The sequence below is a fragment of the Microcaecilia unicolor genome, chromosome 10, assembly GCF_901765095.1.
Source record: "Microcaecilia unicolor chromosome 10, aMicUni1.1, whole genome shotgun sequence".
In the NCBI taxonomy this organism is placed as follows: domain Eukaryota; kingdom Metazoa; phylum Chordata; class Amphibia; order Gymnophiona; family Siphonopidae; genus Microcaecilia; species Microcaecilia unicolor.
This window is the reverse complement of record NC_044040.1, coordinates 121054206-121126294: the sequence shown is the minus strand read 5'-3', so window position 1 is coordinate 121126294 and position 72089 is coordinate 121054206. Positions and strand designations below refer to the sequence as shown.

Genomic DNA, 72089 nt, shown 5'->3' with positions numbered 1-72089 from the left:
AGATGGGAAGGCGGTAGAACTAAAGGACGTGAAATGAGATTGAAGGGGGGCAGACTCAAGAAAAATGTCAGGAAGTATTTTTTCACGGAGAGAGTGATGGATGCTTGGAATGCCCTCCCGCGGGAGGTGGTGAAGAGGAAAACGGTAACAGAATTCAAACATGCGTGGGATAAACATAAGGGAATCCTGCTCAGAAGGAAGGGATCCTCAGAAGCTTAGCCGGTGGTGGGAGGCAGGGCTGGTGGTTGGGAAGTGGGGATAGTGCTGGGCAGACTTATACGGTCTGTGCCAGAGCTGGTGGTTGGAGGCGGGGCTGGTGGTTGGGAGGCGGGGATAGTGCTGGGCAGACTTATATTGTCTGTGCCAGAGCCGGTGGTGGGAGGCAGGGCGGGTGGTTGGGGGGCGGGGGATAGTGCTGGGCAGACTTATACGGTCTGTGCCCTGAAAAAGACAGGTACAAATCAAGGTAAGGTATACACAAAAAATAGCACATGTGAGTTTATCTTGTTGGGCAGACTGGATGGACCGTGCAGGTCTTTTTCTGCTGTCATCTACTATGTTACTATGTAAGTTTTCTGTTATTATGGAAGGTTTCCTTTGCACATTTGCCCTTATCAAAAGTCATCCTAAAACTGGTCTTCACTATTTGTAGAACTATCATGACCATCTTAAGAGCTGTACAGATTCAAAAATGTAAAATCATACCTCTGAAACTGAAGCTAAACATAGCCCAAAGAGTTCATACAGCATGCAATAGAGGCCATTTTTTTTGTGTAACAATCATAACAACGAATATATAGTGAAAAAAGCAAATTTAACTTAATGTAAACGCAGTCGTCTTTCTTTCCTGTTGGCATAAACATCCACAATCTTCTCTGGATTTAGCTTTGCTGTTAAGTCCGCTTCAATGTGAAGAAGAGCCAAAGCTGAAAATCTATCTTCTCTCATAGTTGAACGCATCCAGTTTCCAATCCATCTCATTGCTGAAAAACTTCGTTCTGATGTAGCTGATCCAACAGGGAATGTTATCGCTAACCGAATGAGTTTGTAGTAGTTTGGATATATTATTGGAGTCACTTCTTGAAGTCTTTCAAAGGTGACTGGAGTTTGAGAATTGTTAAGAATATTCATTTCTGCAGCCACAAGATGAGGATTTATTTTTAGAAGATCTCCATATTTCTGTAAAAGTGGATGGATGCCAGTTTTGTCACACCTTAAAACAGAGTCACAGGCTTCAGCAATTTTCACTGATTATTTTGAGAATCGTCTGTCTAATTCAGAAACTGTGGCATCTAAAACAGGGAAGTACAACTGCTCACGCCACCTATTTCTTTCTGTGGTTGATGTAGTTTGTGTTTCATCTTTACTTAGTGTCTGCTCTTTGTGTTCTCTTTGACCCAGAGTTGTTGTAACAAAGAAATTGGTAAGAGCTACTGAGGTTTTACAAGCTCTTTTTCTTTTTGTAGAATCCTCATCTGATACTGCAATGTTGTGACTTTGACAGAATGCCATGATTTTTTTTCCATAAATCATTCCAGTCATCAGCTTGTCTGCATTTCTCAAAGTGTGTTTTCAGTTTTTCTGTGAGAGAAGAAGCTTTTCCAAGTGTAATATCAGTGCTCTGAAGTCCTTTATGGGCAACATGGATAATCTTCATTATGTCTTCAAAGATAATCAAACATGCAGTGAATGATACTGTAGTCATGTGATGATAAAGGCCACTTGCTTCCACAGACCACTTTTCACCTTTTTCTGTCAGATCGTTTAGACAATTCATGATGGCAGCATATTGTGTTTTAACTGCAAAAACTCTTCTCCACTTATGTGCCCAGCATGTTTCACTTGGTTGCACAATCTCTTTCTACTACTACTACTACTTATCACTTCTATAGCGCTACAAGGCATACACAGCGCTGTACACCATACATGAAAAGACAGTCCCTGCTCAAAGAGCTCACAATCTAAATAGGACAGACAAACAGACAGAACAACAACTAAGAGGTAAGGGAATTAAAGAGGTGGGGATAAAAGGGTACAGGGCAAGTGAGGAGTGGTTAGGAGTCAAAAGCAGCGTTAAAGAGGTGGGCTTTTAGCCTGGATTTGAAAACGGCCAAAGACGGGGCTAGATGTACAAGCTCAGGAAGTCTATTCCAGGCGTGAGGTGCAGCGAGATAAAAGGAACGGAGTCTGGAATTAGCAGTAGAGGAGAAGGGGAGAGACAAGAGAGATTTATCCACAGAACAGAATACTCGAGAGGGGGCGTGGGAAGAGACAAGAGTGGAGAGGTACTGGGGAGCGGTAGAGTGAATGCACTTATAGGTCACTAAGAGAAGTTTGAATTGAATGCGGAAACGGATAGGGAGCCAGTGAAGTAACTTGAGGAGAGGGCTAATGTGAGCATAGCAACTTTCTGCATGTCAATAAACTTTTGATGATTGGTCGGCTCAGCAAAGACAGAGTAAAGTTTATCAAGTACAGTTAGAAATCCAACAATACTACGATTTACTCTGCAGCATTCTACAAGCACTAAGTTGAGTTTATGTGCCATGCAATGAATGTATACTGCAAACTGGTGGTCTTCTTTCATTCGCTGCTGTACTCTGGTCACATGTCCTGACATAACACAAGCACCATCATAAGACTGGGCAACAATTGGAATATTTTGCATTCCACTTGTTTCCAAACCTCTCTTGATGGCAGTATAAATTCCATCTGCATTTCGAGAAGATGAGCAATTAATAAAGCATAGAAACTTTAATCTCAAGTTTCTCTGCATATCTGATACAAACAGAAAGCTGTTCTGTCTTAAAAGACCTGGCCTCATCTGCCATTATCGCAAAGAAGCCTGTTTCATTCACTGCCTCTACAACTTGTTTGCAAACTAAATCTGTACAATTTCATTTTGGAATTCTGGGCTTGTGTAACTAAAATAACAGTCCTGCATTTTTTGGAAACTTGTATCATAGTTTGAAAAAAAATGACAGAATTCACGAAAAATTCCTCTAAAATTGGAATCTCTTCCTTCTTCATGGCTTTGGAAAGGTAACCCGAGTTTTGAAAGTAATTTAATAATATTACATACCTTGCAGAGGTAATCCCTGTTTCTCTGGACTGTATTCTTATGACTCTCAGAAAGCTTTGCTGCTACTGATCCAGCTTTTTCATTCTGTTTGAAGCACTGCCACATCTCCATGCTTTTCACATGTATCTGAGAAGATGAATGTTTTGTCAGTTTTTCTGAAATTTTCTTCCAATCTCGCACACCTGTTTTGATGAATGAGTCCTCAGCATAGGCTGTTTCTGACTGGAAATGTCGACAGGGAAAGCAGAATGCAGCATCTTGCTCAATGGAGTATTCAACCCAGGGGAATTTTGCATAATGGAAAAATGAAAACGAACGTTATACTTCCCAAACATTCTTTTCGGAAAATCATGCAGATGTGGTTGATTTGGTCCATTACATTTTTCTCCAAGGTCTGAAGCAGCAGCTGGGCTTCTTATATCAACTGTACTTGTACTCGGTGCATCTAAGGAGAGTAGTGTAAACCCCCTAGTCATGGAGCGGGTAATTACAATAATTAAAGAAATAAATATATAGGAATGTCACAGTTTCAAGTAGGGTTCCCAAATAAACTCCACGCAACCAAGGGATTTGACAAGAAAAAAATATTAAATATTTTATTAAATGATAAAATAAATAGAAACACTTATTGGTTATGTTCCTTAATGTTGGTACCAATTGTTAAAGTTTGCTAGTATTAAATAAAAATAGTGCAAGGTGTTAAATAATTTGTGATAGGTTACAAAGGCAATAAGATGTTCAAAACTACAATTTCAGTTACCAAGACCCTGACCCCATTGCTGCAATAACATAAAACATCCCAAACATGTACACAACCCCAATTATTGTACTCAGATCTGATATATATATATATATATTTTTTTTTTCAATTTGTGTGCACACAATAATGTTACTGGTGTATCAAATCTTCGCTAGCATCGCTGCTGTCTTGCGTTGGGTACCTTGGTCTTCTCCACATCCACGTCTCCTCGGTTGGTGAGGTCAGCCCACCGGCTCAGGAACTCCAGGATACCTACTGCTCTGACTCAAAAAACTCAAAAAATGAAAATCCTGACTCCCTGTGCTCGGTGTGTGTGCTAACCTCAATCAGTATTTTCTTTGGCAAGGGACCTTGTGGGCTAACTAAATTCAAATAAAAAGATAAGCAGGGGAAATTCCTATCTAGCCCTCCAAAAACATGACCCCTTTTCTTTTATTTTGTTATACACCCACCCTCTACTCACACTGATGGACTGCTAAACTAAATCTCCTAAAGGCAGGCCCTCAACTGCAGGCACTCACAGGGCTCGAGGCTTAGGCTGGGCAACTCTTTCCCCAGAGCAGGCTCACTTAGGTGTGGACACTCAAACCAGCATGCTTCTGTGCTGGATCCTCCTGAGGCAGACACTCACGCTGGCAGACACTCTAAAAAAAGTTCCTTTGGAGTCTGGGCACTCAGTGCAGGGGGGGGGTCTCTCTGTCTCTCTCTTTGTGGGGCTTCTTCCCTTTCCGGAGAGGCCTCTTCTTTACAGGGCAGGCAGTCACACGGCCGGCTTTCTTCTCTCTGAACAGGCAAGCACACACACGGAGGGATGCGCTGGGTGGACTTCTCTGGGATGCAGGGACCTTGCCACACTGCTCTCTATTCAGCTCTGCACTGCTCCCAACACGTCTCAGCTCCCCAGTGTGGTCCCTCTTCCTCCTCTGCTTCTCTCTCTGTCTGAAGAATGGCCTCTGTGGCTACTGCTACAGCTCCTCTTTTGCCCCCAGTTCGCTCCAGATCCCCTTCTCCTCCTCCTCTGTTCCTGTCTGCCTTAGTGCCCGGCCCCTTTCAGGACTCACCAGTTCTCTCTCTTCATCTGGGGCTCGTCAGTGGGTCCTTCTCTTCCAGCCTGCAGCTCACTCCTGCTTGGGTTTGATCTTCTTCTCCTCCAGCCTGCAGCTGCCTCTTCTTGTCTGAGCATACCCTTCTCAGTCTCAGCTTGCACACTCCTGCCTGGATCCAATCTTCTCTCAGAGCATGCTTTCAGCCTCCTCTCTTTGTCTGGGCTTGCCTTTCTCTCTCCCAGGTTGCATCTGGACTGCTCTTCTTTTCTTTGCTCCACTCCTACTGTCCCCTGGATTGGCTTGAAATTCGCGCCAATCTATGGATCAGACTGCCTCCTGCCACCTCATTGGTCCAAATTCATGCCCTTTAGCAGATCCTGGCTCCTATTGGCTGCCTTCCACACTGCCCCTCAAGATTGCCTTACATGCCCCTCAAGCTCCCAGCTCTCCCTGGGGTCTCAGACAGCCAATCAGAAGCCTTGTAACAGGTTTCACTGCACATCCTCCCACAGTTACAAACTCGTAAAATGTAAACCCACCTCTAGCACCTATGGGCACCTGAGCTCTTAGTTTTATAACAGTGCTGGAGCATTTTAAACATTTTAACTAAAAGGTGTCAATGCTGTTGCTGGGCTGCCCTGAGACCTCTGTACCTCCCTGTCCTCTGCAATATGCCCCCCTCTCAGGGAAGGGGGGGGCAAGGTAAAGGCTTCTTTTCTTTTCTTTTCTATATTTACAGTAGCACTGATGTGGAAGCAGCCAGTGCTTGCTTTGGAGTTGATGCAAAATGCTCATGGGAATCAAGAACTGGTAGTTCAGCACTTGCTTTCACAAAAAACTTTCTAATATCCATTTTTTGCATTTGATACATCAAAAGTTTACTCTCTAGTATATTTAGAGAAATCCAACAGGTTCAGAATAGAAGTACTAGATTTCCAAGAGGAAGGAAATCTAGTACTTCTATTCTGAACCTGTTTTAGTGATATTCAATTATTTTTCTCCTCCACCTTGTAAGGTACTGCCTACCCAACAAAAAACAGTGTTAGACTTGTTAAAGATGGACCAACAATAAAGAATGACAACGTGGATGCAGGCAGCAGCTCAGAGGTTTGCTTGCTGTGTTTTGAGTGAACGGCAACGCCTGCGCGGGGGAGTGAAAACAGAGATTTTCCAAATGGCTTCCTTCCTTCTCTAGTCACAGCAAGCAGGCAGGCTCGCCTCAACTCCGTCCTTCGCTTCCCTGCCCTCTCAGCGTCCCGCCCGCCCAAAAGGAAATGACATCAGAGGAAGGCGGGACACAGAGAGGGCAGGGAAGTGAAGGACAGTCGAGCCTGCCTGCTTGCTGCTTTTACTACTGGCGCCCCGCCCCGCCGCCCACCAGTTTGCCGCTGCGACTTCGGGTAAGAAGACTAAATGACTAAGTCATTTGGGGGGGCAATGCCCCCCTGGCCCCCCCAATCTACGCCCCTGGGAGACAGTGGCATTTAAATGGCAGATGACGTTTAATGTGAGCAAGTGGAAAGAGGAACCCGAATTATAGCTACGTCATGCAAGGTTCCACCTTAGGAGTCACCGACCAAGAAAGGGATCTAGGTGTCGTCGTTGATGATACTTTGAAACCTTCTGCTCAGTGTGCTGCTGCGGCTAAGAAAGCAAATAGAATGTTAGGTATTATTAGGAAAGGAATGGAAAACAAAAATGAGGATGTTATAATGCCTTTGTATCGCACCATGGTGCGACTGCACCTCGAATATTGTGTTCAATTCTACTACTACTACTACTACTATTTAACATTTCTAAAGCGCTACTAGGGTTACGCAGCGCTGTACAATTTAACATAGAAAGACAGTCCCTGCTCAAAGAGCTTACAATCTAAAGGACAAATGTACAGTCAGACAAGTAGGGGTCGTCAAACTGGGGCAGTCTAGATTTCTTGAAAGGTAAAAGGTTAGGTGCCGAAAGCAACATTGAAGAGATGGGCTTTGAGTAAGGATTTGAAGATGGGTAGGGAGGGGGCTTGGCGTATGGGCTCAGGAAGTTTATTCCAAGCATAGGGTGAGGCGAGGCAGAATGGGCGGAGCCTGGAATTGGAGGTGGTGGAGAAGGGTACTGAGAGGAGGGAATTCTGGTCGCCATATCTCAAAAAAGATATAATGGAATTAGAAAAGGTGTAGAGAAGGGCAACGAAAATGATAAAGGGGATGGGATGACTTCCCTATGAGGAAAGGCTAAAGCAGCTAGGGCTCTTCAGCTTGGAAAAAAGGTGGCTGAAGGGAGATATGATAGAGGTCTATAAAATAATGAGTGGAGTGGAATGGGTAGATGTGAAGCATCTGTTTAAGGTTTCCAAAAATACTAGGACTAGGGGGCATGCGATGAAGCTACAATGTAGTAAATTTAAAACGAATCGGAGAAAATGTTTCTTCACTCAACGTGTAATTAAACTCTGGAATTCGTTGCCAGAGAATGCGGTAATGGTGGTTAGCTTAGTGGAGTTTAAAAAAGGTTTGGACGGCTACCTAAAGAAAAAGTCCATAGACCATGATTAAATGGACTTGGGGAAAACCCACTATTTCTGGGATAAGCAGTATAGAATGTTTTTGTACTTTTTTGGGATCTTGCCAGGTATTTGTGACCTGGATTGGCCACTGTTGGAAACAGGATGTTGGGCTTGATGGATCTTTGGTCTTTCCCAGTATGGCAATACTTATGTACTTATGTAAGGTATGCTCCAGTAGGCCTATGGGAACACGAAGCCTCACAGCACACTGTCTTCAATGCACTCCATATCCGGGGTGAGGGGTCCACTATGTCGCTCTTATTAAAACCGTTGCAGAGAGCATGGGACTGGTGGCGATCAAAACAGGGAGGTGCTGTGGGAGCCTCGCCTTTCTTGGAAGTAGTAAAGAATCCTGATATCCCTGCAGGCCAGGGTTTTAGTATATGGGAGCTATGGTGTCGAGGAGGATGCAGATATGTGGGACAGTTTTTGGAAGTGGGTGAAGGGGCGAAACCAACTTTTGGGAATTGTCAGAAGACGTGGGGGCTGCCTGCCCATTTTCTCTTCTCATACCTCCATATTTGACATGTCTCGACATCTCTGGGGAGGCAGAGGGACAGTTACCTGAATTTTACTCAGCTAGATGAAATGTTTATGCAGCTTCCGACTACAGCAAACAAACTTTCAGTGTGGTATAGGCTGGGGAAGCAATGTCGGGGACTTAGCCCCAATGAGCAATTAGCGAAAAAAATGGAGTGATAGCCTGGGAGAAACTGAGTGGGAAAGATTTGTCAACTTGTTTTAGCTCAGCTTTTCAAGCCACACCAAATGCGAGTTTACAGGAGACGCAATTCAGGATCCTGTATGATACTTACATCTCAAAAAGCAGGGGGAAGACTATAGCACTTTGGGATACAGATATATGTGATAAATGTGTGCTGGGAAGGAGCACAACGGTGCATCATTTCTTAGAGTGTAATAAATTGCAACCTTTTTGAGCTGATGTTTTGGATGTAATTGAAACAATAGTGGGCACTCAGTGTGAATGTTCATATGCAACCCTACTCTTGGGGTTAGGCAAGGCGCTGGATGCTCAGGGACTGATGGAACACCATCAGAGATTTGTACTAGTAGCATTGATGCTGGCACGAAAGACAATCCTTGACCATTGGGTTGGGAAAGACCCCCGTCATCGGCTGAGTGGAAGATTAATATGATCGAGATGGCAACATGGGAGCTCCACCGCACACATCATCCCATGGGATGTTCTCTTTCATAGTATATAGATGTCTGGAAACTGGCATAAAATCACTTACAAGGGCAGGCAGCGGCCGCCCCAATGAGCACAGAGGGGTGAGGGGGGATGGGGGAGGAAGGTAAAGGGGGGAGGGTTATAGCAGAAAAATGAATGGTGCATGTACAAGCGAGTTTATTCATGTTATTGCAGTATTGTACTATTGAGGGGCATTTTCGATCGGGGACGTCCATCTCTAAGGGAGCCCATCTCCAAGGACGGCGCTGTGAAGGGGCGGTGCCAACCGTATTTTCGAAATGAGATGGCCGACCATCTTTCGTTTCGATAATACGGTTGGGGCCGCCCAAATGTCAGAGATGGCCGGGTTTGAGATGGCTAGCCTCGGTTTTTGCCGATAATGGAAACTGAGGCCGGCGATCTCAAACCCGGCCAAATCCAAGGCATTTGGTCGTGGGAGGGGCCAGCATTTGTAGTGCACTGGTCCCCCTCACATGCCAGGACACCAACCGGGCACCCTAGGGGGCACTTCTAAAAATAATAAAAAAAAAAAAAAGCTCCCAGGTGCATAGCTCTCTTACCTTGGGTGCTGAGCCCCCCAAATCCCCCCAAAACCCAATCCCCACAACTCTACACCATTACCATAGCCCTTATGGGTGAAGGGGGGCACCTACATGTGGGTACAGTGGGTTGGGGGGGGGTTGGAGGGCTCCCATTTACCACCACAAGTGTAACAGGTAGGGGGGGATGGGCCTGTGTCCGCCTGCCTGAAGTGCACTGCACCCACTAAAACTGCTCCAGGGACCTGCATACTGCTGCGATGGACCTGAGTGTGACATTTGAGACTGGCATAGAAGCTGGAAAAAAAAGCTTTTAAAGTTGTTTTTTTGAGGGTGGGAGGAGGTTAGTGACCACTGGGGGGAGTCAGGGGAGGTGATCTCCGATTCCCTCCGGTAGTCATCTGGTCAGTTTGGGCACTTTTTGGGGACTTGGACCTGAAAAAAAGGGACCAAATAAAGTGGACCAAATTCTCGCCAGGGATGCCCTTCTTTTTTCCATTATCGGCCGAGGGCGCCCATTTCTTAAGCACGCCCTTGTCCTGCCTTTGCTACCCTTCCGACACGCCCCCAGGAATGTTGGCCGGCTCTGCAATGTTAAGCAGTTGGAGCTGGCCAAAATCGGCTTTCGATTATACTGATTTGGCCGGTTCAGGAGATGGCCGGCCATCTCCCGATTTGTGTCGGAAGATGGCCGGCGATCTCCTTTGAAAATAAGTTGGATTGTCTTTTTGGCAGTATTGTGTGTAATATGGTTTGAGAATTGGTGAATACGTTAGTACTGTTTGTTATTATGTGTGCCATTCTCCAATAAAAATATTAAAAAAAAAAAAACAACCCTAGTCTCTGTTTTCTATTTTTTAGCATTTCTTAATCCACAGTAGGACACTGCCTCCTATCCCATGACTTTTTAATTTCCTCAAGAGTTGTTCATGAGGTACATTGTCAAATACTTTCTGAAAATATAAACAACATCAGCCAGCTTACCTTTATCCATATCATTAGCACAGCCAGATGTTACATTTTGAAGGGACTACTGGCAAAATGGGTGGGCATGAAATATCCTCTATGCTTCCCTCCACTTCCGCATCCAGCCTCCCCTAACCCAGCCTAAAATTACTGTAAATGTCTGAGCTGGCAGGGATCCCCATGTCCCACCAGCTTAAGACCTCCTCTGAAGGTTCTCAGAACCCCCTCCTGCCAAGCTCAGTAGTCAGTGGCAGTGTTCCTGAGCCACCAATGCTGGCACCACATGCATGCCTCATTTTCATGCATGTGTGAGAACTGTGCGTCCAATATTCAGCCAACGGTGATCAGTGTTTTGCTGACCGCCATGGGTGTTGAACCTGGAAATTCAATGCTAGGCCATGTCTGGGCACCAGCATTGAATTTTTGGGTTTGGGGAGCTGGCTAATGCATAGCCAGTTAAGTATGATATTTGGCACTTATGGGTTACCTCATAAAGATAAGACTGACTTTTATGCTGTCCTATTTATGCAGTTAACCTGTCATTCACAAAGGAAAAATATTCAACATAAAGGACTATTTTACATGCTCATCTTCCAATGTGGCATATATCATTCAGTGTAAGAAATGTAACGAAAGATGCTATATTGGAGAAACAGGCCAGATAAGTACATAAGTACATAAGTAATGCCATACTGGGATAAGACCAAGGGTCCATCGAGCCCAGCATCCTGTCCACGACAGCGGCCAATCCAGGCCAAGGGCACCTGGCAAGCTTCCCAAACGTACAAACATTCTATACATGTTATTCCTGGAATTTTGGAGTTTTCCAAGTCCGTTTAGTAGCAGTTTATGGACTTGTCCTTTAGGAAACCGTCCAACCCCTTTTTAAACTCTGCTAAGCTAACCGCCTTCACCACTTTCTCCGGCAACGAATTCCAGAGTTTAATTACACGTTGGGTGAAGAAACATTTTCTCCGATTTGTTTTAAATTTACTACACTGTAGTTTCATCGCATGCCCCCTAGTCCTAGTATTTTTGGAAAGCGTGAACAGATGCTTCACATCCACCTGTTCCACTCCACTCATTATTTTATATACCTCTATCATGTCTCCCCTTAGCCGTCTCTTCTCCAAGCTGTATAGCCCTAGCCTCCTTAGTCTTTCTTCATAGGGAAGTCGTCCCATCCCCGCTATCATTTTAGTCGCCCTTTGCTGCACCTTTTCCAATTCTACTATATCTTTCTTGAGATGCGGCGACCAGAATTGAACACAATACTCAAGGTGCGGTCACACCATGGAGCGATACAACGGCATTATAACATCCTCACACCTGTTTTCCATACCTTTCCTGATAATACCCAACATTCTATTCGCTTTCTTAGCCGCAGCAGCACACTGAGCAGAAGGTTTCAGTGTGTTATCGACGACGACACCCAGATCCCTTTCTTGGTCCGTAACTCCTAACGTGGAACCTTGCTTGACTTAGCTATAATTCGGGTTCTTTTTTCCCACATGCATCACCTTGCACTTGCTCACATTAAACATCATCTGCCATTTAGCCGCCCAGTCTCCCAGTCTCGTAAGGTCCTCTTGTAATTTTTCACAATCCTGTCGCGATTTAACGACTTTGAATAACTTTGTGTCATCAGCAAATTTAATTACCTCACTAGTTACTCCCATCTCTAAATCATTTATAAATATATTAAAAAGCAGCGGTCCTAGCACGGACCCCTGAGGAACCCCACTAACTACCCTTCTCCATTGTGAATACTGCCCATTTAACCCCACTCTCTGTTTCCTATCCTTCAACCAGTTTTTAATCCACAATAGGACATTTCCTCCTATCCCATGACCCTCCAATTTCCTCTGTAGCCTTTCATGAGGTACCTTGTCAAACGCCTTTTGAAAATCCAGATACACAATATCAACCGACTCCCCTTTGTCCACATGTTTGTTCACTCCTTCAAAGAATTGGAGTAAATTGGTCAGGCAAGATTTCCCCACACAAAAGCCATGCTGACTTGGTCTCAGTAATCCATGTCCTCGGATGTGCTCTGTAATTTTGTTTTTGATAATAGCCTCTACCATTTTCCCCGGCACCGACGTCAGACTCACCGGTCTATAATTTCCCAGATCTCCCCTGGAGCCTTTTTTAAAAATGGGCATTACATTGGCCACCCTCCAATCTTCCGGTACCACGCTCGATTTTAAGGATAAGTTGCATATCACTAGCAGTAGCTCCGCAAGCTCGTTTTTCAGTTCTATCAGTACTCTAGGATGAATACCATCTGGTCCAGGAGATTTGCTACTCTTCAGTTTGCCGAACTGCCCCATTACGTCCTCCAGGTTTACCGTGAAGTCAGACAAGATTCAATCTACACAGACATCACATGAAAATAGCCGGTGCCAGTCAGGCCCCCACCCCTGTGGGCCAACACTTCACAAGACCAGAACACTGCACCAGTGATTTCACAGTAAGAATACTGAAAGGTAATTTTAAAACAATACAGGAACGTAAGACCTTTGAAATAAGAATGATTGAATATTTTGACACCCAACAAACAGGACTTAATAAGGATCTGGGTTTTCTAACTCATTATAAAACATAAAGCTGTATTTCTCTGTTTATTACCCTCCTCTCACCTACCAACACCCATTCTGTTAGAATAATAATGAAATGCTTTGATATCTCCATGCATACCCCCACCCTCCCACTCTGTCAGACAGTCAAAGTAATGCTTTGATGTTTCTCTCATATATACTATCTGCTACCTCATTTGCTTATTTCTGATCTGAGGAAGAAGGGCAACCTTCGAAAGCTGATCAAGAAATGTATTAAGTTATGTCCAATAAAAAAGGTATCATCTTATTTTCTTTTCCATGTTTTATTTTGTTTGATTTCTATTGATAACTGCTTATGTTAGTATTTTCACCTGAGTTTTAGAATCAGGATGGAGGCAAAGGGATAGAATTAGCACAATCCTGAAACTTGGGAGCAATAGTGGCAACTTTAGCTACCAAATGTGGTGCATGTTTTATAGACATTCTTAATTCAATTACCTGAAGACAAATACATAAAAATATTAAATGACCAGGCAGTTCAAAACTGGCAAAAAAAAAATGCAGCACAGCAATCCGGGTTTCTTAACACAATTAAACATTAATTTTCACTGTCTGTCACCTTCTTATCATATTAATTAATCAGCACTCTCCATCCTTCCCCTTCACACTATCTTTGTGATGCATATCATGATTCAATTATATTTTCTGGCAAAATTACACTTTTTGCTCATTCTAAACTGAGAAAGGGAAAGTCAGCTACCAAAATCTAGCTGAGAAATGCATTGCTAGTCCTATAAAAATCGCTCTAATATTTTTTCATTTCGGTGTGTTCAAGTGGACAAGAGCATCAGCCATACTACTTTATCCAATCGTATAAAAATGAATTGTGTATTGCATACACTTCTAATTCTGAGTCCCTATTTCAGCAGGACCTTGCTCCCCCTAGAGGGCGCTTTTAGTCAGCTGTCCGGAGATGGAGGAGGGAGGTTATCTGTGGTTAACTTTAACACCCGGGGAACCTGAAACTCTCACATTCCTGGCATAGCAGCTAGCAGGCGAGCCCAGCCTCCAGATGCCTGCCCTGCTTCCATTTAGTACGGGAGGAGCATTCACAGCCGGTGTTAGCAGCAAGGAGAAAGCAGCATCTTTCTACCCTCCTTGCATCTATACTTTTCTAGGTTGACTAAGAAGATCTTATTCTAAATATCGGATTCTGACACATTGAATCTCCTCTGTCACATTATGATTTGGTAAGTTTCTTTACCAGCCTTTTTTTTTTAAATTCTAGTAAAGGAACTGGGGGGGGGGGGGGGGGGGGGATACATTAACTATTTAGGGGGGAAGTTATCAAGCTGGGCTACTGTTAAGACAGGTTGCCTTACTACAAGTCGTGCTATTTTAGCACAGGGTTCCATTTTATGCAATGAAATCCCGTACTAAAATAGCACAGCTTGTGGCAAAAATCACCCATCTTAGGGGGAAGTTATCAACGTGGGCTACCGTTAAGACGGGTATTTTACCAATTCTATTTTAGCACAGGGTCACATTCCTTATAAAATGAGATCCTGTGCTAAAATAGCATCATTTGTGATAAAAACAACCCTCATAGGTAGCCCACGTTGGTAACTCCCCCCCCCCCCCCCGTAATAAAGTACTGGATGCTCTGCAAGGAATGATTCTAGAAATCAGAGGCAATCGCAGCCTATTCCTCAAGCAGAAAAAGGAAGAAAAGTGAAATAAAGTAACAAAAAATAATTGAGTAACTTATTTTCGTTCTTCATGAGAAAGTGGATAATTTGTAGAAGGCAGGGTATGCTTACTGTGCCTTTCTGCCTTTTGTATCATCACCAAGATTTAGCCGTAATAAAGCTCGCTTTGCATGTCTTATTTTTAGTCTGGGGTTAGGCGAAAGATTTCTCTTTTTGTGGCATTTTGTGAATGCTTTCTGCGAGTTTTGCAACCCTTCTCATTTCCAAAGAATGTTAATTGCCGAACTAACCCCTGTGATGTCATGGCCGAAGTATTTGGAAAACAAAGACCCAGAGCAGCAAAAGGGAGAGAAATGCCGGAGGAGGTTCAGATTTCATTAGGTTTTATGACTTTTTGGCCTGCACTATTTCTATAATGTAAATTTAATTTTAAGAAAAGAGGGCTTCCTATCCAGCAATTTTGAAGTGCTGTAATCATGTACAGGTTGGGAGAACTGCTTCATATTCAATTGCTGTGCATGTATGTGTATTAGAAAGAACAGACTTCTGTTCGGTCTGTAATCATTTGTGTGGTGTAAAGAACTGTCTCTTATTGGGGGCTGAAATCATGATTGTAATCAGGTCTGCTGTACAAAGAACTGCTTTCCATTCGTGATGCAATCATGTGGTATGAAGGGGATGTGCCATGTATTTAGGAGAGAGAAGGAGAGTGTGGAAGAAAACAACCTCCTAGTGCTGCAATCAGAAATTTCAAGAATATATATTAAATATGAGTTTAAGTTGGACAGGGATGGAGAAAGTCATTTTGTTTACTAATAACTATCACATTACAAGTACTAGTAGGAGTAGTGGCCTATTGGTTAGGGTGGTGGACTTTGGTCCTGAGGAACTGAGTTCAATTCCCAGCATAGGCAGCTCCTTGTGACTCTGGGCAAGTCACTTAACCCTCCATTGCCTGCCACATTGAGCCTGCCATGAGTGGGAAAGCACAGGGTACAAATGTAACAAAACAAACAACTATAACTTACCTTTCACTTCAGTATAATATCACTGAAATATCAGTATTTGTCAAATGCCCCATTCATCTTTACAATTCAAAGGGGGCAACAAAAGCAATAAGAGAGTTTGGCATTTTAATTCTGTGACATCGCAGCAAAAGAGTACCTTTCATATCAAGTGAATGAGATAATATAAATCTCCACTATTTCCTGGAATTTTGTAGTATTAATAATATAAATATCCCCAGAGAAAGGGTATTGCAATTTATTGCACATCTTAGATGCTCTAGATTTAAGTGGCCTGCATGCTTTTTATTCAGCAGAAGCCAGTTTATTTATTGTATTCTTTGAATATGATTGTTTCCCATGCATAACTGCTTTATCTCTGCCTCCTTATATCTTATTCTGTATGGGTATCTACACATGCACATGTGAGAATGCCCAACTCAGCTTATTTTTCAAAATACCAGCTTTAGGGTCAGACTATTTCCATTTACTTTGATGAGACAACTTGCCACCGTTCTAAATTCTAACATAACATTAATGGGAATCAGTTTGGTGTAGCATGCAGTGGAATGCCAGGTTAATGATAAAGCTCCATCTCAACAGGAAGAGGAGCAATGCTAAGAATGCCAGTTTAAAACTAGAGAAACAGCACAGAGAAAGAATTCAGATCACACACTCATACACCCCTAGCCCTCTTTCATGTTGTGCAAACCTCAGGAGCTAATGTTTCAATACAGTTACTGATGAAATGGGCCAAAGATTGTAAAGTATTTTGTAATTGCTCTTGCTACTTTGATGCCACCCAAGGGTGGACAGACTAGTATCTAAGACTTATAGACCTGTTTTACGATGGGTTCCTGATGGATTCCTAGTGGTGAAATAATGAAGTATTTGAAAGACATGGCTTAAGAAGACTAGTTCCATGTACCAGAAAGCTTTAGGGACCTAGGCAGCTGTGGCTCTTAGAACAGCTGCTTCAGACTTGTGGGTTGAATTTTTCATGTTTGGAAAAATAATCAGACCATTTGGGGAAAGTACATCTATAAAATAAAAAGAAATAAAATTCTTTTTGGCAAAATGAAATAAAGTGCAGTGTTATTAAATCTGATTATGAGACCACTGATCTGAAAAGCGCATATGCAACATCAGCTTAAATCATTTTTGTGTTGGTCCAAGAAATGGTTTCATAACTTGTAAGGCATTTGACATATTAGAATGAAACACTGATCTTGACATTCTGCTTAAATACATCTGGAATTCTACTTGTAATGAAGTTCGGGTTGTCAGCTCCATAGGCCACTAGGTAGCATTTATTTAAGCTTAGCTAGCTCTGTAATTCCTGGGCAGTGAGCTCTGTTTCTTCATCCCTATCTGCAGGTTATGCTGCAAGGGGAAGTGGAGTGTTAGGGAACCTAGTATGATCAAGCATTCCTAAGAGACATCCCCAGAAGTTACAAGTCAAGGGAGAGAAGGGGAGGCATAATATTGGTAAGCAATCTTTGTGACAGGAAAATTAGGTGCAGATATAGCAATGGGTCTGATCTAAGACTGGTTAGCAAAGTTTTATCTGTCCAAAATAGCCATTTAACCTCACAAACACTATAAATCACCTATTAATACTAATGATACAACACTGGTCCTGTCTTCCTGTCAGAAAACTGTGTCTGGAAGGGTACATATATGTATATTGATGATGCACATGCATATAATTGCTTATCTGTGATTATGACTAGAAAACAAAAATGTGCATGCATGGTTAATCTGATGGACTGGAGGTGGAAAATCATAATAGGGTGCCTGGGCTCCTTCTTAGCCACCATTTTACAAAGACACATGGGTGCATATGTATCTTTATAAAATACTAGCATAAGAAACAGAAATCGCACCCACCATGCACATATAAATTAGCATATTTTATAATATATGCATTACTTGTGAACTTCATCCATGCTTTGCCCAAACTCTGACCCTCTACATTCTTACTTGCAAAGTGCATACCATCATGTCATCAAGTATACTTTAATGCAGTTTTATATTTTATAATAGGCTATTTACATTTGTATGTAATCACATATGTGCAAAAATGATTTTATAAAATTACCCCCATATAGCATATTATCATTTGTTTCGAGCATATAAATTTGTTTTTATTTACTTAATTAAAAATGGAATCATGTAAAATGCTTCAGAAACTTCACCCAGCAGCTTTTCTGTAATTCTGCCATATTTTCAGAGGGAATATCACAGTAGTACTTTACAAGTGTGACACATTCAAAATGAATATCATAGAAATACTACAGTAATAACAAGGCAAATAGGGTGCTAGATCCAGAGTAGTAACTTGGTAAAGGCCAGATCAAGGAGTTCTAAATCCATCATATACTAGCAGTTCATACTGTACAAAATATAATATAAAAACCTGCAATCCCAGACTATTTCTATAATGAAACTCAATTGTTTATTTGGAAACAGAGTTGGTAGCCAGAATAGTTTTAGTATATGCTATAAGTAAGCCTCTAATTTTGGTATGGTGCCCTCCTGTATCCAAACTACAGAATGTGATATCATGTGTCTGATAGTATATTTTCCTTTTTCTCCAGGCTCTCTGGTGTGGTTGTCAGACCTTAAAGCATCAGGATTATTTTGTGGGAATTTTTCTTTTTGTTGGGTTTCATTGCTTTTCAAAAGGATGAGGACAGCGGAGGATTCTTCAGGAACAGTCCTACACCGTCTCATTCAGGAGCAATTGAGATATGGCAACTTGACAGAGAACCAGACATTGCTAGCCATCCAGCAACAGGCTCTACGTAGTGGGAGTGGTAGTAATGGAAGCCCCCAGTCTTCCCTGGAGAGTCTTACTCAGGAAGAGACTCAAATGGTACAACAGTCCACGCGGCAGGAACCCCAGGGACAAGAGCATCAATGTGACCACTTTTACCTGGAGAATCCTGTGCACCAAGTCTACCAGTTCCAGCATAAAGGAGAGGCACTTCCCACCTATGAAGAAGCTAAAGTCTACTCTCAGTATTATGCCTCACAACGAGGGCAAGCCTGCCATAGAGCCCATGCCAACCAGGGCCAATGCCGTGCCAATGCTGGAGGCACCACCCAGATCAATGGATGCCAAGATGAGTTCCTGAAAGAGCTGAGGCATGGCCATGTGAGGTCATTAAGTGAGCGTCTTATGCAGATGTCCTTGGAAAGGAATGGTACAAAAAGTCAAAATTACATGAGCTCCTCCCAAAGCTATCCACAGCTTTCCAGGAACTATCAGCTCTCTGCTTCTAGAGGGTCACACACCAAGGAGTTGGAACCATCTGGACCCCCTCCAGACCACCCAGTCTTTGTTGCATCGCAGGAACCCTCCATCAGATACTCATTGGAGTCCAGGCAGTATTCTAGAGAATGTGATATCTTCCAGCAGCCTGAACTCAGGTAAACAGTTTTCCATAATTCTATTGGCATCGAGTATTAGAAACATAGAAACATTATAGCAGATAAAGGCCATCCAGTTGGCCCATCCATGCCACCCATCTATTCTTCTCCCTAAAAGATCTCACATGCTTGTTCCACAATTTCTTGAATTCAGATATAGTCTTTTTCTTGGTCTCCAGTACCTCTACCGGGAGGCTGTTCCATGTATCCACCACCCTTTCCGTAAAAAAATATATTTCCTTAGATTACTCCTGAGCCTAAAACCTTTTAACGTCATCCTATGCCTTCTCATTCTAGAATTTTCTTTCAATTGAAAGAGACTCGCCTCCTGTGCTTTTATCAATAGATGACCTTGTGATTCATTGCAGAGAACTACTGCAGACAGTGACTTAACTGTGAAAATTCCAGTTTGATTTGTGGAATTGATTGCTAATGGAAGATAGTAGCCCTAGCAAGTTTTATAGGTTTAACACTTAAGGATGTTGATCCATTTCCAGCACATTCAAAGCTTCTCATAAAGAGAGTTGGATTAAATTGTAATAACTATACCCAGCCATGCTTTTGCATCTCCTTCCACTTGGAAACATTGCCCAGAAGTTTGGTTGTTGGAGTCTGTGAAGGAAGGATGTTTTTAAAACAATTAGAATTGTTAATGCTTGGAATTTATCCACTTACAATGTAGTACATGAGCATATAATAAGGGAACAGGAAACTAAATACCAAGCCATAAAACATAGCCAACCAATGAAACTTGAGTCAAAATATAGAGAATTGGAAAATGGTCTAGTAACCATTTGCAGAACAGGACTATCTCAAGTTCTGCCCTCAGGGGCAACACTAGGGGTATAACATGACATGCACTTGCTAATTAGAATCATCCAATGTATAACAACCTGCAGTCTTCCCATAAACAAGTGAAAAAGGTAGGGACATGGCCTAATCTTCCCACAGAGATGCATTAAGATAGATGAACATTTGGAGAGTCTCTGCCTCTTCTTGTTCACACATCCTGCTCAACTTGTTCCATAGTAGATTAGAATGGGCATCCTACACTTTAAATTTCCAAATTGCCACTTTTATACAAGTTTAGCAGGTTCTACATCTTATTGTGAGATAGATAAAGCAAATTGTTACATTATGAGCAGTGTTTACTAGAATGTTTCCCCACAGACACAAAATGAAAAAAAAAAACTTTAGTAAATAGGTCCTTTTGATTTATCATTGTTGCTTTACAATAGGTAATTTTAATAGCAAGTCTTTCTGCTGATTCAGAACTGGTACATCTTCAAATGGATGAAACAGGACAATATACAATTATCCCCCCCCCCCTCTAGTTTTTGTGAAAATGTGGGTTTTTCCCTATGGCTCCTTAATTGTGGTAGGCTTCATTGTTCTTATCTGTCCCTCAATAAAAATTAATTCTGCTTTTGTGAATGTCAGTAGATGAGTAAGGGATACCTTTCTCCTACATAGATGTCCCTTAAAGTAGTTAGCATGTAGCCTTCCTCACTGTGAAGCTGTAAGGTTTGAGTTCAAGCCGGAACACTGGTGCAGTTAGGTCAAGTTCTATAGTACACAAGCAGGAAGATATAATTTCAGAGCGGAAGTGCTCTGTTTCCTAGACGAACAAGAAGAGAACACATTTATTTGTCCATGGATTCTAGTCGATCTAATCTGTTGCTTAGCAACAAAGCTCACGCTTAACTGTAATGGACAAAAATAAATCCATTCTCCTTCAGGGAAGGCTATTTAGGATATAGTGCTTATTAAATAATTAATTATGTCTGATGTGGAGTATGCTTGTTCTGGCCACTAGCTCCATGTCATGTTTTCGTTTCCACCACCTGCCGCGGGAGGGCATTCCAAGCATCCACTACTCTCTCCGTGGAAGTATTTTTTCATGGAGAGAGTAGTGGATGCTTGGAATGCCCTCCCGCGGGAGGTGGTGGAAATGAAAACGGTAACGGAATTCAAACATGCGTGGGATAAACATAAAGGAATCCTGCTCAGAAGGAATGGATCCTAAGGAGCTTAGAAGAGATTGGGTGGCAAAGCCGGTGGTGGGAGACGGAGATGGTGCTGGGCAGACTTATACGGTCTGTGCCAGAGCCGGTGGTGGGAGGCGGGACTGGTGGTTTGGAGGCGGGGATAGTGCTGGGCAGACTTATACGGTCTGTGCCAGAACCGGTGGTGGGAGGCGGGGCTGGTGGTTGGGAGGCGGGGATAGTGCTGGGCAGACTTATACGGTCTATGCCCAGAAAAGGACAGGTACAAATCAAGGTAAGGTATACACAAAAAGTAGCACATGTGAGTTTATCTTGTTGGGCAGACTGGATGGACCGTGCAGGTCTTTTTCTGCCGTCATCTACTATGTTACTATGTTGCTATGTCATGAGATTATAATCCCATGCTTGATCTTCATACTTGCACTGCAGTACTTTCTGATTATGGCGGTCTTAATTGGCTTTCACAGATCAGAAATTAAAAGAGATTTACTCACTAGAAGAGATATAGAGCTGCACCTGAATCTTGTCAGGAGTTTTTAGGATGAAAGCTTTGTCATGAAAGCCAAACCTTTTGTATGTTGTTACTTTTTGTGTTTTGAATGGTGAATACATAGACTAGGTTGATTATATGGTGATTGTTCCTATATTGTGTCTTTGAAAGCAACTATATATTGGCCAAGCAAGTTGTTTGTTACCATATATCCAACATATATACATGTATTTTTCTCATGAATGTCAGAAAAATAGACTGTATTGAAATCGAGTGGATGAAATCCTTTCTGTATGCTGCTAAACTGATGAGCTTTTTTTTTATTATTCTTTATTTGTATTTTTAATATACAATTAACAAGGATAACCTTGCAACAGAAACACAGGCAAATAATAAGTAATATTGATATTCTCATCCTACATCTTTTCAAAATATTAAATTAAAAGAAATATCTTATACAGGACAAGAAAATTAGAATTAACTAATCAATAAACTAAGCAGTGGCATACCAAGGGGGGGGGGGGGGTGGGGGGCGGTTCGCCCGGGTGCACGCCGCTGGGGGGGGTGCTGCGCACCTGTCGGCTCTTCGTTTTCATGCTCCCTTTGCCCCAGAACAGGTTACTTCCTGTTCCGGGCCAGAGGGAGCATGAAAACGAAGAGCCGGCAGGCGCGCGGCACCCCCCCCCCAGTGGCGTGCACCCGGGGGGTTCTTTTGCTGGGGGATCGGGGGTTCTTTCGCCGGGGGGGGGCATCATGCTGTTCCGGGGGGGGGGGGCGCTGCACCCAGGGGTGGGGCACATCGGCGATCCGCCCCGGGTGTCAGCCCCCCTAGGAACGCCACTGAAACTAAGGAAATACATTAGCCTTTCTTAGACTTCAAAAACGGAAGGGGGGGGGGGTGATAGAGTTAGAGAAGTTTTCAAAATAGGTAACATATACTAAAGGTAAAAGCTGCCTTTTCTCCAAATTATTTCTACATTTACTTCAACTGTTTCATTTCTAGAAACGATTTCAGTTGTTCCGGTGAAAAGAAATTCTATTTAGTTTGACCTAATTTTACTACACATTTAGACGGGTATGCCAAAAAAAAGGAACCCCCAATATCAATTGTCTTTTGTTTCAAAGCAAGAAACGCCTTTCTTTTCTGTTGTGTTTGTTTAGTCACGTCTGGATACATCCAGACTTTAGATCCACAGAATTGAGCCTTTGAGTTCTGAAAATAAAGTCTTAGGATATTATTATAGTCTTGCTCAAAAACCAGAGAGATTATTAATGTGGCTCTATCAAGTATTATTTCCGTTGATTGTTCCAATATTTCAGAGATATTTTGTAAATCAGGTATATTGTGTTCAATTCCTCGTAATTCCCCCTTTGGTTTAGGAATAAAATAAATCTTGTTCACTGGAGGAATAGCCTCTGGGGGAATTTTTAGTATCTCAGTCAGATATCTGCAGAATGAATCTGTCGGGGTTACCCCCGATAGCTTAGGAAAATTTAAAAGACGGAGGTTAAGCTGTCTATTATAATTTTCTAGCTGCTCAATTTTCATTCTCATGTCCATATTATCTTTAAGAGCCACATCTTTAAAATCCTTAAGAGAATCTACTTCTTTTCTCAAAGTTGTCACTTGCTTTGTTAAGTCTTCTTTAACGGAAATCAACAGTTATTTTAAGTCCTCAAATTTGGCATTTAAATTTATAACATCACCTGAGGTTTTCTGGAGTGTAGTATTCATCCGGTCCAACATCACCCAAAGCGTTTCCAGTGTCACCTCTGAGCTTTTCACTGAGGGAAGCAAAGTTCCATCAGCCTTCAGGGTTGTTTGTTGCGGGCCTGGTCCTTGCTGGTTGCCCCTTCCGATACACTTCCGGGATCGGCAGGGTTTCCCTCCAGGGCCGCCGTCGACGCTGGACAAGGAGGGATCGTCGAGATAGATGGTGGTGAAAGGGAGGTTTCCTCTCCCAGCGGGGAACCCGCTTCTCCGGGGACCTCCGCTATGGGATCTTCCTCCCTCTGAGATCTGGAGAAACCGGGGAAGTATTGTTCCAAAGACGCTTGGGCTGGGGAAGACGTCAAGGTAGGCTGAGGAACTATCCTTAACGCTCCCTTTCTTTTAGAATGAGGCATTGTGCGCTAAATTGGAATAAAATTTTCCCAAAACCCTCGGAACTTTCAACCACCCAACCGGTCAGGCAGCCATCTTGACACGTCCCATCTTCCGGTGGAGCTTTTTATATAAGTAAAATTCCACAACAGAATTGTCTTAATAAAACATTGAAGGCTTGCAGTGTTTTTTTTTCAGGTTAATTAACATGTAATATCTAAGACAATTTGATAGTTTAGCAAGTAAAATTTAGGCCTCTGCATGTAATAAGACCCATTAGACTATTATGTTGATGTTATTTTTTTTTTAATCACCTATAGAGTGATGCAGGCCCAAATACCTCAGCCTTTTATGCAGCAACAGCATAGTCTGCGATACAATCCCCTGGCTTCCATCACTCCAACTGGAATGGAGGCCCTAATGACAGCCCAGGTCAACTCTGCCAGTGGTCACATGGCTCAAATGGAGGCATTGCTTCGTGAGAATGAAAAGCTGCATAGAGAAGTGGAGAGCTACAGTGAAAAGGCAAACCGGATTCAGAAGGTAAGGCAGTGTGCCTAGCAGCAGAGCCCAGTGTTGAGAGCATAGAGCTATGAACCTGGAGACCCCTTCACCTTCTTTTCTCACTATTCCATATGTGTTTTTGAGTAATGTATTCTTGTTGTGCTCTTAGCTTCCAGACTCTAAGCGTGTAACATTTAACCTATTTATGTCAAGTAGTGCTATAGAAATTATGGTATTCACTATCTCTTTTTTCCTAACATTGTTGTGAGGCTGAGCCACAAACTGAGGGCAGTCCTAGATTGCTCTCTAGCTGAGAATGAGAACTTGTACAATACTGGAAGTTAATGTCCTGCCACCTGACCCTGTCAGGAATACGATTACATTACAACCATTGCCAAAGCAGAAGCATTAAATCTCTTGCTTAACAAATTTGACTTACAATATTATATAAATATAATATACACTCACATGAATAGTAGGAGTGGTAGATTTAACAATCCTTGTTTATTTCTTTTTATTTTGGTTACTAACTAGCTCTTTGAAAACCTCTGTCAGACGTAAAGAAGCAAGCAGGCATGGCAGGGGGGCAATCTAAATTGAAATCTAGTTTATTTCCTAAGTAAAACCAGTTGACTCAGTTGAGGCAAGTCAAAAGTGAGGTGTATTGCTAGAACTGAAAGGGTAGGAAAAGAAGTCAAACAAAGACTTATGAGGACCAAAATTACTAAGTATTTTTCCTTAGACACAGAATGAGAAAAACGCCTTAGTAAATTGGGCTTCTGATTTACAGTGTGAATATTTAATTTGACTTCACTTTTCTAAGTAGCAAATCTCAGCCAGATACAAGGTTTAAAAAACATAGGCCCCTGTTTACAAAGCCATGCTAGCAGCTTTCAGTGCGGTAATGCCGATACAACCCATTCACTTTGAGTGGGCTGTGTTGGGATTGCCGCTTGGCAGCTGTTAGCATGACTTTGTAAACAGGGGGAATAGTTTCAAGAAATATTTTTCATTTGTTGTTGATACAGTATAGAAGGGCTGAGAACAATAGACATTTTCATTATAGAAAAATGTTACGGTCATTTTGTTCAAAAGAGGTTGGCAATGGTGAAGAACCAGAGTTCTCATACATGCTGCTCTCTTTAAAACTAGTCTGACAGTATCCTGTGTGCTAGTGGCAGATGCTCTGCATTTCTGGGCAAGCTGAAACTCAGCAGAATGTTTGACAATCACCCATTTGTCTCCCTGCTCTTATTTTGCAAAGTTCATTTGCCTAAACATGGGCAGCCTCAGGCATCTCAAGTTTCACCAGTATTTTAGAACAGAATCTGCCAAAGTAGAGCCTGTTTTAAAATTCAGGAGAAATGGATGTTTATGTGCCAGGTGCATGCAGAATAAACATCCATTTTAGAAAACTAACCGAATATAATATCGACTAGTTCTAAGCCAGCACATAATTGTGTGTACTGGCACATAAGCAGTTATCTTTTTGACCTTGGAAACACAATTGAGTACTATCCCGACGCTGTCACAGTGACTTGTTTCACTTGCCAGTTTGGCATTTGTGGGGGGGGGGGGGGGGGGGGGGGGACGGGACAAAAACACAGGGGGCTTAAGGGGGGCAACCCTCCTCCTCAATCCTTCCAATGGAGTGCAGCTATTTACCAAATCCTATACATATTTGGTAGTAGATGCAACTCCCAATGTTGTTCTTTTAGGACATAGAGGTTTAGTCCCCTTCTAAATGGGGAGTAAATATCTATGAACTTGCCATGCCTTTGTCATGTCACAAATATGCCTAGACCATGCCCTCTTGCCATTTGCATGCATTTGGGCTTGATACATGCTTTCATGGCTTTGTAAAATGGGGACTTAGACATTTATGCAAGATAAATGTTTAAGTGCTGGCTTATGCATATATCAAATGCAAATAGGGCATGTAAAATGAGGTCTTTTTTAAAGTCTTTTTTTTGCTTACAATAAACAGAAAATAATAAACAATGAACCCCTGAGAAAGATAAAGCAGGTGGTGGAGGAAGTCCTAGGCTATTCCCCCACATTGTCAATTTTGAATGCTCCTTCCTAGCTGTTACAAAGCAGCTGTGAAGCTGAGGCATATCGAGCAGAAGCCTCTGAGTTCTGACAATTGTTGTATGGTTTAGAATGAATCACTTTCACCTTTATTATGGTGTCCCTGGCATCAATCACAGCTACATATACAAAGAGAACCCTGTTCCTGGCTGGCCCTGCTTGAGAAGAGAGCTATTCCCCTGCATGTAGATGGACAGTTTGGAAGAAATTCTGGAGATTAGAGGAGAATATGGGAGAGAAAAGGATTGCAGGAGGGAGGGATTAAAATAGAACTTGATTATAAATATACAGATAACTCCTATATCAGTGTATGCATGTATTGTTAAAAAATAAAATAAAAAACCTCTATACCTGCATTGTGTACAGGCCAGGGTATAACTCAGCTGTGGTTTCTGCCTTTTTCTTTTTCTCTGTCTCTGTCATTCTTAGCTGGAGAAAGAAATCCAGCGAATTTCTGAGGAATATGAGAACTTGATGAAGGCATCAGCAAAACGGGAAGCTTTGGAGAAGACCATGAGAAACAAGATGGAGGTTGAGATGCGCCGACTACAGGATTTCGACCGTGATCTGAGAGGTTGGCTCCTAGCAGAGGGAAGACAGGATCTTAGAAAAAGTAACGCTAAAAGGAAGGCAGGTCTTTGGAAACAATAATGAAGCTGGGAGTGCAGGTCTTTTGAAGACGTAAAAGTAGAAGGAGGGCTGGTTTTTGGAGGCAGTAAAGGTAAAAGAAAGTTTGATCTTTAGTGACAGTAACTATGAGCTTTCTTGAGCTGCAGAGTTTTTAGCCTGACTGTTCAATTGTAAAAGCATTTCTAATAAAGGAATGTCTCATAATCCACTGAGGCAAAGGCCTTTCAATATCCTCAGCATCCATAGCACCTTTAGGGGTAATTTTATAACTGCAAACACACACTTGATCAGATTTTCAGAACAAAATGATGAGCATACTTTCTGCTTTGACAATCAATCCAGAGGAAATGTGCACTTAGATTTTACACTTGGTCTTGGCACACAGAGTTTTTTCAGAATTAATTTGGCATTTTCATAAGTATGTATTTAAGTGAAAACCCACCCCCAGGAATGCCTTCATTCAGTTTGGGTAAATTTACATAAGTACATAAGTAATGCCACACTGGGAAAAGACCAAGGGTCAATCGAGCCCAGCATCCTGTCCACGACAGTGGCCAATCCAGGCCAAGGGCACCTGGCAAGCTTCCCAAACGTACAAACATTCTATACATGTTATTCCTGGAATTGTGGATTTTCCCAAGTCCATTTAGTAGTGGTTTATGGACTTGTCCTTAGGAAACCGTCAAACCCCTTTTTAACGTCTGCCAAGCTAACTACCTTCACCACGTTCTCCGAAACGAATTCCAGAGTTTAATTATGCGTTGGGTGAAGAAACATTTTCTCCGAGTTGTTTTAAATTACTGCACTGTAGTTTCATCACATGCCCCCTAGTCCTAGTATTTTTGGAAACCTTGAACAGACGCTTCACATCCACCTGTTTCCCTATCCACTCATTATTTTATATACCTCTATCATGTCTCCCCTCAGCCGTCTCTTCTTCAAGCTGAAAAGCCTTATCCTCCTTAGTCTTTCTTCATAGGGAATTGTCCCCATCCCCACTATCATTTTAGTCACCCTTCGCTGCATCTTTTCGCAATTCTACTATAGTCTTTCTTGAGAGACGGCGACCAGAATTGAACACAATACTCAAGGGGCGGTTGCACCATGGAGCGATACAACGCATTATAACATCCTCACACCTGTTTTGCCCATACCTTTCAACTAATATAGCCCAACATTCTAATCACTTCCTACCGCAGCACCACACTGAGCAGAAGTTTTCAGCGTATTATCGACGACAACACCAGATCCCTTTCTTGGTCGTGACAGGTCCTAACGTGGAACCTTGCATGACGTAGCTATAATTCGGGTTCTTTTTTCCCACATGCAATCACCTTGCATTTGCTCACTAAACGTCATCTGCCATTTAGTCACCTAGTCTCCCAATCTCGTAAGGTCCTTCTGTAATTTTTCACAATCCTGTCGTGAGTTAACGACTTTGGAATAACTTTGTGTCATCAGCAAATTTAATTACCTCGCTAGTTACCTCCCATCTCTAAATCATTTATAAATATATTAAAAAGCAGCGGTCCTAGCACAGACCCCTGAGGAACCCCACTAACTACCCTTCTCCATTGTGAACACTGCCCATTTAACCCCATAATTTACAGATATATCAGGTAAACATTTATTAGTTTCTGCAAGTAAACACCGTTTTACCTGTAGAAATACTTTTGATAATTACTCTTCCTGTGTATTATGAATAATTTAATGGAAGAGAAGGGAGCGGTAAGGAAATAATGAAGCTGTAAATCTGCAGTTGTAGATGGCAGGGAAGATGGGAGTTTGTACATTTCCGTGGGTTGTCTTCCATTTTGTGCTTTGGGCACTTGATGATAATGTTTTCTCTGATTAATGTGGACTTCAAAAGGCGTACTGCAACAGGAAGGAATTCATAGTATGTATTTGTTTATTTTATTTATTTATTTATTTAAATAGAGCGACTGGAAACTGCAAATAAGCAGCTGGCCATGAAAACTTTGGAGCAAGAAGAAGACAGCCAAGAGACTGTGGCGAAACTGCTGGCTCAAAGTGAGTTTGCATACGAGTTTCTTTCATAATAAAAAGGCTAGGCTTATTCTAACCCTTTGGTATAAAACTCAAACCTAGGATCTTTTTCTGTATGCTCATATTTTATAGGTTCTGTGTAGGTGCAAGAGCCAGAAATGCCACTAGGTTTAGGTGTATTGGTACTTAATGTACCGCCTTTAATGCCAAGCAATTCAAAGCAGTGTACAATAACTATCAGAAAGTAGCAGAAAGGAACTTCATTAATTGATAGGACAGAGAGGATAGGGGACAGCAGAGGTAGTGGAAAGATACATATTCAGGGAAACGATCATGGAGCAGTGCAGACCCTACGAGACCAAGGCGCAGCTGAAGACCTGGGTAAAAAGATGGGTTATTGAGGAAAGTCCTAAACTTTTTATAGGACATCTCCATCTGCAAGTACCTACTGTTTTCAGAACAGTCCTGTTGAGAACCTTCTAGTGATGTTACTTTTTTGATTGTCCAAGATTAGAATAATAAAGAACACATTCTGAGCTTTGCTTAGCATATTACCGTATGGAGAGAGTAATTATATAACAGTATGTCTATGTTTAGGGCACAAGAACATGTCTATTTGGAGCCTACTCTATAAACAGAAGTATGTTCCTACTTTTCTTTATAGAATACTAGCATGACAAGTCAAATGCGTGCATATGTTTTAGACAGAAGCATGTACACCTGCCATAGAACTAGTGGTGGTGATTAAACCTAGGTTATAGTATTTTATAAACTATGTTCACAACTGTGTGCCACATCCACGTAAACACCCATCTGCTGTTGAAAAGCAGGTATGTTCACATACATGTGTAAATGACTAGAATACTGGCATTTACATGTATATCTCACAGCTGCATCTAAGCGACTTCTTATAGAATTACCCCCTAAGTATGTAAATAATAAAAAGCCCATGTAAATTTTAGATAATGAGCTTAACAAATCAGATCAGATTTGGAGCATGTGTATAGATTTACTACATATATTAAATTTTGATTTCACTTTTAGAAAATGGCCTTTATAGGAAGACCTTAAAGCTATATCTGGTAAAATAAGAAGTGCATGCAGGTGCCTTCTTGCTGCACTACATGGATACTGTACAGCACAGTGACATCAGATTTGAAATGTGAATAATTTTGGCACATATTAAACTTCAACATGGCATCACTCACATTGTTATTTAAATAGAAAAACATTTGGATATAAATCTTGCAAGGAGTTACTATTATGTAGACTTGAATAAAAAATATTATCCAGCTTATTTTCGAAAGAGAAGGCCGGCCATCTTCCGACACAAATCGGGAGATGGCCGGCCATGTCTCACGGCCGGCGAAATCGGTATAATCGAAAGCCGATTTTGGCCGGCCTCAACTGCAGTCCGTCGCGGAGCCGGCCAAACTTCAAGGGGGCATGTCGGCAGTGTACAGAAGGCAGGACGGGGGCGTGGTACGAGATGGCCAGCTTCGCCCGATAATGGAAAAAAGAAAGCCCTGACGAGCATTTGGCTGACTTTACTTGGTCCCTTTTTTTTCAGTTCCAAGTCCCCAAAAAGTGCCCGAATTGACCAGATGACCACCGGAGGGAATCGGGGATGAGCTCCCCTGACTCCCCCAGTGGTCACTAACCCCCTCCCACCCTCAAAAAAACAACTTTATAAACTTTTTTTGCCAGCCTCTATGCCAGCCTCAAATGTCATACCCAGCTCCCTGACAGCAGTATGCAGGTCCCTGGAGCAGTTTTTAGTGGGTGCAGTGCACTTCAGGCAGGTGGACCCAGGCCCATTCTCCCCCTACCTGTTACACTTGTGGTGGTAAATGGGAGCCCTCCAACCCCCCCAAACCCACTGTACCCACATGTAGGTGCCCCCCTTCACCCATAAGGGCAATGGTAATGATGTAGAGTTGTGGAGATTGGGTTTTGGGGGGGGGGGATTTGGGGGGGCTCAGCACCCAAGGTAAGGGAGCTATGCACCTGGGAGCTATTTTAATGGGGTTTTTTTTTATTTTTAGAAGTGCCCCCTAGGGTGCCTGGTTGGTGTCCTGGCATGTCAGGGGGACCAGTGCACTACAAATGCTGGCTCCTCCCATGACCAAATGCCTTGGATTTGGCCGGGTTTGAGACGACTGGCCTCGGTTTCCATTATCGGCAAAAACCGAGGCTGGCCATCTCAAACTCAGCCATCTCTGACATTTGGCCGGACCCAACCGTATTATCAAAATGAAAGATGGCCGGCCATCTCGTTCGAAAATATGGTTGACCCCGCCCCTTTGTGGCGCCATCCTCGGAGATGGCGGGCCCCGTTCGAAAATGCCCCTCCACGTGTTGCATTTTGGTGTCTGTACTAGTGAATCCAATATAACTTAGAGGGGTATGTATTCAAAGTGATTTAAATGGCCAAGAGGGGCTCCTGGACATTTAAATCACTTGTGCAGGGCTATCTGGGGACATTCAGTGGCACTTAACTGGATAATGCTGCTGAATATCCCCACTAACTGCCCATATGGAAACCGGCTAGTTTGTGGGCGGTGAGGAGCAGAATTAGGACAGAGCAGATGTTTAGCCAGTTAGTGGTAATTTTCAGTCCGCTTACTGACTGAGCACTGCATAAAGTTAGGATAGAAAAAAGGCTGTCGTAACTTTATGTGGAGAGTCAACCAGACATGAGGCTGAATATCAGCAGTTGCCTTGGTTAACTTCCAAGTCCTGGTCAATGTGTTGCCGTCCCTCTCCCTCCCTTCAGCCCACCCCTCAGAAACAGAGAATCACTGTCCCCCTTCTAATCCCCCTCCTACCCCCTCCCGGGAAGCATAAAAGCAGGCCCCCCTTTCAATTTCCCATCCAACCCGGGAAGCAGAGAATCACAGCCCTCCTTCCTTCTTGCGAGTACTGTGAGACTGCCACTACAGGTTGTGGCAGCCATTTTAAGGAGCCAGCCACCAAAGGCAGGAGCAGGTGGACATTTCTCTTGCCCCTCGAACCCCAATGGACCACCAGGACATGTCCAGGTAGGCCTAGGGGAGCCTACGGTGGTGGACCTGGTTGGCTCTTCTAACCCTTGGCGGGAGGCAAGGGAGGGAGGGGGATAAGAAGGAGACGCTTTTTCTGAAGGAGTTGGGAGGGAGGAAGGGGGGTATCAGAAGAGAACTGCTTCTGAAGAACTAGCCCCAAATAATCAAGCTGGTGTCTGGACATGGCGGCTAATTTAGCTACCACCCGCTGAATATCTATTGGTAAATTATATTTCTTTAAACCCTTAAACTTGCTCCCTATAACTGTAGTCCATCATCGTTCAGCACAGTGAGGGATGCTTTTATGAAAAGAGCATGTTACCTTCTGCATGCAGATTTCCCCCACTAATATCCATATACCAGATCCATTCAGATTTGCTTTGTCTGTCTCCTTTTCCTTCAGTGGTACTGTTGAACCTTCCACACATACAATGCTTTTGGTCTAACTCCATGAAATTGTACCCCCAGCCTAATGATCAGCCATCTACCAAATAGCAGAATCCATTGGCACCAGAGATAGAAAGCAAGTACTGAACCACAGTATAGAAATTACTTGGAGTTAAGCAACAGGCAGTTCTAGACACAGAGGCTGTAGTAGAAAGTGTAAGAGGCTGCAAGGGTGGAGCAGGAGACGTCTCTCCTTTGCTGTTCCCCAGGGAGAGCTGAGCTGTTCTTGGCTCTCAGAGTTGAGCCATTAATCACACAGCAATCAATGTGACCTGAATTCCTGAGATTCCAGTGGCTGTTCCTGCCCTTCTGGTATACAGCTCATCCTCCCTCCGCTCCAACATCTTTGCCAAACACATTTCCCTTAATCTATTGTTTGTCTTCATTTAAAACAAACAAAAAAAAACCTTTTAAAAAAGTCAGAGAATATTGTTTCTTGGGCTGGGATACAGGGTCTGGCCTACACTTCCTCTTCTGTTTGTCTCCTTTCTTGAATGTTGCTGACTTTGGTTTGGTTTACAAGGTCATACAGCACTAGGGACAGACACTATGTCCCTGGCACATATTAACCAAGCAGTACCTGGAAGAGAAAGGTGGTGGAATTACCTATGCACCTTATCTAACAGAGAAGTCTTTTAACATACCCAGGAGAAAAACAACTAATGTGCCTGCTTTTCAGAGTAGCGTAAGACATTTCCTGCTTTTGGCCTTCACTCTTCCATCTGAAGAGCTCAGAAACACTCACTTGTGTATCCCAAAAAAGAAGCAATAGGGAAAACGTGAGTTTTAAGTCTGCTGTTGGAAAGGGAGTAGGAAAAGTTTGTGTTTATCTGCTTTTTCTTCAGAGCTTGGCCTGAGCTACTTGAGTGGCTGAATTATTATAACTGTGATTTGACACTGAAAAGAGATGTTACATTCATTGCTCCATCTTGGCATAGCATACAGAACACAAAGAGGGTAATTTTACAACAGGACATCTATGTGAGAAGTCCAAAAAGCCATTTATTTTAAACTTATTTTATAAAGCAACATGGGCACCTGTGTGCTTTCATAAAATGTTCTCACATTCAGCAACAATAGTGCACAAATGCCAATGCACAAATTTACACTTTCTCAAAAGAAAGTGTGCAATTTTATATATACTTTCTGTGTATATAGGCGTATTTTTTATGATATGCGTGTTCGTCACAACTATGCCTCTGCTCCACCCAACCTTGGCCTTAGGAACATCTAGATGTAGGTCACATAAAAGTAAGTGCACATTTTTTAGGGAATTCTATATATGGCGCATAACGTTATGCGCTGTGCCAAAATGGGCCAAAAATGGCAGATCTGCATGGAGCTATAGTTACACACTTAGTTATAGAACAGCGCCTAAGTGTTTCTGCACACAGATCTGAAAAGGGGGTGTAACAATGGGGAGGAATATGGGCGGGTCTGGGGCATTTCCTTAAAATGCAATCAGTTATAGAATTAGGGGGATCTATGCCTAATTTGCATGCCGGGATTTACATCTGGTTTCAGTTGGTGTAAATCCTCAGGCCTAAAGTTGGGTGCAGATTCCGGTGCTATGTGCTATTCTATAAAGGACACCCATCCTTAGGCGCCATTTAGCACTGTTTTTTTTTTTTTTTGCGCTGATTTTTTGGCACCATATACTGAATCTAGTTATTTCTGTGCATATGCTTTCTATGTCTGTATGTAATCATACAATTTTAGAAAATCCCTTTTTAGAATGCAAAACAGGAATTAAGTACAGAAAAAGCTTTAAAATATTACTTGCATACAGGACTTATGTTCAGACTCTCCGATAATGTCTGTGATCCAGCATGCTCTGAAATTAGTGATTCTGTTGCCTTTCAGAGCCATATTCACTTATGTTTCTTCTCCTCACATCTCTGCCTGAGGCTGTGGGATATCTGCCTAGCAAGAGTCATGTATACAGATCCTGAAGAAAACCAGTTTCTCCAGGATCTTCATCCTGTGGTTGCTGCCCTACTCCCTGCCTCAAAGCAGCCACTTACGTCTTTTTCCTTTTGGTTTTCTTTCCAGTTGTGGGTGGGGAACATGAGGTCTCAGAACACCAGCAAAATCCTCTATAAATGCTGAAGGGACGTGTCTTCTTCAGGCAGTGGAATAGGATATACATGATTTGATGTTTTGCCTCCTCCTGTAACTGTTCCCTCCATTCTTTTTTGTTATTAGCTTCCTTTTCCCAAGCTGTGCTCACTTCTAATGATGCTCTGAAATTGTCATTGTATGGTCTGGTATTATGGTGGCATTTCTATGGTAATGTTTTGGATATGCCACAATATTTTTTGCTACTTCTGATAGTGTAACAGTACTGCACAGCTCTAGATGCAGAAAGCAGAGGGGCTCATTTTTGAAAAGTACTTTTTTTGCATTTGTACAAAAAAACTGAGAAATCTAGTTCCAATAGACTTTTTTTTTAATTAAGATAAAAGTGCATTCCTCTTCCCAGTTGCTACAGATCTCCTGCTCTATGCATATAGAATGCCACATTCCTATCACGTGATAACATTGATGCAGTAATAATGTCTGCACCCCATCTTTAATTTCCCAGGTCGAGAGCACCAGCAGGAGCGGGAGAAGTTGGAACAGGAGGTGGCACTGCTGCATGGTGTCAATGAGGACCAACGCAGACGTGCAGAGCTGTTGGAACAGGCACTGAGCAATGCCCAGACTCGATCTGCCAGTCTGGAAGATGAACTAAGGATGAAGCGAGCTTATGTGGAGAAAGTGGAGAGGCTGCAGCAGGCCCTGAGCCAGCTGCAGGCTGCCTGCGAGAAGCGTGAGCAGCTGGAACTGCGTTTGCGCACTCGCCTGGAGCAGGAGCTGAAGACACTCAGGGCACAGCAGGTAATGTAATATAATGTTAGTTTTGGCAAACTGTAGTCATCAACCACAAGTGCTGCTTTTAGACACTGAACTATTTATTTTCCAGAAGTCTGGAAGCAACATGTGACCCTTTAGTGAGATTAACATTACTGAGAAGCTAATGCCTAATTTTTGAAGGACATAAAAAAAAATATAAATGGAACTTATTGAGTCACAGTAAGCCCCATTTTGCACAGAAGTCTAAGGGCCCTGTTTACTAAGCAGTGTTATAGGTGCATTAATGTTTTTAACGTGCGTTAACCATGTACACGCGTTAACCATATATGCGCCTACATGGTTAACGAGCATGCTAAGTGTAGGCATGCTAAAAACACTAACACACCTTAGTAAACAGGGCCCTAGGTTAGAAAAAGGATTTCCAAATTGAGACATTCAAAATTTGCCAGATATTTTACAAAAGGTTCACTGAATGCAGAGCCTTTTGACAAATATGTCTACGAACATACAGAAGTACACAAGTATTTGTCAACTCATACAGCAGGAACAGCTGTTGTAGAAAAAAGTATGTGCAAAAATGATCAGCTTCCATCAGGATGTTACACGATACATACTGGTAAATACACCTGTAAATGCTGATTTTATTTATTGATTGATCGATTGAGATTTATAAACCACTATTATAAAGAGATTTGTCAAGACAGTGTAAGTGCTAGTAAATATGCATGATCTTACAAAAGAACATGTACAAGAGGAGTCAACATAAACCTGTTGGCTTTTTTAAATGGTTGCTAAAGCCATAAGGATATTTAGGGGAAAGGAAAATAATTTTGGATGTAACTAACACTTTCTTCAGTTGTAGCTCAAGGTGAATTAAATTTAGGTATATTAGTTAATTTCCTGTCCCTAGAGGCCTTACAAGTTTGTACCTGAGACAAATGGGCTTAAGTGACTTGCCCAAGATCACTGCTCTATCCATTAGACTACACCTCCACTCCAAACATTATAGCCCCCTCGTTCTCTCCTTGAAGCCCTGATGTGTGATTCAGAGGTGTAAATGCTAGTGGGAAAGTTTTTGAAATACATGTGCAATCTCCTTGTAAAATTGGAAGTATATACGTATTTTAAAAGTTCTGCCCATTTCAAGTATTCCCCCTTGAAATCTGTACATGCTGCAAGTAGCAGCTTTCTAAAATTTTTACTGACTTATGTTTGCCCATTTACACAAATAAACTAGCATTCTTCATATGAGTGCTGCCTAATCCTTCCAAAATTACCTCCAATGTGCTGCTAAATAGGACAGTTTTGAAACCTCATGCGGATATGGAGTTTTCTCTTTGAAAATGTGCCTGGCATGCACATGGATTCAATTGCACCCAAATACTTTCACTCCTTCAACTTAACTGTGCCCTTTTTTTGGTGTAGCTAAAAGTATGCACATTGTGAATTAGAACAAGTACTATTATTTGCATACTAGTAAAAAAGGCCCGTTTCTGACACAAATGAAACGGGCACTAGCAAGGTTTTCCTCGGAGTGTGTATGTTTGAGAGAGTGTGTGTGAGAGTGACTGTGTGTGAGAGAGAGAGTGAATGTGCGAGTGCGTGACAGAGAGAGAGACTGGGTGCGAGTATGTCTGTGAGAGAGAGAGTGTGTGTGTGAGCATGAGAGTGTGTGCCAGGACTCCCCCCTCCCTCCCAGTTCCAGGGTCCCCCCTCCCTCCTGCCCTCTGAGTTCCAGGGTCGTCGTCCCATCCCTCCGAGTTCCAGGGTTGTTGTCCCCCCCTCCCTCCCTCCGAGTTCCAGGGTTGTTGTCCCCCTCCCTCCCTCCCTCCCTCCGAGTTCCAGGGTCGTCCCCTCCCTCCCTCCCTGCCTCCGAGTTCCTGTGTCGTCCCCTCCCTGCCTCCCTCCGAGTTTCAGGGTCCCCTCCCTCCCCTGCATTATGCTCTCTCCCCTGCATTCATCCATATGCAGGCAATGTCCTCTGTGCCCTGCCCCCTCCATCAATCCATGTGCAGCATCTCTCCCCTGCCCCCTTCACCTCCCTCCGAGTTCCAGGCCCCCCTCCCTCCCCCCTCCGAGTTCCAGTGTCCCACTCCCTCTCTCCCTCCCATTTCCAGGGTCCTCCGTCCCTCCCTCCCAGTTCCAAGGTCCCATGGAACTGGGAGGGAGGGGGGGTGGAGAACTTTGGAGGAGTGATGTCAGCAGGTGGTTACAATCCCAGTGACACACATTGGAACGTTGGAGAAGAACGTTGGAGGAGAATGTTGGAGGAGTGATGTCACCAGGTGATTACGATCCTAGTGAGACACATTGGAATGTTGGAGGAGCAAATTATTATATTAGATGGGTCTGGTGGGTGTAATACGCTGCACTGGCACCCAGGTAAAAACTAACCAAGAAGATCAAATCCTTGTGGGACAGGAAAATACCTACTGTACCTAAGTATGACTTGCCTTGAGCTAGTACTGAAAAAGGTGTAAGCAAAATCTTTATTTCTCATCATCATTTCTTATTTGCAGAGACAAACTACAGCTCAGTGTGGTGCCTCTGAGCTCAGCATTCCCATACTCACTGAACAGTTACGAGAAAAAGAGGAACGCATCCTAGCCCTGGAGGCTGACATGACCAAGTGGGAGCAAAAATACCTGGAGGAGCACACCATGAGGCAGTTTGCAATGGATGCTGCAGCCACAGCTGCAGCACAGAGAGACACAACCATTATTAATCATTCTCCATGCCATTCCCCAAATAGCAGCTTCAATGAGGACCACCTAATGGCCAATCATAGACACCAGGAGATGGAGAACAGGTTTGTAGCTCTTGAGTTTCAGAGTACAGGGCTGAGAATTATTGAATACATAAGTTTGGTAGAAATAAAAAAAGATATTTAAATTGGTCTTTTTGTTAAGTGGTTTAATATAAGCTTTCATGTCTGCTGACTGCAAACTGTGATGATGGACATGGAAAGTGTGTCTTGAATTAAGAGAACATTTTAATGATCCCCCCCAATAGGGAGCTAATGGAATACTCTACTGTGAACTGTATTAAAGCTGTTGTGCACCATTCATTGTCGTTAATATAACATCTATCTGGTTTTCTAGGATCAAAACACTCCATGCCCAGATACTAGAGAAAGATGCTGTGATTAAGGTCTTCCAGCAGCGCACACGGAAGGAACCTGGAAGAGTTCTCCAGGGACCACTCCGACCTGCCAAATCAGTACCTTCAATCTTTGCTGCTTCAGGGACCCAGTACTGGCAGAGCCCCTCACCGAGCGAGCGACTTGCAGACAGCACCTCACGGGGAAGTACAGGTCAGTAGACAGCGCCTTTGGGTTAATCAGTTTATAGCAGAGTTACTGACCATTGTACTAAATCTTCTGCTGAGACTTCCTTTTCTAAAGAATTGTTCAGCTACTGACAAAGAATGAAAAACATCCACATAGTATTAGGGCCATTATATAAGAGGTGTGGTTTGTGGTGGTTAAAGTCAAGAACTGAAGGGAAGATGATCAAAAGCAAACATGGGCGCTAGAGGCCAATAGCGCCATACTAGTGCCCATATTTGCTCCTGCCTGATGATCAGAGCCGGCAAGTGCATGTAAAATGTGCTTGCCAGCTCTGAACGCAATGAGTATGCAAATGCTAAACAGGGCATTACCTATTCCTTCCTAATGCTCAGCAGGCAACATGCCAAACAAGGGCACTGCTTTCACGGCAAACCCTATACCAGCTCAGAACTGGTGTTAGGATTTGCAGAGCACTGAGGAGGAATAGAGAGCCCTGTCCAGCATGCATTTGCATGCTAGCAGGCCTCCCAATCCCACCCCCAGAGGACCCGACACCCCCCTGGTGATCTAGAACCCCCCAAATCCTGCAAACCTAATCCCCCCCAGACAGAGAGGACTTGAAGGCTGGAGGTCCGATGGACCTCCTGCCCTCCCCCCATCTGTGCTCTAGCATGCTCTCCCCCCAGTGTACCTTAAAATGAAGGAGGAGGGACTAGCGCTCCCTCCTTCCAGCGCTGCCTGCAAAATGGTGGCACCCTGCCTTACCCAGTGCATCCTGGGATGCGCTGGGAGGGACTTCCCTACCATATAAGGGAGAAACTCAGCTACTGGGCAGGGTAGGGTGCTGCCATTTTGGAGGCAGCTCTGGAAGGAGGAGGGAGTGCTAGTCCCTCCTCCATCATTTCGAGGTACATGGGGGAGCTGGAGGGCTGGAGCTCCACTGTACCTTGAGCACTCAAGGGAGAGGTCGTTTGCCTTCATTGGAGAGGTGAGTAGGGTTGGGGGGCCTCCAGCCCTGTTTGACAGGTCCAGGCTTTTTTTCTTGACAGCCCGGACCTGTCAAACACCTCCTGCAGAAGGATTGTGCCTTGGGCACATGTCCAGGCATAATTCTTCCACAGGATGATCAAAATTAATAGCGCTCATCAATTTGCATGCTATTAGTTTTGATTATGAGGGCATTAATTCCCCACGCTGTTACGGTGCTAATGTCCAGCGCTGTTCAGAACAATGTGGGGAATTTGATCATCGGGGCCTGAGAGTCAAAAATGTCTGAGCTCCAATCTCTACTTTCTACTCTCTCTAACATAGTAACATAACATAGTAGATGACGGCAGAAAAGATAAACTCACATGTGCTACTTTTTGTGTATACCTTACCTTGATTTGTACCTGTCCTTTTCTGGGCACAGACCGTATAAGTCTGCCCAGCACTATCCCCGCCTCCAAACCACCAGTCCCGCCTCCCACCACCGGCTCTGGCACAGACCGTATAAGTCTGCCCAGCACCATCTCCGTCTCCCGCCACCGGCTTTGCCACCCAATCTCGTCTAAGCTCCTTAGGATCCATTCCTTCTGAGCAGGATTCCTTTATGTTTATCCCACGCATGTTTGAATTCCGTTACCGTTTTCGTTTCCACCACCTCCCGCTAAGATCTCCAACAAGTCGCTTTGCCCTTTATGCCCCTTTAAGCTATTAAATGCATAATAATAGAAATGTAACAAATATGTGAAGAGCAGCTGTTATTTAAATATAAAAGAATGGCCGTGAGCGGAGGTGTTGGAAGCGAGCTCCTGCCTACTACTTGCTGAACTTTGAATTATTTACCTGCTTTTTTCAAATGCCGCACACCAAACGTAAGGGGACGACCCGTGGGACTTCCCTTCACCCCACGACGTCCACACCGGCAAGCGGAGGTTTGGAACGCTTCTTCCCCGCATTGTCCCGAAGAAGCGGAGCGGAGTCCTTAGCGGGAGGGACCGGTGAAGCGATCCCCCCGCAGGAAATAGAAGTTTCGCTCTCCCCGCCTTTCTCTACGACGCCTCCTTGCCCTGCAACTGCCTTGAGCGGGACGGGGTTTCTATCGGAACCCGGAAAGGGTTATTCCGAGGAGCCCAGAGGGGAGTCTAGCTCTGTAGGGATATCTGCAGCTGCAGGAGAGACGGAGGTGAGTCTGGGCAAGATCTGGCTGAAGTTATTGGAAATAGAAAAAACCCTGAGACAATCTTCGGATGAGGTAAAGACTCTGAATTTGAATGTACAGGAAGTGAAAAACTCCCTAGATGTGGCAAAACAAGATTTTTCTTCTAAGATTGAGGCCTTAGAGAGAGAGACAAAGCAAACTGATGATTTTAAAATGGCTGTGGTAAAAGATAATATGGAAATCAGAAGAAAGCTGGAACAAGTAGAGAACTTCAATAGGAGATTAAATCTCCGAATATTGAATTTTCCTAGAATATTGGGAGAATCTCCAAAAGATATGTTCCAGAGATATCTAAGAGAAAATCTCAATTTTCCCCAAGAAGTATTTCCTCCTTTGAATAAGATCTATTATATACCAAGTACGATGAAAAAAGTTGGGACAGAGAACTCTATAGACTTACAAAACGTCACAGCCATTTTGGAGCAAACAATTGAAGAATCTCCTGAAAGGGGGACGTTGATAATTTCCTTTGTATTTCAACAGGATTTAAACGCAGTAATGCGTCTTTACTTCAAATCAACTAACCGTGTTTTTGCTGGCCAAAAGATCTGGCTTTATCCGGATGTGACTAAGTCTACACAAGAAAAACGTAAAAAGTTTCTCTCTATGAGGTCCAAAGTATTGGAATTGGGAGGTTCTTTCCTCCTGGCATATCCCTGTAAATGTGTCATCAGGTTAAATCAAGTCAAATATATATATTATATGCCTGATCAGCTTCAGACTTTCCTAGACAATAAACAACGATAGAGTTGAGATATATATGGGACTAACGGAACCAAAATTTTTCATTTATATGTTATGATTGTATTATCTTCACTAATTCCTACCCCCCTCTATTGGGGTCTAAGGAAGCCGATATTTTGTCTTTATTAGGACAATTTGTTTAATTATTATTATTCCGGTATTAATTACTTTAAAGGCTGTATTACACTTTTGCAGTATGATAATTTCTGTAATAAGTATATAAAAATTAATAAAAATTATGAAATATAAATATAAAAGAATATGTATGTGTTTTGGTATTTACCCTTGATAGTAGAAAATTCAATCTCAAGGATCTAGATTAACAGTAAAGAAAACTTGTGGACCCCAGGTGTCAACAGTGCTTGAAGTAGTGAACAGAGGAGGACTCTTGTTTGTGTTGCTTGGTTGAAACCAAACTGGATGTAGTCTCCATCTTTTTTTCTTCGCAGACACATTCCTAATAGAGGAAGTAAAGGGAGCATCCAGCAATTTAGCCACCCATTCCAAACATGGCAGCAGAGATGACAGTACTCAGACTGATCGAGAGGCTGAGCAAGCAACTGGCTTAGAGTCTCCCCTGAACAGCAGCAGTATTGGCACTTCTCTAGGTAAGCACTCTTTCAATCTAAGGGGGTATTTTACAAAGTCACACTAGCATTTTTAGCTCGCAGTAAAAATCAGCTGGCAGTAAACGCTGAGACATCCATTATATTCCTATGGGCATCTCAGTGTTTACTGCCAGCCGATTTTTACTGCAAGCTAAAAACGCTAGCACGACTTTGTAAAAGACCCCCTAAGTTAGGCTTCGTGGTAGCATTATCCACATCCTCTTCATGAGCAGGCCACCTGATCTATCCTACTACTGTCCTGAAATAACAAATCTAAAATAAAATGGAGTGAAATTGATCATAGCAACATAATAAAATAGGGCTTGAATTTTATAATCTGATGGCAGTTAAGTCCAAAAAGGCACCTATTTTAAGCTTATTTGTAAAGGCAACTTAGACAGTTCTGTGCCCTTATAAAATAGTCTCCCAGAACCAGTTCCAGCATGTGCAGAAACTGTCATGCGCAAATTTACACCTGCAAATGTGTGTGTGCATGTGTATCTAGCCCAGTTATTGCAATTACAGTCATTGGTCAGGGACTAAAAACTATGACTCTCTCCAGAAACTAGTGTACATGCTCTATAAGTATAATCAGTGGGTGTCTCTTTTGAGCAATGGCTCTTGGGTATAGAGAGTTTTTAGGACATAGGATATACTTTGATCTTCGTTCTCTCACTCCTTTTTCTCTCTCTTCTCATAGATTGGGTGGGTATTTGGCAATTCTGATAAAAGTCCTTTCCCTGTCAGGGATTTATTCCTCCTTGCTAATTAATTTCTCCTCATGCTCAACCTCTCTGGACTAGGCAAGCAGGAGGCACTCAGGACTTGGGTTCCACCTCCTATCACACAGATTGTCAGCAAGTACTCTCATTGCACGTGGGTTCCAATCCTTACCCCAGTTTAGTTATGGAACTGGTCACAGCTTCTCTGCTTACTTTTCCAGGAGATTTCCCCAGTGATCCTTGTTTTCTTCTCCTTGTGCCTAGCATTCAGCTGGTTTTTAGGCTTACAACCCCTCTCCACTTTTTATTTATGGAACAGGCCCCATTCCTGGCCTTTCCTTTCTTATAATTTATAGTTAAGAGTTTATTAAAACTTGATATACCACCAATCCTGCAATAGATCACAGTAGTTTATAAAAACAAAGAATAAAATGAAGAGAATACAAAACAAACTCCATTAAAATGACAGACTATATCCAGCTACAAAAGAAGCACAAAGCAAAAGAAAACACAAAGCTTCAGTTATGAACATATAAGATACACAGGTATATACACAGATATATAAACAAATACTCCTGTAACAGGTCACCACTCTCGACCCTGAAGCTCCACTTCAAACACCTCCCGGAATAAATATGTTTTAAATAAAGCTTTAAATTTTTTCATTGAGCTCTCAGCCCTAGGGCATTCCATAATTTAAGATCCAACCAAAAAAGGCATTTTTACGAATTGATTCCTAATGCACCCCTGCAGAAGCAGGAAGCATGACGATGATCAGGCAAAGATCTTAATGCTCTACTAGATACATAGGGTTTAATCATGACCGAAAGATAATAAGGCACACACTCATAATAGACCCTATGCACTAAGATTAATAATAGAGAATGTAACAAAGCGTGCGATACCGATTCATGCACTAACAAGTCAGCCAGTTCAGTGCTACATCTAAACAACTTTGAAGAGGTTTCAAGTCCTGCACTCCTTGCAAGACCTTAGCCACTAAAAGCACATAATCTGCATATAAATAACACTAAATCCATATTATTGAATAATTGTAGCCAAAGAGCTTATAAATATATTGAACAATATAGGAGGTAATATAGAACCCCCAGGGAACCCTAGAGGCCAATTTATGCATTTTAGAAAGGGATTTCTCTGTAGTGACTATACAAATGTGTGTTCTGCTAAAAATGCTTAAACCGCTTCTCCACTTTTCATCCTTAGTCTCTTGGGTAGAAGACTAAGGGGCCCGTTTACTAAGATGCACCCAAAAGTGGCCTGCGCTGGTTAGGCACGTGTTTTAGACGTGTGCTGGTCCATTTCCTGAGCGTGCCTGGAAAAACGGGGATTTTTTTAATGTGCTGAAAATGAATGTGCAGCAAAATGAAAACCAGTGTGCGTCCATTTTCAGCCTGAGATCTTAACGCTACCTATTGACTTTGTGGTCAGGTCTTGCACACTAACTAAGCGTGCAGTGTGCGCCAACTGCCGATTACCACCAGATATTTTCTACCGCATGTTTTGGAATTATTGCCCGTGGCATGCGATAGCTGGATGGTAGTACCAATTTGACACGCATTGGACGTGCATAGGCGCCTAAGCACCTATGTAAAAGGGCCCCTAAGGTCTTAATGGGTCCCAAGATAGGAAACCCACCACACTGCACAATATATTTTTCCTCCTTACTGGGGAAGCAAGGACCCCCAGCCCTCCCTTGGGTTTTATACTGTCTTTCGATTATTGAGAATCTACTGCTATTGGGCTGCTTCCCCAGAATAAACCACCCCTTCATTTGCTTGACCTGCACCACTGTGGAACAGGGACCCGGAATATTCCTCCTGCTACTGTATAAGAAGTCAACATTGTGACATCCTATTACATATTCAAATAGGAAGAGTGTTTATTAGAAGAATACGTTTGTACACAAATCAGTAAATGTTTCTTGTTTATCATGAGAACACAAAGACAGCATAAACACTTTAGCAAGCAAGACTCTCCATTAAAAAAAATAAAATTCTATCACCTACAAGGTTTATTGCACATCCCTCCCATCTTTGTGACACTGATATATCTGATGTCAATCTCTACTAAAACCTTTCTGCTAGGGGACAGGGGCTTTTCTGTGAAGTCAAACAATTGTTTGTGAAGTTACTTGCTTTTGTCACCCTTTCTGCTCTCCTTCTCTCAGTTCCCTGTCCAGTGACTGGAATCCATTTGAAACTGGGCAAAACTGTAAAAAGGCAGCTTGCTTGAATTCCAAACAAATGGTGTATAGTTTTGACTGTATTGTAAGCTCCCTGCAAAGCCACAGGCATGAAGAAAATTCCCCCACCTCTCCTCCCACTGCCTGAACACCAATCCCCAGCAAGCAGAGTGATGCAATGTTTCCCTGGAGACCAAGAAAGGAATGTGCTGTAGTTAGAACAAACTTTAAAGAAAATATATTTAAGGTGCTCTGTATTGAGACTGGAAAGAACATAAATGGGATACAACATCTTACTGTGACTAAGTTTTCTGACTGACCATTACTTCCAGGGTAACAGCTTCCCACCCTCCATTTTAAGACAGGTATCCTCTTTCCAGGATTACTTATTTCTATATTGTTAGTTCAGTGCAGTCTCCTCATTAATAGCCAAATTATCCAATAAAAGATGTACATTTTTTCTGTTTGCAAAATTATAAAAATTGCTCTTGTGGGAAATGCTACAGGATAGAAGGTATTACTTAAATCTCTTCACATGTGGCATTGTCATGGATTAGAGACTGATAGAATTATATAGATCTGAGGACAATCTGGATTCCATGCTGATGATCATATTGTTGGAAAGGCAAAGTCCTTATAAGAGAAATGCCAGTAGTGGAATGTTTGGCACACTGTGTTATTATAATAAGGTTAAGAGCCTTGATTTAATTTTTGTTATTATTTGGATTTTAACAGAGGCTTTAACTTCTGTCACCACAACTAAAATGCCAGACTTGTCTGATATGATAGAAATCCTAATCTAAGCAACACATCTAGTTCTGCCATCTCAGGTGCCCACTGCACCCTCTGTGGACAGTTTTCAGAGGAGGAAGACTGCAATGACTGTGGATCAAGTTTTGGAGGACCTCGTAGATCAAGATTCTTTTTCTTTGGGATGGTTGCCGAGATGCCCACTGGAGAAAAAGCAAAAGATTAGTCAAAAATGGACTGCTTATTTCTCTTGGTATTGTGACCAAGGTGACCAGAGGACATCAGGGTGGTAAAATTGATGAAGGCAGATTGGAAACTGATGGATGTTAACCCTCAGTGTGCTTTGAGCTTTTAGGGACCCTTATGCTGTGGCATTGACTGTGTGAAAACATACATAAACACACCTCCTTTCCAGAACTCATAAATCGTGCATTTCTGGAAGTCTTTTCCTTTCCAAAGCTGCTGATACTGACATAAGACCACCTGACACCACACCAAAAGGGTGGAATTATGTCCAGGTTGGGGAACTTTTGCTTTATTCTAGATTGGAGACAACTCTTTTGAGGAGTTGGTATAGGTTGGACTGGGCACTAGAGACCACTGTAGATACTGGCCTGCCTGGAGCTGGACTGTACTCTGCAACGGACAGTGCATTATTTGTAAATAATTCTGTTTATTATTTGTTTAAAGAACAAAGTTATTTATATAATTTCTTTTCTGCCACTTGGACTTTTTTTTTTTTTTTTGCTAAATGTGTGCTATTTTCCTTCTTATTCCTTCTCTGCACCTCTGTCTTCTGTCTGCCAAAACCTAAGCTTCTCAGTACTCAATTTTCCTTTCCTTTCCTTCTCTTGTTTGGCTCTCAGCTTGAAGAGAGATTTAAATGCCACATCCCTTTGATACTTTCCTATGATTCTTTGTAACTGGAATTTCCACTTGGTTGCCACTATGAGCCATGTAGGTATGTGTTTATCTGGCCAATTTTGCTGTTGTTTCTCAAAGATACCATGCCAGAGAGCATCTTTCTTTTCATGATTTGACATGTGTGAGCTGAGTGGTGAATACTTTTTGACCGAAACAAATGAATACACAATCAATATACCTAGCTTGTCTTCTGTTAACTTATATATCGTTACATAGAAATGTTCTGGTCGATATTCAGCCTGCAGTGGTCTGCATTTTTTTAAACACTGACCACTGTAGGCAGAATTCGCCTCAGATATTCAATGCTGGGCCTTGTCTAGGCCCAGCACTGAATATCCAGGGCTAATTTGGCCGATGCTATCCACTGGATCTTATGGGGGTCCTGGCTGATATTGAGCCAGTACCTGCATAAGGATATCGGCCAGGTCCTGAATCCCCTCCAAGATTCCAGTGCCCCCTCCAAACCTCCCACCATACCCGAACATGATTGCCCCTTCCCACCACCCCCAAACATGTCAGCCCTTTCTGAGCCCCTTTCCACCCCCCCCCCTCCCAAATCTGAGCAAACCCTTTCAGGCCTACCTGCCTGATCCCTGGTGGACTAGCAGGAGGAATGCCCATTTGCTTCTGCCCTTCGCACCTGCCTGTTCAAAATGGCTTTGACCTCTGACAAAGGACCTCAAGGCTACTGCTAGAGGGTGCAGCAGCATTTTGAGGAGGCAGCCACAAGGGCAAAGCAATGAGCATGGCTTCTTCCTGTGTGTGTGTATGTATATATATATATATATATATATATATAAGTGACATATCACAAACCTGAGTTTTATTTTGTCCGCGGAGACGGAACAACCCGAGTTTACTTTATTATTCAGTCAAAATTCGTGAATTTAATTTAGCAGATATTTTATTTGCTATGTCTAAGCAAAAGACAGGATTCAAATGTGTGCTACTTGCACACATTACGGTACGAAATTCAAACACGCGTGGGACAACATAAAGGAATCCTGTTCAGAAGTAATGGATCCTAAGGAGCTTAGCCGAGATTGGGTGGCAGAGCCGGTGGCGGGAGGCGGGGATAGTGCTGGGCAGACTTGTACGGTCTGTGCCAGAGCCGGTGGTGGGTGGAGGGGCTGGTGGTTGGGAGGCGGGGGATAGTGTTGGGCAGACTTACACGGTCTGTGCCCTGAAAAAGGACAGGTACAAATCAAGGTAAGGTATACACAAAAAGTACCACATATGAGGTTTATCTTGTTGGGCAGACTGGATGGACCATGCAGGTCTTTTCTGCCATCATCTACTATGTTACTATGTTCCCTGCTACACCACCAGTGATCAATCAGGTAGGCCCAAAGGGATCCTGGGGGGGGGGGGGGGGTGCATTGTGGACGTTGGTGGAGGGAGGGGGATTGGAAGATGGTTTTTGTCATGTTTGGGGGTGGTGGAAGGGAAGGAAAGGAGATTGGCACACTTCAGGCTACTAGCAGGAAGCCACGTGGGTGCTGGTTGATATTCAGTGCTAGTACTCACATAGCTAAGCGACCAAATAGGACCACAAAAATAGCAGTTCTAACTTTGGTTGTTCAGCTATGTGGGCACTGGCATTGAATATTGCTTGCACCTGCATAGCTGCAAGCTCCTCTCTCTCTGCAGTCAGGAATGCTCTTCTTTGACCCAATTCAAAAATGGACAGTCAGAGCTGATATCATTGGCATTGCTTATTTAAGTACTGCTGAGTATCGGTGGCTGGCCACCTGAGTATGATTTTTGAGCAGAAAGCCCAATTCAATCACCTTGAATGTTGACTGATTTATTTCCAAGTTGCTGAACCTTAGTGTTCCCCTATTTAGAGTGTTTTCCTATCATAAAATACTTAAACTATATAAATATAAGAGAGAGGAACCAACTATCCCCTTAGCAAATGTTTTAAGGAAATGTATGCATCAACGTTTCACCTCTGGTTATCTGTGTTCCATTGCAACTCAGGTTATAGTTGAAAAAGTGTGGTCCATATGGTATGACTCCTGTTTACTAAGACCCATTAGCATTTTTAGTGCACACTAATGCTAGAGACACCCATATATTCCTATGGATGTCTTTAGTGTTAGTGCCCATGCTAAAAATGTTGGCGCATTAAACAGGGCTCTTAACTTGGTGTTTGTCCACATCACAAACTACCTCATAGTATACCAAGACTGGCAGATTCTGCATGTGACAAGCCTTGGAATGGCAGAACAGGGTGTTATAGGTAAAGCTTGATATCTATTGCCATAATAGAAGTTCAAGGTATTGGAATAATAAATAGCTCTGCTACAGGTCAGAATTGAGATGTATTCTCAGAGTTGTGGAGGAGCCTGGCATAAATTGGATTTTACGCTTTGTAAGAACTGTGTATGGAAAAGAAGGAAAGCCAAACTGAAATATGTGTGATATTTTTGGTTTTAGATTACAGATCATTAACAGAGCTATATAGATCACCTCTGGCAGATCCATAAGAGGAAGTTCTCAGTCATGATTTTTTTATGTGGGGAAGGAGTTGCTTGACAGGACTGAGGTACATAGGCTAAATTGTGTATGTGGGTCTTAGTACTGGAATAGTAAGGTATACTGCAGAGTTCAACTGAAGTACATTGTCAGAGGTCTATGTAGATCTCGGTACTGAAATACCACAAAGTACTGCAGGTAATAACTGGGGGTGCTACAAGTCAGTATTGAGGTGTCTGGGCAGTGCTGTGTGTGGTATCAGTGCCAGAATATCAGAAGATGCCATGGAGCAGAACTGAAGTGACAGAAGATGGTAGAGCTGTAGTGGGTTCCAAGTTCAAACCACAAAATAAGAATTTATGTAGAAAAATAAACAATAACATGGTGAATTACAAAATGTTTGTGTGAATCATGTTACCCAGGTGGCTTCAAATAGTGGTTTTATAATATAATAAATCCAAGTTATGAATGCATACCTCATAAATACTAGGAATGCATAGGCCAAAAATGTTTATAAGATTTTTCATTTTGTTCAGGTTTTATTTTTTTGTTTGTTTGTTTTGGGTCAATATCATCAATAGTGCACCCTACAGCTTGACAATGTGCCCTATTGTGCAATAGTGTGTCTATTTAATAAACAGTATGAATCCTGTTGTGCTCTGGCCTGGGTGAACCTCTTCATAAAATCCTAATAAATAATTATTGAACAATAGGATGTAATACTGTATAATACTGTGTACAGCACAGAATGTTTTTCCTGTCTTTTTGGGTTAAAAACAACAGGGGAAATGTTGACATTTAACTTGTGTTTATCAGGTATGTGCACAGAAACTATGGTAACTTATATTGTTGCCCATGGGAAGGCTTTGCTGAGCCAAGTGTGAAGGGCCATAGTGATACAATTTGATTTGTCAAGTGCTTTCGACTTGGTCAACCATGACATTTTGTTGACCAGGTTGGGTGATATTGGTGTATGTGGAAAGTGTTAGATTGGTTTAGGGTTTTTTTTGTCTACTCCTAGTTACAGAGTTCTGAAAGATGGAACTTTTCTACTAACTGGTGCCCTGGCTGTGGTGTCCCGCTGGGATCACCTTTGTCCCCATCTTTGTTTAACATTTTCCTTCAGGCTCTGGGAGTGATCCTGGAAAAATTTAGAGTTCCATGTAATATATATGTGGATGACATCACTATGCTGTTTCCAATTTCTGGAAACTGGTCAGCTATGTTACACAATATAACTTCTTGTGTAAACAGCATAGAACATTGGATTACAAGTAATTGATTAAAATTAAATCTTGAAAAGACTACCCCCCCCCCCCCCCTTTACTAAGTTGCGCTAGCAGCTGCCACACAGCAATGCCAACACAATCTATTCAAGGTGAATGGACTGTGTCAGCATTAGTGCATGGCAGTCGCTAGCGCAGTTTAGTAAACGGGGGTAAATTTTTATGGCTGGGTCCTTTAGATTCTATGGAATTATCACAACATTTTTCTGTTGATAATAATCACCTATGAATCCTGTTCAAAAATTTTGGGTGCAGAGGTTGATAGTCTTTTGACAATTTCTACCCAAGTAAAATCACTGGTTACAAAGGGGCCCTTTTACTAAGCGGCAATTGAGAACTACTGCCGGCCCAATGCGGGTGCCAACAATAGTTCCACCCCCAGCGCACGTCATTTCTGGCAGTTTTGGAAATATTTGAAAAATATTTCTGCAGGGGGTTACCTGGTGGTAATTGGGCAGCACCACATGCTGCCCGATTACTGTCAGGTTAGTGCGGGAGCCCTTACTGCAACCTCAGCGCGGAGCAAAAACAGCCCCCACCACTACCGCAGGGCCCTTTTTACTGCAGCTTAGTAAATGGGCCCCAAAGTCTTTTTATATGCTGAAGAAGTTGAGATAGATTCCAAAATATTTTGAGATTGAAACATTTAGATTGCTGGTACAGGCGTTGATATTATCTTGACTCGACTACCGTAATGTCATCTACATTGACTGCTCAAAAATTTTAATAAAATGTTTGCAGCTTGTTCAGAATACTGCCATTAGGCTGATATTTTCTGCTAGAAAATCTGATTCTGCAACTTTGTTACTTAAGAAACTGCACAGGTTGCCTGTACAGGCTAGAGTGCAGTTTAAACTCTGTACTCTAGTTTTTAAGATTATGTATGGAAATGCTCCTTTATATCTGATCTGTTCGGTGGTGTTCCTCTCTAATGTAGTTAATAGTAGAACTTGTAATCAAATGCTATTTTGTTTTCCCTTAGTTAAACAAGTTAAATAACGACGCAGAATTATCTATTTTTTCGAAAGGAACTCAAAATTATCTATTTAATGAAAATTTCTTTTAATGTAGTTATAGAATAGTAGTAAAGTTATCTTAAATTTGTGATCTGCATTGAACTATTTTTTGGTATTACGGACTAGAAAAAATGTGTAGCATAGCATGGCATAGCATTCATTTGAAACAACATGGGAAATGTTTCAAATGCACATCCCTAATAAACACAGATTAAATATTATCAAAGGAAGACTTTTAAACTATGGTAATAAAGAACTATGCATTGACGTTTGAAAACTAAGGGTATATTCATGATATTTGCCTGAAGATATTTAAATGGAGGAACAACAAAATGAATTTTTTGTCTATATTTACAAAAATGCTAAGATTGACCCAGCAATGTTATAATGCTCTCTGTAGGGAATATTAATTCCACCCAGATCTGTTATCGTAGCTATGTGTGTGCATTACCACCATTCATAGTGCCATTGTTACCTAAATTTGGTGGTTTCAGGATCACTCATTACAGTATTCACCCAAATTTGTAAAGGTTAAATAATCAAAATATAGATATTAGAAATCAGTTGGGGCAATCACTGACTCAATTTCTTTTGCTGCAGGTGTCTGGTGGTGGAATGTTTACTAGCAACTCTGTCAGCCAAACTCCATGTCAGGAAGTAGTCCAGTACTGACTTTTCCTTAACCCTATACCAGTACATTCTGGTTGTCGCTTGAAAATGATATGGACAGTATAAACTGGTTGATAGCAAACCAGGACTGGAGCCAGTTTTCATGAGACAATAGAACTGCATCTCTCCTGTGCCCCAGCAGAAATCCTGAACTTCTAAAGCTCAGCAAAGGAAGTCCATTATTTTACCACAAGTCGTGCTATTGAATAAAATGGGACCCCATGCTAAAATAACATGACTTGTGGTAAAATAACCCTTCTTAATGGTAACCTATGTGGATAACTTCCCCCCCAGTGTCTTTTACTCTCTGTTACCCTCTGTTCTAATTCTTTGAGATTTCCTTTATTAAACCCATGCATTTGCTGGACATTTGCATTTTTTTTAATATACACCTTAGAAAAGTGGGGGGAAAAAGATAATGTTGCATTTACTTCTTGTGCATTGTTTACAAAAAGCAAAATGGAAAAAGTTGTGAAAGAAAGAGCATTGAAAAATTAAAAAAAAAATAAAGATACTCCACAAACTTAATATATTTTATACTAATATTGGTTTATTCTTGATACGTATTGGTGTTATTTTTCATGCTCGTGCTGTGAACATTTTCCACCAAAGACAATTCAGATTTTGTTTTGTGGATTTTGTAATTTATCAGAAATATTTAAATAATTGTATACCTGATTGTTTTTTTTAAATATTGTTGCTGTTGTCATGCTGCAGCACTCCACTTGGTGTACCAATATTTTAATAAAAAATAATTCAGTAATGCTAGCAGGTAACTTCTGTTTGATTTTAGAATTATCTAGGGGCTCTTTTACTAAAGATTAATGCATCTTATCTTCCAGAGACCCATTTTATTCCTATGGCTCCTGTTCTAATGTTTAATAAAAGATTAAAGTCTTATATACCATTCTTATAGACAGAAGTCTTCTCAAGCTAGTCTGTAATACATATACACAATATCCAATTTTTAATAAGATATAAGAGGTGCCATCTTTTTATACCTGCTATTTTTTAATCACTTTGCTCTATTTACTCTCTTAATTCACAAATATCTACAGAGCTCCACTTCCCTATAATACAATGATATAATATGCTTTTATGAACAATTGAGTAAAACAACATATTTATGACACAACTTTCATTCAAATCAGATCTCAACATGATAAAAAGGCATAACTCACTAACGGGCCCTTTTACAAAGCTGCAATAAGCACTAACGCGTACTTACTGCAGCAAAAAATGGTGTACCGCAGGATGCGCTTAGGTGTCCCATGGTAATTTTGCCATGTTTGCTCGCTACCCACAGGCTAAAAAATAATAGTGACTTTTTGGTGCAGGGGGTGTGTGTAGGGGTGAAGAGTGGGCATGTTCTGCACTAATTGGTTAGCACAGCTACTTTGCCGTGCACTAACCGATTAGAGTGTGCTTACCGCTTATGCCCTTTCAGCCTTCATAATAGGTGGCAGTAAGGGCTCATATACTAATGGCAAAATTAATACCAAAAATAGGAATTTTGGTCATTTGGCTGCAGTACTTGGAGAGCGAGTGGGGAAGAGGAGCAGCCCTCAGCAGAAATTGCTATCCTGTGTTTGCCACAAGCTGAGGCTTTAGTAAGGTAGGACAAGTTTCCTTAGAACCTTAAGAGAGTGTTGACTAAACCTGTGAAGCTGTGTTGGGGAGAGTACTACAGGAACCTTGAGAGTTAAGAAGAAGTGACTGTGCTGAACCAGTGGAAGTCATGTCTGGGACTGGCTGTAAGGACCCTGAAGCAAGAGGAAAAAGTAGCGTGCACTGAATCATAAGAACCTGTCAGGGACAGGGATCAAAAGGAACTATAGTAAACCTCAAAGTGATTGTTACTTAGAGTGTCCAGCCTGTGGAGAGAACAGACTTGGTTAAGTCCTTACTTTGAATTTAATAAAGCTATTGTTTTACTTATAACCATTGTGTGTGGCGGTATTCCTGAGAGTCAGTTCCACTCTGGCCACAGAGTCAAGCTACCACACATACACATTAGAACAAAATGGATTGTTTGGTGTTAGCTGCACAGGGCCTGAAAGTAAAGTGAGGTAGGGAACATATCTGTGCAGAAACTGCAAGGAGAATAATGGGCACGACCCAAAAAATTACTATACCACAGTGCCTTTGCACAAAAGGCATGCTGCTTTTCGGCCTTATTTTCGAAAGTGATGGGCGCCCATATTTCGACCCAAATCGGGAGATGGGCGCCCATCTTGCAAAGGCGCCCAAATCGGTAAAATCGAAAGCCGATTTTGGGCGTCTTCAACTGCACTCCGTCGTGGGAATGAACAAAGTTGATGGGGGCGTGTCGGAGGCATGCTGAAGGCGGGACTGGGGCGTGTTTATTGGCCGAGGAGAGATGGGTGCCTTTGGCCGATAATAGAAAAAAAAAAAAAGGGCGGCAGAAGCGAGAATTTGGGTCGCTTTTGCTGGACCCTTTTTTTTCACAACCCAAGTCCCAAAAAAGTGCCCCAACTGGCCAGATGACCACCGGAGAGAATCGGGGATGACCTCCCCTGACTCCCCCAGTGGTCACTAACCCCCCTCCCACCACTTTAAAAACTTTTTTTGACAGCCTGTATGCGAGCCTCAAATGTTATACCCAGCTCCCTGACAGCAGTATGCAGGTCCCTGGAGCAGTTGTTAGTGGGTGCAGTGGACGTCAGGCAGGCGAACCCAGGCCCATCCCCCCCTACCTGTTCCACTTGTTCTGGTTAATGTTGAGCCCTCCAAACCCCCCCCAAAACCCACTGTACCCACATGTAGGTGCCCCCCTGCACCCCTTAGGGCTATGGTAATGGTGTAGACTTGTGGGCAGTGGGTTTTGGGGGGGATTTGGGGGCTCAGCACATAAGGGAAGGGTGCTATGCACCTGGAAGCTATTTTAATTTTTTTTTAATTTGTAAAAGTACCCCCTAGGGTGCCTAGATGGTGTCCTGGCATGTGAGGGGGACCAGTGCACTACGAATCCTGGCCCCTCCCACGACCCAATGCCTTGGATTTGTTCATTTTTGAGCTGGGCGCCTTCGGTTTCCATTATCGCTGAAAACCGATAGTGCCCAGCTCAAAAACACCCAAATTCTAGGCATTTGCCCCACACAACCCGTATTACTGAAAAAAATATGGGCGCCCATCTTTTTTCGAAAATACGGTTTGTCCCGCCCTTTCGCATGGCCACCCACGGAGATGGGCACCCACTTTCGATTATGCCCCTCTTTGTCTGTTAATCTGCTCTAAGTGCAAAAACCTAACATTCTTCATTAAACATATCTTTTAAGGCAGGGCTCGACAAGCCATGGCAACTGAAAAATCAAGCTTGGTGCCTGGGTTTTGCCGGACCACCACAAGGCAGTAAGCAGCTCCATTCGACTGCTAAAACAGCAGTGGCTCAGCTCACTCTCTCTTTCCCTGGCTTAGACCTGACTATTTATGTGAACCACGATCCCGCAGTTCACATAAACAGTTGGGTCGAAGCCGGCACAGAAGGAGAAAGTGACCCGCTGTGCCGCGGTTCACTTCCTCCTTGCCGGGGAGGGGAAGAGAAAGTGAGCAAAGCTGCTGCCATGCATGAAAATAAGAAGGGCCAGAGAAAAGGTGAGTGTGCAGCAGGGGATTGGCGGTAGAGGTAAGGGGTGAATCATGAGGGGTTTGAGGGTAGAGTAAAGGGTTGAATGTGCTATGGGGGGATTTCAGGGCAGAGTAAAGGGTTGAATGTGCTATGGGGGGATTTGAGGGCAGAAGTTCTGAGAGAAGAGGACATTTCTCTGCAGTGGCGTAGGAAGGGGGGGCGGTGGGGCGGTCCGCCCCGGGTGCACGCCGCTGGGGTGGTGTCAGCACGCTGGTTCCCTGCTCTTTCTACCCCGGAACAGGTTACTTCCTGTTCCAGGGCAGAGAAAGCAGGGAAGCAGCAGAGCCGACGCAGCTCCCAGTGACGTACACTGGGGGCGGATCGGCCCTCCCGCCTGCCCTCCGCTGCAAGTGTTACAAGAAATGATTTACTTGGGGGAAAGAGCTCTAGAGCACTCGCTACTGTTTATAATTTAAGAGCAGGCACTGTATAAGTTTTAGGATATTAATTTCTCCACCAATCACCAAAGGTGATAATTGCAATAAATTAAATAAATTAAGTATATATCTCTGTTGAAATGCAGTATTCTGTACTGCAAGATTTGAAAGCATGTACTCAGAGCACAAAGAGACTATATTTTTAGCTTCAGAAAAGGTTTATTTTAAAATACAATTGCACACGAGAGATAGGTTTTTTAAGAGATCTTTACAGATCATCTGTACTTAAGTAAAGTAAAGTAGCAGGTCTAGATCAAAAGTTATGTTACTTACAAGTCCTTGTTACATAGTATGAACAGCATGAGGTAAGCACATGTTTGCAGAAGAGGTCCTCATAGCAGGCAGGTGGGCTACAGGTTCCAGTAAGAGAGAATCTGCTTCTTGGGGAAACAGCTTTTGCTTTTATATCTTGCAAGCTGCAGGAGGATATGATCACAGAGTCCCAGCACCTGCTTCCTGGTTTGCACTGGATAACTTGCAAGGCATTATGGTTATTGTAGTCTGTTATAAGTCTTTCCTTTCTGCAGATGTCCTGGTGTCCATTTGTCTGATAGATGATGGGAGGGGGCAGGTATACCTCTGATGACAGGCAAATGTTTTGTTTATGGTTTTCCTCTGAGTTCTTTGTTGTCAATGGGTTCTCCAGACTTTCTGTCTCTTGGGTCTTTGGTTTTCGGAGATGTCTTGGTGACCCTCCCAGCCAGCTTTTGTCTCTGTTAAGTGTTTGTAATTGACTAGCCCTGCTATCAAAAGTCCCCAAGAAAAAGGCAGTGGGGGAGAGGGGCTTGAAATGAAACTATTTTCTCTGCTGTAGTTTAAAACTGTATTTTTAAAGCTGTATGTTTGTATTGCTATATATGATCCAGCAAAATATCATGCAACATATTTCAATAATAAACTGATACCATTACACAAGGTAAGGGTGCGTTTTGGGGGGGAGGGTGCGTTTTGGGGGGGGGGGGTGCACCGTGTCCTGCACCTGGGGGGGGGGGGGTGCGCAGCGGTGACCCGCCCCGGGTGTCAGGCACTCTCGCTACGGCACTGTTTCTCTGGTAAGTGTACGCTACTTTTCTTTGTGCTTTGGGAACTTAAAGATTGGGGTTTAAAGGAGGAATTGTACGTTAGTGTTAGGCAAAATAAAAAAATATATATATATAAAAAGCAAATTTTAACAACTAATCGCCATAGTCTTTTCCACTTAGTTTTAAAAGCTTTGTACCACAGCATTAACAGATAGAATCTAACAAGCACTGCAGGATCTAGTTTAGTCTTTCCACCCCTAGGACAACTCTTCAATTATAGTCAGTTATTGTAATTAGGGTAACAAGCAAGGAGTGCTCTTACAGAGTTTTAAATACATTTCATTACCATCTAAGAAGGAAACACTAAATAAATCATACAATATACAATCTAGCTTATTTTTGAAAGAGAAAGACGCCCATATTTCGACCCAAATCGGGAGATGGGTGTCTTTCTCCCATGGGCGAACAAATCGGTATAATCGAAAGCCGATTTTGGTCGTCTTCAACTGCACTCTGTCGCAGGAACGAACAAAGTGGACGGGGGCGTGTTGGAGGCGTGGTGAAGGCGGGACTGGGGCGTGGTTACCGGCCGAGGAGAGATGGGCGTCTTTAACTGATAATCGAAACAAGAAGGGCGTTTTTGACGAGAATTTGGTCCGCTTTATTTGGACCCTTTTTTTTCAGGTCCAAGTCCCCAAAAAGTGCCCCAACTGACCAGATGACCACCGGAGGGAATCGGGGATGACCTCCCCTGACTCCCTCAGTGGTCACTAACCCCCTCCCACCAAACAAAACCCACTTTACAAACTTTTTCCCAGCCTGTATGCCAGCCTCAAATGCCATACCCACCTCCATGACAGCAGAATGTGTTCTATCCTCTGACAGCCTTTCCCTGGTTCTGATGTGGCTCTCGGGTGAGTGTGACACCTTTTCTGTTATGCGCACTGCAGAGTCACATCAGTAATGCATTGTGGTGGGTGTAGGGTACTGGGCTCCATGATTCCACTAGCTTGTGTTAAATGCTCACGATGTTGGTAGTTGGTAGGCTCTACTCCCATGGTGCTTTTCCCTCTGCTTACTGGGTCAGAGTGTGCCCTGTTTTGTTTCCGGTAGTCCATGAGGTAGTGGCCATTTTTGTAAACCAGTTTTAACTCCCTTTCATGTGTTACCCACGTTACTGAAAGTGGGCATTGTACAGCATTCTGCCAGCTCTGACCTACTGCTAATCTCAGTACCAGGGAGACTCTTTGCCAGTGGGGCACAACCAGGGCCGGTCTTAGCAAGTGCGGGGCCCTATGCAGACCAATTTGGTGGGGCCCCATCCTAGCCCCGCCCCACCATAGCCCCACCCACCCCCACCCCAGCATAGCTCCGCCCCATTGATAAGATTATTCCATTTTTAGAAAATTTCAAATAAAGACAAATGAAGCTAAACTTCAACTACTACTACTACTTAGCATTTCTATAGCGCTGCCAGGGTTACGCAGCGCTGTACAAGTTTAGACAAGGGGAAGGACAGTCCCTGCTCAAGAGAGCTTACAATCTAACTTGTACAAAAAAACTAATTGAAATAATCAGCACAATGCTATCATGAAACCTCCCCTCCCCAGAAATTATTCAGTTCAAGTCCACTACAATTAGTAGTTCCAATTCTCATAACAAAGGAGAATACAGGAAATCAGGATGAAGAGAGAACACAGCTCAGGCGAGAATCATGACTGTAGCCCGCCTGCGGCCTTGCTGCCTGAGACAGACTAGTTCTCTTGGAGCTGGCTTCTCCTTTGCTGCAACACTGCACTGCACGAGCTGATGTGCTTTTTAAGTGTCATGGTTACCCTACCTGAACTTGTGCCACCCTAGGCAACTGCCTAGTTCACTTAGTGGTTGGGCTAGCCCTGTTCACGTGCAGGTATATATTTTTTTTTTCCTAAACAGTCGTAATTGTTTCAACACTGGTGAAACATGTTCAGATATTATCTTACAATTCCACAAATCATACGAGCAGACGCATTTTGGATAACCTGTAAAGCATGAATTCTAGACTGAGGCATTCCTAAATAAAGAATATTACAAAAGCCTAATCTCACCAGGACCAAATACTGAACCACCATTTGAACTATCATCACAAGCTATCTGCTGAAATAACATTCGATTCTAATGGGGAGACTGAAGTCTATATATGTATGTAATGGAACACAAAGGACTATCGTGATGTAAACGCACAGTGAAATATGAAAAGTAAAAATAAAAAAATAATAATAAATAATAAAAAAGTTATCTTATTGAAAAGTTATCTAATTAGAAAAAAACTCTGATAGTAAAAATATATTAAAACGCTACACGTAAAGAGGGAAATACTCTTAAAAGACTAATTTATATGGCACTCACTGTAATAAAAAGGTTTAAAAATCCAAAAGAAAAAATACTCCGCTTATTTAACGCTATCCATCAGAATAAACTGTCTCAACTTCTGACTCCACGTGCGGAAAGTGAATAAAATAAAAAATTGGACAGGATACAAGGTCTATTAATTAAGGGCAATGATATTCGGATATAAAAACCTGTGATAGCTCAGTCCAAGAAAATGAACACTGACAATAATATTAATAAAATAATAATAATAATAAAAATAATCAATTATTCACCTTGCCTTTTGCACTGCCACTGGCTGGCACAACAATTAAAACTGACTCCCAGGCTGAGGCAGGCGGGCGGCAGTAGGAGGCACACACGACCACTCTTTATCTTTATTTTGATGGCTGCCTGCCCCCCCCCTGCCTGCTGCTGCTAGTGCTCACCTGCTCCGATGACCATGACACTCCAGCTCCTTCCCGATGGCTGTCTCCGTCCTCCTCCTGCTCACCTCCGACCACGCTCTCCAGGCAGTCCTTTTCCCTTCCCGCTCAGACTCCCGCCCGCCCTCGCGGAAACAGGAAGTACTCATCATTAGAAGGCGGGCGGGAAGGCAGAAGGGAAAAGCTGGGCTGAGTGAAGCCGACAGCCGTCGTGCCTGTGGCTGGCCTGCTGCACTGTCTGTCTTTCGGGTTGGGGCGGGCCATTGCTGTCATCGTCGTCCTGGCCTCTGGGAGTGGGACTGGGAGGCAGGAGCTGTCATCGGCAGGCTCAGCGGGGGGAGGCGGGAGCAAGCGTCGGACTCGGAGCGATTCGCGGTCCGGTCCGGAGCGAGCAGCGGGCGGGATCGGATTGTTGATGGATCATGCGAGCAGCAGCTGGGTTGACTTGGAGAGGCAGACACTTGAGGCGTGCCGCGCGGGGCCCCCTTAAGCACGGGGCCCTATGCGGCCGCCTCGGTCGCCAATGCCTAAGACCGGCCCTGGGCACAACCTCTGATCTGCAGTTAACTGTGAGTAAACGTGCTTATTCCAATAAAGGACGTTTTCGGAGACATTAGTCTTCAGGTGTCAACTGGTGTGCCAAGGTTCTACAGCAGCAACAAGTCCTAGAGGCCTGGAGCACTTGTAGTGGGTACCGCAGTGCACTTCAGGCAGGCAGACTCAGGCCCATCCCCCCTCTGTAACACTTGTGCTGGTAAATGGGAGGCCTCCAAAACCCACTGTAGGTGCCCCCTTCACCCCTAAGAGCTATGGTAGTGTTGTACATTTGTGAGTAGTGGGTTTTGGGGGAGGGGGCTGGTGGCTCAGCACCCATGGTAAGGGAGCTATGCATGTGGGAGCTGTTTCTGAAGTCCACCGCACTGACCTCTAGGGTGCCCAGTTGGTGTCCTGGCATGTCAGGGGGGCCAGTGTACTATGAATCTTGGCCCCTCCCATGACCAAATGGCTCGGATTCGGACGTTTTTGAGCTGGCCAGTTTTAGTTTCCATTATCGCTAAAAAAAACAAAACGCCCAGCTCAGAAACAAACAAATCCATGGCATTTGGTCCTTACAAACCGTATTTTCGAAACAAAAAAAAGACGTCCATTTTTTTTGAAAATACAGTCTATCCCTCCTCTTCACGTACCCGTTTTCGGACATAGACACCCATGGAGATAGGCGTTCGCGATCGATTATGCCCCTCAATATAAACTAAAAGACACTTTTATATTAGGCTAATATCCTTAATACTGTAGCAAGTTTTAAATTATTGAAAAACTCAAAAACACTAAGATGGAGTCAGCAGTCCAGCAGCGAGAGGGGTGCTATCCAGTCTTTTGCGTTGTGTCGCATGTATGATTATCTCCCAGTTGGTGAGATGTCATATGTGTGTGCCCGATGCAAAAAGCTCCTATCTCTTAGAAAACGTGTTCGTTCTCTTGAGGCTAGAGTAGCAGACTTGGTGGAGCTGAGGGAGATAGAGAGGTACATAGAGGAGACCTACAGGGATGTTGTAGAGAAGTCCCACCTCCAGTCTGGTAGCCCTTGTGCTACCTTGGAGGAGGGAGGTCTCCTAGAAGGAGAGCATCACCCTGGTGAAGTAGGAAGTACTCCTGTAGCCAGGACCTGCCCACCAAGGGATGTAGTATCCTCTCGCACCGAGGATATGTCTCCAAGTGCTGCCCGGGAGGGAAAGGTTAGGACAGCTGTTGTAGTTGGTGATTCGATCATTAGGCATATAGATAGCTGGGTGGCTGATGGACATGAGGATTGCCTGGTGACTTGCCTGCCTGGTGCGAAGGTGGCAGACTTCACGCGTCACCTAGATAGGATTTTAGATAGTGCTGGGGAGGAGTCGGCTGTCTTGGTACTTGTGGGTACCAATGACGTGGGAAAATGTGGGAGAGAGGTTCTGGAAGCCAAATTTAGGCTCTTAGGTAGAAAGCTCAAATCCAGATCCTCTAGGGTAGCATTTTCTGAAATGCTACCTGTTCCACGCGCAGGGCCAAAGAGACAGGCAGAGCTCCGAAATCTCAATGCGTGGATGAGACGATGATGCAGGGAGGAGGGTTTTAGATTTGTTAGAAAATGGGCAACATTCTAGGGAAGGGGGAGCCTATTCCGAAAGGATGGACTCCACCTTAACCAGGGTGGGACCAGGCTGCTGGCATCGGCATTTAAAAAGGAGATAGAGCAGCTTTTAAACTAGAAATGGGGGGGGGGGGGGGGGGGGGAGGCCGACAGTCGCTCAAAAGTGCATGGTTCAGGATAAGGTATCTTGCAAGGATACCTCACAAACAGGGAAGACAGGGTTTCTGGATAGTGAGGTTGCACAACAGACCGTGGTAGGCCAGGTGCCCTTAAATACAACCAAGGATCAGACAAAAGATGGCAAATCATTAGTGTCAAGTACTAAGCATCATGCAAATAGGCACAACAAACATACTCTGAAATGTCTATATGCAAATGCTAGGAATCTAAGAAATAAGATGGGAGAGTTGGAATATATTGCACTAAATGAAAAATTGGATATAACAGGCATTACTGAGACCTGGTGGAAGGAGGATAACCAGTGGGCCGCTGTCATACCGGGGTACAAAGTATATCGTAGTGATAGGGTGGACCGGACTGGTGGAGGGGTAGCATTGTATATTAACGAGAGCCTTGACTCAGATAGATTACAAATTCAGCAGGACACAAATCACACCTTTGAATCATTGTGGGTTGAATTTCCATGTATAAAAGGGAAAAGGATGGTGATAGGCGTGCACTACTGTCCGCTTTGCCAGGATGAGCAGGTAGACGCAGAAATGATAAAAGAAATCAGAGATGCAAACAAAATGGGCAATGTGATAATAATGGGTGACTTCAATTATCCAAATATAGCCTGGGAAATGTAACATCGGGACAGGCTAGAGAGGTACAATTCCTTGATGAAATCAAGGACAGCTTTATGGAGCAGCTGGTGCAGGAGCCGACGAGAGAAGGAAAAATTCTAGACTTGGTCCTTAGTGGAGCGCATGATCTGTTGAGGGACGTTATGGTACTGGGGCCGCTTGATAACAGTGATCATAATATGATCAGTTTTGATATCAACCTTGAAGTAAGTATACACAGGAAGTCAAATACATTAGCGTTTAACTTTAAAAAAGGAGACTCATAAAATGAGAAACACGGTGAAAAAACACTTAGGGGGGCAACTGAGAGGGTAAAAACTGTACAACAGGCATGGACGCTGTTCAAAAATACCATTTTGGAGGCCCAGGCCAAACATATTCCGCGAATTAGAAAAGAAAGACGGAAGTCCAAAAGACAGCCGACGTGGTTGAAAAGTGAGGTGAAGGAAGCTATTAGGGCTAAAAGAAACGCCTTCAGAAAATGGAAGAAGGAACCATCTGAAAATAACAAGAAGCAGCATAAGGAGTGTCAAAACAAATGCAAGGCAGAGATAAAGAAGACCAAGAGGGATTACGAAAAAAAGATAGCATTAGAGGCAAAAAAAACATAGCAAAAAATTTTTTTTGGTATATTAAAAGCAGGAAGCCGGCAAAAGAATCGGTTGGGCCGCTGGATGACCAAGGGGTAAAAGGAGCAATCAAGGAAGATAAAGACGTAGCGGAGAGATTGAATGAATTCTTTGCTTCGGTCTTCACCGAGTAAGATTTGGGTGGGATACCAGTGTCGGAAATGGTATTTCAAGTGGACGAGTCGGAGAAACTTACTGACTTCACGGTAAACCTGGAGGATGTAATGGGGCAGTTCAGCAAACTGAAGAGTAGCAAATCTCCTGGACCGGATGGTATTCATCCTAGAGTACTGATAGAACTGAAAAATGAGCTTGCAGAGCTACTGTTAGTGATATGCAATTTATCCTTAAAATCGAGCGTGGTACCGGAAGATTGGAGGGTGGCCAATGTAACGCCGATTTTTAAAAAAGGTTCCAGGAGAGATCCAGGAAATTATAGACCAGTGAGTCTGACGTCGGTGCCGGGGAAAATGGTAGAGGTTATTATCAAAAACAAAATTACAGAGCACATCCGAGGGCATGGATTACTGAGACCAACTCAGCACGGCTTTTGTGTGGGGAAATATTGCCTGACCAATTTACTTCAATTCTTTGAAGGAGTAAACAAACCTGTGGACAAAGGGGAGCCGGTTGATATTGTGTATCTGGATTTTCAAAAGCCGTTTGACAAGGTACCTCATGAAAGGCTACAGAGGAAATTGGAGGGTCATGGGATAGGAGCAAATGTCCTATTGTGGATTAAAAACTGGTTGAAGGATAGGAAACAGAGAGTGGGGTTAAATTGGCAGTATTCACAATGGAGAAGGGTAGTTAGTGGGGTTCCCCAGGGGTCTGTGCTAGGACCGCTGCTTTTTAATATATTTATAAATGACTTAGAGATGGGAGTAACTAGCGAGGTAATAAAATTTGCTGATGACACAAAGTTATTCAAAGTCGTTAACTCGTGAAAGGATTGTGAAAAATTACAGAAGGAACTTACGAGACTGGGCGGCTAAATGGCAGATGACGTTTAATGCTAACAAGTGCAAGGTGATGCATGTGGGAAAAAAGAACCCGAATTATAGCTACCGCATGCAAGTTTCCACGTTAGGAGTTACGGACCAAGAAAGGGATCTGAGTGTCGTCGTCGATAATACACTGAAACCTTCTGCTCAGTGTGTTGCTGCGGCTAGGAAAGCGAATAGAATGTTGGGTATTATTAGGAAAGGTATGGAAAACAGGTGTGAGGATGTTATAATGCCATTGTATCGCTCCATGGTGCGACCGCACCTTGAGTATTGTGTTCAATTCTGGTTGCCACATCTCAAGAAAGATATAGTAGAATTGGAAAAGGTGCAGCGAAGGGCAACGAAAATGATAGCGGGGATGGGACGACTTCCCTATGAAGAAAGACTAAGGAGGCTAGGGCTTTTCAGCTTGGAGAAGAGACGGCTGAGGGGAGACATGATAGAGGTATATAAAATAATGAGTGGAGTGGAACAGGTGGATGTGAAGCGTCTGTTCACGCTTTCCAAAAATACTAGGACTAGGGGGCATGCGATGAAACTACAGTGTAGTAAATTTAAAACAAATCGGAGAAAATGTTTCGTCACCCAACGCATAATTAAACTCTGGAATTTGTTGCCAGAGAATATGGTGAAGGCGGTTAGCTTGGCAGAGTTTAAAAAGGGGTTAGACGGTTTCCTAAAGGACAAGTCCATAAACCACTACTAAATGGACTTGAAAAAAATCCACAATTCCAGGAATAACATGTATAGAATGTTTGTACGTTTGGGAAGCTTGCCAGGTGCCCTTGGCCTGGATTGGCTGCTGTCGTGGACAGGATGCTGGGCTCGATGGACCCTTGGTCGTTTCCCAGTGTGGCAATACTTATGTACTTAAAAGGGTGAACGTGCTATGGGGTGTAAATAATTGCATGTTCCCACTACATGATTAATTACTCTGACCTCGTATCTTCCCAGACTGTTTTACACAGTCTGAGTACTTACAAGCTCCATAATCAGAAGGACACCCTGGATTGTACACAGTCTGAGTACTTACAAGCTCCATAATCAGAAGGACACCCTGGATTCAGTGGATATAAGAAAATAGTTTATTAGTCTCTTACCAAAGGCAGTACAGGTATTAGGCATTCATATCTGGGAATGGAGGGGCAGCGCTTCGCGACACACAGCAGGTGCAGTCAGTCTTCTCTCTTCTGTCTTCATACCCTAGCTGACTTCCTTTTTATACATTTCTTCTACCATTCTGTTCTATTAGCCCATATATTTGGCCACCTGCAATTTCATCATAATTGGCACATACATCCAAGCTTCGCTCATTCCTAAATTTAACTTTTCTGCACCTGGACTTATCTTTGCCCAATTATTTCTTATCGAATCTCAGCATGCCTATGTCCAGCTGTACACAATCCTTGGCAACTTTGTAACTCTGCCAAGCTTCATTAGCTTAATCAGGCTGTCACATTTCTTCAGTGAAATATCAGGTCTGACAGATCCTATGATTTGGAAAAAGTACAAAGCAGATCGTTAAGAACGTAATTTATTGAAACAATTTAAAAATATAAAAAATATAGATACATATAAAAGGTTAGCCCGACACAGGCCGTGTTTCGCCCTAGCAAGGGCTGCTTCAGGGGCTACAAGAAATCATAACATAAATATAATTATTATACAGTTGCTCTTCTAAAATCATAATAAGCTCACATGTATATATAATTTAAAATTTTTTTTAAAAACACACATAGAAAGAACATATATAAAGATTCGCTATAGATTATATATATGCACATGTATATGTCCATAACACCAAAACCCACAAACAAACAAACATGTAAATAAATATATATGTGTATACAGTCAGACAATTATAATAAAACTAAAATATACATGTATATATTATAAGTGTATATTAAAAGAATTCCCATTCAGTAAGGACATGTATATACTATCAGATTAATATAATAAAATAGACTACATATATATATTTTTTTTTTTTTGAAAAATGAGAGACTTTTAAAATAAAATACAATACCCACCTACACAAAAATCCTTTTATAAATATAATTATTATACAGTTGCTCTTCTAAAATCATAAAAAGCTCATATGTATATATAATTAAAAAATATTTTATAAGTCACACATAGAAAGAAACATATATAAAGATTCGCTATAGATTATATATATATACATGTATATGTCCATAGCACCAAAACCCACAAACAAACATGTACATAAATATATATGTGTATATAGTCAGACAAGTATAAAAATTAAATATACATGTATATATTAAAGGTATATATTAAAAAATTCCCATTCAGTAGGGACATATATATACTATCAGACTAATATAATAAAATGAACTACATATATATTTTTTTTTTTCAAAATAAAACAACAAAAAAACATGAGAGACTTTTAACATAAAATGAAACACCCACCTACACAAAAATCCTTTTAAATTCAAGTTGGAAAAATAATGGATAATTGCAAAAATGTACTGTAAGGAAAAAGGGAAAGACATAATGAACAAACAAACAAAGAATAAATCAAAAATCCGAAATACAAATTGAATAGTGAGGAGCATATTCTAAACAGGAACTCACATATGCAAGCAATTTCAGTCTGAAAAAACAGCTCTTCGAGAGGGCCAAATCCACATAACCTAAAAAAAATTTTTAAATCAAAAAATTACTCCTATAAACCAATTGATATACATATAAATCAATAGTATTATCAACATCCATCATCTAAGCAGCTCAAATGCGATCTCAGAAGGTGCTTGCTAGCGCACAAATTTGAATCACATATCTAGTTACAATAAAAGAAAAATAGTCATTATTTTATACTGCACAACTCCGAATATCCCAAGCACCATAATATAAAGGTCTTATTGCTGCTAATAGTATCGCTACACAGTCACCGTCGGGAAAATTGCTACTTACATACCAACTATCTGGCGTCTCTTAACTCTAAGGAAGGCTGAAATGCACAGATAAGTGCAAGAAGTAAAATATCGGACATCCGGGGTGAAGTTTAAACGTGTAGTGTTATAATGATTTACTTATCTTATATCAATGGTGATGCAGCGAATCGGGTGAAAACCGGCAACCGTCGGAAAAATAACATCTAATAAAAACTACTTACGTTCCGTCTACCTGGCGTCTCTAGTCTCTGAAGAAAACTGGAAAACGCGCGAAAAAATTGCAGGAAGTTAAATACCGGACCTCCGGGTTAAAGTTCATAGTGTGGTTTCCTAAATATTTTCTTATCTTATAAAAATAGTACCACAACAATAGGGGGAAACAAGGTGAAAAGAAATGGATAGTGGTGATGGTACTGAATGAAAAATCCATAAATAAAAAAACTACTATGTGAAGTGACGTCATAACAAAGCCGAGGTCATAACAAAGCCGAGGGTGCCCAGAGAAAAATAAAAATGAAATATGCCCAGCGATACTCAGTCTCATCTAACTATACAGTGTACCCAGCGGTACTCAGTCAAAACAAAGTATTCCCAGCGGTACTCAGTCTAAAAAACAGCGCAAAACGTAGCAAGGACCTATAATACAATAAATTATGTGGAAAGGTAATAGCATATAATGCAACAATATCTCAATAATAAGAATGTATGAAAAATGCTTAGAAAAAATATATGCAAATAATATTAATAAGAACATGGTAAAAGAATTTCTGTGTGGTGGATGTTTAACATATCAATATCGGGCACACAGTGCCAAATATATCTGATGGCATAAATATCTAATACATAAAGGTCATAGGAAGACCGAGAGGTCCGTCTCAGAATTCAGACCATGGGGATGATAAGTATTTAAATCATATATAAATTCTTGTTCCTTGCGTAGCAAGTGAATATCAACTGGTCCCCCTCTCAATCTATTCTTATGGACATAAATCACGCAAAACTTATATTCTTCAAATCTATGACCTAAATTAATAGAGTGCTGTACTAATGGTTTTTCCAAAGATTTTCTTTTTAATGCACTTTTATGTTCTATGATCCTAGTGTTCAATTTCCTTTTTGTTTTCCCTATGTAAACAAGGTTACATGGGCATATAGCAGTATATATGACTCGACTTGTTTGACAATTTGTAAATTCATGAAGTTTGATTTCTTTATTAGCTGACTGTATAAATAGACTTCTAGTTTTAACATTGACAACACACACTGAGCATTTGCCACATGGATAATGGCCACTAGGGCGACTGTTTAGTGGTGCATCAATTTCAGGTAATGTAGATGGTACTAAGAGATCTCTGAGATTCTTCTCTCTTTTATATGCAACAATCAGTTTCTTTTGTTCGAAGACCTCTAAATTAGCAAGCAAATGCCAGTGCTTTTTAATAATATTAACAATGGGTTTAGACATATTTGTGTATGGTAGTGTACAAACAATCTTCTCATTGCCAATTCTGTGAACAGGCTTCAATAGTGTTTCTCTTGGAATACCAGAGGCTTTTTCTAAACCTTCTCGTATGCATTTTGATGGATATCCTTTCTCTATGAAGCGTTTGGATATATCTTTTGATCTTAATGTATATGTGCTAGAATCTGAACATAGCCGCTTCAACCTTAGAAATTGACTATAGGGTAAATTTGTTTTAAGACTTTTACTATGGCAACTCTCATAATTTAAATATTTATTGACGTCTGTTGGTTTTCGATAAATATCTGTTAGAAATTTGTTTTGAAGAATACTAATATTTATATCCAAGAAAGGAATACTTTCGTTACTGTAATTCATTTGAAATTTCAAATTGGCATCCATAGTATTTAAACAATTGTGAAAATCTTTCAGCTCTCTTTCTGTACCTTCCCAGATCAAAAAAATGTCGTCTATGTATCTTTTCCACAAGTATATTTTATCTATGTGTTTATTTTTTGATATGAATTTCTCTTCAAAGCGTGCTACATATAAATTAGCAATAGATGGTGCAAATGTAGAGCCCATAGCTATGCCTTTAATCTGTTGGTAAAACTTACCATCAAACAAAAAGAAATTCTTAGTTAGTGCTAGAGTAGCCAGCTCAGTCACATATTGTACTGGAATCCTAGGATGTTTATCACATTTAATCAATTCTTCTTGTATGATGTCTATAGATTCATCTTGTGGGATATTGGTGTACAGACTTTCTACATCTAAAGTGACTAGAATCATGTCTTTACTTGGAGTAATTTTATCTAGTGTATTAATCATATCTACTGAATCTCGTGTATATGATGGAATTTTATAAACCAGAGGACGTAAAAATTGAATGGTCAATGCGATCCGACGGATTTTTGGAAAAAAATTCCATAATTCTCAATTTCCGTATAAACTTAAAAAATTCCACCCGAGTTTTAAATGCATTGTGTATTGAGTACAGTATATAATATTTCAGGGAGAGAATTAACCAATATTGAAGAGAGAGTCCTAAGTAAAGGACTATCATTCATACCAACACCGAAATACAATGCATTTAAAACTCGGGTGGAATTTTTTAAGTTTATACGGAAATTGAGAATTATGGAATTTTTTTCCAAAAATCCGTCGGATCGCATTGACCATTCAATAGTTAAGCACAACAGTAAATGGCTCCCGCCCGGCAATGTTCATCACTTAATACAAACTTATGAAACTGTAGTGCTTAATGAAATAACAGCATTAGAGAAACAAGGAAAGCGAAGGGCCTTTTACAATTTGACTAAAGAAGAGAAAGTGGCAGTTAAGACTCTACAAAAAGATAGAAATATTATTATAAAACCTGCAGATAAAGGGGGAGCCATAGTCGTAATGAATAGGGACGACTACATTCATGAAATCCAAAGACAATTAAGTGATCCAACTTTCTATAAAATTTTGAAAAAAGATCCGACAAAGGATATTCAGAATGAAATCTCCATATTGGTGGAAATAGGTGTAAAAGCACAATATCTAACAGAAAAGGAGGCTAATTTTTTGGTTGTTAAAGAACCAACTATACCAACTATATATATTCTACCCAAGATACATAAATCCTTGTCCAAACCCCCAGGCAGACCTATTGTTTCTGCCTGTGGCTCGTTATTAGAACCATTATCCATCTTCATAGATACATTTTTACGTCCTCTTGTTTATAAAATTCCATCATATACACGAGATTCAGTAGATATGATTAATACACTAGATAAAATTACTCCAAGTAAAGACATGATTCTAGTCACTTTAGATGTAGAAAGTCTGTACACCAATATCCCACAAGATGAATCTATAGACATCATACAAGAAGAATTGATTAAATGTGATAAACATCCTAGGATTCCAGTACAATATGTGACTGAGCTGGCTACTCTAGCACTAACTAAGAATTTCTTTTTGTTTGATGGTAAGTTTTACCAACAGATTAAAGGCATAGCTATGGGCTCTACATTTGCACCATCTATTGCTAATTTATATGTAGCACGCTTTGAAGAGAAATTCATATCAAAAAATAAACACATAGATAAAATATACTTGTGGAAAAGATACATAGACGACATTTTTTTGATCTGGGAAGGTACAGAAAGAGAGCTGAAAGATTTTCACAATTGTTTAAATACTATGGATGCCAATTTGAAATTTCAAATGAATTACAGTAACGAAAGTATTCCTTTCTTGGATATAAATATTAGTATTCTTCAAAACAAATTTCTAACAGATATTTATCGAAAACCAACAGACGTCAATAAATATTTAAATTATGAGAGTTGCCATAGTAAAAGTCTTAAAACAAATTTACCCTATAGTCAATTTCTAAGGTTGAAGCGGCTATGTTCAGATTCTAGCACATATACATTAAGATCAAAAGATATATCCAAACGCTTCATAGAGAAAGGATATCCATCAAAATGCATACGAGAAGGTTTAGAAAAAGCCTCTGGTATTCCAAGAGAAACACTATTGAAGCCTGTTCACAGAATTGGCAATGAGAAGATTGTTTGTACACTACCATACACAAATATGTCTAAACCCATTGTTAATATTATTAAAAAGCACTGGCATTTGCTTGCTAATTTAGAGGTCTTCGAACAAAAGAAACTGATTGTTGCATATAAAAGAGAGAAGAATCTCAGAGATCTCTTAGTACCATCTACATTACCTGAAATTGATGCACCACTAAACAGTCGCCCTAGTGGCCATTATCCATGTGGCAAATGCTCAGTGTGTGTTGTCAATGTTAAAACTAGAAGTCTATTTATACAGTCAGCTAATAAAGAAATCAAGCTTCATGAATTTACAAATTGTCAAACAAGTCGAGTCATATATACTGCTATATGCCCATGTAACCTTGTTTACATAGGGAAAACAAAAAGGAAATTGAACACTAGGATCATAGAACATAAAAGTGCATTAAAAAGAAAATCTTTGGAAAAACCATTAGTACAGCACTCTATTAATTTAGGTCATAGATTTGAAGAATATAAGTTTTGCGTGATTTATGTCCATAAGAATAGATTGAGAGGGGGACCAGTTGATATTCACTTGCTACGCAAGGAACAAGAATTTATATATGATTTAAATACTTATCATCCCCATGGTCTGAATTCTGAGACGGACCTCTCGGTCTTCCTATGACCTTTATGTATTAGATATTTATGCCATCAGATATATTTGGCACTGTGTGCCCGATATTGATATGTTAAACATCC

General features: G+C 42.0%; 1 protein-coding gene and 1 long non-coding RNA gene across 3 annotated transcripts in view; both read left to right on the top strand.

Annotated features, from left to right (window-relative positions):
- LOC115479325 overlaps positions 1-8986 on the top strand; it is a 20741-nt gene extending 11755 nt beyond the window's left edge. The window contains exons 3-4 of the long non-coding RNA XR_003943652.1: positions 5989-5995; positions 8851-8986. This is a non-coding gene — a long non-coding RNA (uncharacterized LOC115479325). The remainder of the gene's footprint in view (positions 1-5988; positions 5996-8850) is intronic.
- Positions 8987-13821: 4835 nt separating this feature from the next.
- Positions 13822-52712, top strand: AMOTL2 (angiomotin like 2). 2 transcript variants are annotated; one of them, XM_030217228.1, is made up of 10 exons: positions 13822-13977; positions 18041-18875; positions 23796-24018; positions 26500-26644; positions 28639-28731; positions 34783-35078; positions 37574-37863; positions 38156-38367; positions 41740-41898; positions 51881-52712. In XM_030217228.1, the coding sequence occupies exons 2-10, from the start codon at positions 18130-18132 to the stop codon at positions 51904-51906; spliced, it is 2190 nt and encodes a 729-aa protein (XP_030073088.1). In that variant the 5' UTR covers positions 13822-13977; positions 18041-18129; the 3' UTR covers positions 51907-52712. The 2 variants fall into 2 exon arrangements, with proteins under 2 accessions (XP_030073088.1, XP_030073087.1); XM_030217227.1 differs by lacking the exon at positions 51881-52712 and adding an exon at positions 45559-46781.
- Positions 52713-72089: the final 19377 nt, after the last annotated feature.

Excerpts from the sequence above, each read along its gene's own strand:
- AMOTL2 (XM_030217227.1), top strand. The coding sequence starts at position 18,130 with ATGAGGACAGCGGAGGATTCTTCAGGAACAGTCCTACACCGTCTCATT. Across the intron at positions 26,645-28,638 it reads TTTCGACCGTGATCTGAGAG|AGCGACTGGAAACTGCAAAT; the intron begins GTTGGCTCCTAG and ends TTATTTAAATAG. Across the intron at positions 28,732-34,782 it reads GGCGAAACTGCTGGCTCAAA|GTCGAGAGCACCAGCAGGAG; the intron begins GTGAGTTTGCAT and ends TTAATTTCCCAG.